This window comes from Oncorhynchus mykiss, chromosome 15 (genome assembly GCF_057628025.1).
Source record: "Oncorhynchus mykiss isolate SJ-2025 chromosome 15, ASM5762802v1, whole genome shotgun sequence".
In the NCBI taxonomy this organism is placed as follows: Eukaryota; Metazoa; Chordata; class Actinopteri; order Salmoniformes; family Salmonidae; genus Oncorhynchus; species Oncorhynchus mykiss.
Window position 1 is genome coordinate 81,324,867 of NC_143036.1, and position 70,000 is coordinate 81,394,866.

Sequence of the window (70,000 nt, forward strand, 5' to 3'; positions counted from 1 at the left end):
CAGTAGCAGCTGTAGTATTAGCAGCAGTAACAGAAGCAGCTGTAGTAGTAGTAGCAGTAGCAGCTGTAGTATTAGCAGTAGTAGCAGTAGAAGCTCACCCCAGTAGCAGCCATACTACAATACTACAATACTTCTGTGAAGAATCTGAATTCTCTTGGCTCGTCTTAAGAGGCTATTGAAATGATTTCAGAGCTGCCATTGGTTTTTGACGGTACAGTGCCAAAGGTAGCGGCCCCCCCCGCGGATAAGGAGGCATAAAAGAAACCCAACGAGAGACATCACAGCAGAAACATTACAATAGTCAGTGTGTAAGCATCCCCAACGCAGTCCTTTAAGGAATAGACGTCTTCCATTTTTCTCCTTTAAAAAATTAACGGGGGAAGGAATTGGGACCCTGGTACGCTCGTTACATCACTCAACAAAGGGCGACTGAAGAGCCAGTTTATGTCAAAACTTTGACAATGACAGAATTGGAGCAGAGTTTCTGCAGCTCTCTGGAAACCCCCCCACAGGGAACCAGACACACAACTATGGAAAGAAAGTTTACTTTTCCTTCGTCGTGTGCAATTAAACTCATTTGCATTTAACGTTAGGGAGAAGTAAGGAGAAAGGAGGTCACATCAAAAAACAAAAAAACAATAGGATTGCCAGCAAGAGGGGCGAGAAGAGACGCAGAGTTTTTCCTTTGAACAGAAATCATGGTGCACTTCAATAGTGTTCTCTGTTGTTACGGTTACCACCCCCTTTTGCCTTCCATCTTCTAAAGAGTCAAAGATACACAGGAAGATCCAGATGGATGACAGGGAAATGCAAGGTAGCCTAGCGGGTAGAGCATTGGGCTGGTTAACTGAAAGGTCTCTGATTTGAATACCCTTCGCCGACAAGGTAAACATGATGCCAATGTGCCCTTGAGCAAGGCAGTTAACGCTCATTTGCTCTAGGGGTGCTGTGGTGCTAAGTCTGACCCTGTAAAACAACACGTTTCACTGCGACCTATCTAGTGTATTTGACAATATATGTCACGCCCTGACCTTAGAGAGCCTTTTAATTATCTATTTTTGGTTAGGTTCAGGGTGTGATTAAGGTGGGCATTCTAGGTTTTCTGTTTCTATGTTTTCTATTTCTTTGTTGTTGTTTTTTTTGTGCCATGTGTGGTTCCCAATCAGAGGCAGCTGTCTATCGTTGTCTCTGATTTGGGGATCATATAGAAGTTGTGATTTTCCGTTTGGGTTTTGTGTGGGGAGTTATTTTCTGTTTAGCTGTTTTGTTTGCCTGACAGAACTGTGTTTTTTCTTTTCTGCTTTGTTATGTTGTTGCGGTGTTCAGTTTTATTAAAAATCATGAACGCCTGCCACGCTGCCCCTTGGTCCCCTTCTTCCACCCACGAGAGTCGTTACAATGTATCCAGTCAAAAGAGTCGTTACAATGTATCCAGTCAAAAGAGTCGTTACAATGTATCCAGTCAAAAGAGTCGTCACAATGTATCCAGTCAAAAGAGTCGTTACAATGTATCCAGTCAAAAGAGTCGTTACAATGTATCCAGTCAAAAGAGTCGTTACAATGTATCCAGTCAAAAGAGTCGTTACAATGTATCCAGTCAAAAGAGTCGTTACAATGTATCCAGTCAAAAGAGTCGTTACAATGTATCCAGTCAAAAGAGTCGTCACAATGTATCCAGTCAAAAGAGTTGTTACAATGTATCCAGTCAAAAGAGTCGTTACAATGTATCCAGTCAAAAGAGTCGTCACAATGTATCCAGTCAAAAGAGTCGTCACAATGTATCCAGTCAAAAGAGTCGTCACAATGTATCCAGTCAAAAGAGTCGTCACAATGTATCCAGTCAAAAGAGTCGTCACAATGTATCCAGTCAAAAGAGTTGTTACAATGTATCCAGTCAAAAGAGTCGTTACAATGTATCCAGTCAAAAGAGTCGTTACAATGTATCCAGTCAAAAGAGTCGATACAATGTATCCAGTCAAAAGAGTCGTTACAATGTATCCAGTCAAAAGAGTCGTTACAATGTATCCAGTCAAAAGAGTTGTTACAATGTATCCAGTCAAAAGAGTCGTTACAATGTATCCAGTCAAAAGAGTCGTTACAATGTATCCAGTCAAAAGAGTCGATACAATGTATCCAGTCAAAAGAGTCGTTACAATGTATCCAGTCAAAAGAGTTGTTACAATGTATCCAGTCAAAAGAGTCGTTACAATGTATCCAGTCAAAAGAGTCGTTACAATGTATCCAGTCAAAAGAGTCGTTACAATGTATCCAGTCAAAAGAGTCGTTACAATGTATCCAGTCAAAAGAGTCGTTACAATGTATCCAGTCAAAAGAGTCGTTACAATGTATCCAGTCAAAAGAGTCGTCACAATGTATCCAGTCAAAAGAGTCGTCACAATGTATCCAGTCAAAAGAGTCGTTACAATGTATCCAGTCAAAAGAGTCATTACAATGTATCCAGTCAAAAGAGTCGTTACAATGTATCCAGTCAAAAGAGTCGTTACAATGTATCCAGTCAAAAGAGTTGTTACAATGTATCCAGTCAAAAGAGTTGTTACAATGTATCCAGTCAAAAGAGTCGATACAATGTATCCAGTCAAAAGAGTCGTTACAATGTATCCAGTCAAAAGAGTCGTTACAATGTATCCAGTCAAAAGAGTCGTCACAATGTATCCAGTCAAAAGAGTCGTCACAATGTATCCAGTCAAAAGAGTCGTCACAATGTATCCAGTCAAAAGAGTCGTCACAATGTATCCAGTCAAAAGAGTTGTTACAATGTATCCAGTCAAAAGAGTCGTCACAATGTATCCAGTCAAAAGAGTCGTCACAATGTATCCAGTCAAAAGAGTCGTCACAATGTATCCAGTCAAAAGAGTCGTCACAATGTATCCAGTCAAAAGAGTCGTCACAATGTATCCAGTCAAAAGAGTTGTTACAATGTATCCAGTCAAAAGAGTCGTTACAATGTATCCAGTCAAAAGAGTCGATACAATGTATCCAGTCAAAAGAGTCGTTACAATGTATCCAGTCAAAAGAGTCGTCACAATGTATCCAGTCAAAAGAGTCGTCACAATGTATCCAGTCAAAAGAGTCGTTACAATGTATCCAGTCAAAAGAGTCGTTACAATGTATCCAGTCAAAAGAGTCGTCACAATGTATCCAGTCAAAAGAGTCGTTACAATGTATCCAGTCAAAAGAGTCGTTACAATGTATCCAGTCAAAAGAGTCGTTACAATGTATCCAGTCAAAAGAGTCGTCACAATGTATCCAGTCAAAAGAGTTGATACAATGTATCCAGTCAAAAGAGTCGATACAATGTATCCAGTCAAAAGAGTCGTTACAATGTATCCAGTCAAAAGAGTCGTTACAATGTATCCAGTCAAAAGAGTCGTTACAATGTATCCAGTCAAAAGAGTCGTTACAATGTATCCAGTCAAAAGAGTCGTTACAATGTATCCAGTCAAAAGAGTCGTCACAATGTATCCAGTCAAAAGAGTCGTTATAATGTATCCAGTCAAAAGAGTCGTTACAATGTATCCAGTCAAAAGAGTCGTTACAATGTATCCAGTCAAAAGAGTCGTTACAATGTATCCAGTCAAAAGAGTCGTTACAATGTATCCAGTCAAAAGAGTCGTCACAATGTATCCAGTCAAAAGAGTCGTTATAATGTATCCAGTCAAAAGAGTCGTTACAATGTATCCAGTCAAAAGAGTCGTTACAATGTATCCAGTCAAAAGAGTCGTCACAATGTATCCAGTCAAAAGAGTTGTTACAATGTATCCACACCACCGAGTTTTACAACACCGACTCATTCAAGGGTTTTTCTTTATTTTTACTATTTTCTACATTGTAGAATTCCATCATGTACATGTAGCTTACTATATTCCATCATGTAAATGTAGCTTACTGTATTTCATCATGTAAATGTAGTTTACTGTATTCCATCATGTACATGTAGCGTACTGTATTCCATCATGTACATGTAGTTTACTGTATTCCATCATGTACATGTAGTTTACTGTATTCCATCATGTACATGTAGCTTACTGTATTCCATCATGTAAATGTAGCTTACTGTATTTCATCATGTAAATGTAGCTTACTGTATTCCATCATGTAAATGTAGCTTACTGTATTCCATCATGTACATGTAGTTTACTGTATTTCATCATGTAAATGTAGCTTACTGTATTCCATCTGGTACATGTAGCGTACTGTATTCCATCATGTACATGTAGTTTACTGTATTCCATCATGTACATGTAGTTTACTGTATTCCATCATGTACATGTAGCTTACTGTATTCCATCATGTAAATGTAGCTTACTGTATTTCATCATGTAAATGTAGCTTACTGTATTCCATCATGTAAATGTAGCTTACTGTATTCCATCATGTAAATGTAGCTTACTGTATTCCATCATGTAAATGTAGCTTACTGTATTCCATCATGTACATGTAGTTTACTGTATTTCATCATGTAAATGTAGCTTACTGTATTCCATCTGGTACATGTAGCTTACTGTATTCCATCTGGTACATGTAGCTTACTGTATTTCATCATGTAAATGTAGCTTACTGTATTCCATCATGTAAATGTAGCTTACTGTATTCCATCATGTAAATGTAGCTTACTGTATTCCATCATGTACATGTAGCTTACTGTATTCCATCATGTACATGTAGCTTACTGTATTCCATCATGTAAATGTAGCTTACTGTATTCCATCATGTACATGTAGTTTACTGTATTTCATCATGTAAATGTAGCTTACTGTATTCCATCATGTAAATGTAGCTTACTGTATTCCATCATGTACATGTAGCGTACTGTATTCCATCTGGTACATGTAGCTTACTGTATTCCATCTGGTACATGTAGCTTACTGTATTCCATCTGGTACATGTAGCTTACTGTATTCCGTCATGTAAATGTTCTTACTGTATTCCATCATGTAAATGTAGCTTACTGTATTCCATGTTAATAAGGCTGCCTGGGGAACCGAACTAACACATTTCACTCATCAACAACACCGGTGGTGAACTGTGAAAATGTTTGAACTCTATTTGTAAATGAATAAGCTTTGAACGGAATAATGTTTTAAATAAAGAGGGGAGAAAGAAATCAATGAGAAAGAAATGAAAGAAAGAAATCAATGAGGCCGGTGTATTTGTCCTGCTTTTTATTAGCCTGAGCAGCGCAGAGCCGTGTGACAAATCAGGAAAACATTTCACATGCTGCGAAGCCTCTAGTGCTCTTCTACTGACCTCCACACAGATATCTCCCTGTATCACACAGATATCCCCCTGTATCACACAGATATCGATATCACACAGATATCCCCCTGTATCACACAGATATCCCCCTGTATCACACAGATATCTCCCTGTATCACACAGATATCTCCCTGTATCACACAGATATCTCCCTGTATCACACAGATATCCCCCTGTATCACACAGATATCTCCCTGTATCACACAGATATCCCCCTGTATCACACAGATATCTCCCTGCAAAACACAGATATCCCCCTGTATCACACAGATATCGATATCACACAGATATCCCCCTGTATCACACAGATATCCCCCTGTATCACACAGATATCCCCCTGTATCACACAGATATCTCCCTGTATCACACAGATATCCCCCTGTATCACACAGATATCTCCCTGTATCACACAGATATCTCCCTGTATCACACAGATATCCCCCTGTATCACACAGATATCTCCCTGCAAAACACAGATATCCCCCTGTATCACACAGATATCGATATCACACAGATATCCCCCTGTATCACACAGATATCCCCCTGTATCACACAGATATCCCCCTGTATCACACAGATATCCCCCTGTATCACACAGATATCCCCCTGCATCACACAGATATCCCCCTGTATCACACAGATATCCCCTGTATCACACAGATATCTCCCTGTATCACACAGATATCTCCCTGTATCACACAGATATCTCCCTGTATCACACAGATATCCCCCTGTATCACACAGATATCTCCCTGCAAAACACAGATATCCCCCTGTATCACACAGATATCGATATCACACAGATATCCCCCTGTATCACACAGATATCCCCCTGTATCACACAGATATCCCCCTGTATCACACAGATATCCCCCTGTATCACACAGATATCCCCCTGCATCACACAGATATCCCCCTGTATCACACAGATATCCCCTGTATCACACAGATATCACACTGTATCACACAGATATCCCCCTGCATCACACAGATATCCCCCTGCATCACACAGATATCCCCCTGTATCCCACAGATTTCCCCTGTATCACACAGATATCCCCCTGTATCACACAGATATCCCCTGTATCACACAGATATCACACTGTATCACACAGATATCCCCCTGTATCACACAGATATCCCCCTGTATCCCACAGATTTCCCCTGTATCACACAGATATCCCCCTGTATCACACAGATATCCCCCTGTATCCCACAGATATCCCCCTGTATCACACAGATATCCCCCCCTGTATCACACAGCCAGAGAGATCAATCTAAAGGACGAGAGGAGGCCACCAGGCCATTGATTGATTAATCAGAGATAATGTTATTTTGATCTGCGGTGCTGCCCTATTAACCAGGCCAGAAAAGGATGGAGAGAAGAAAAGAGAGAGGGAGAGAGAGAGAGAGAGAGAGGGGGGTGAGAGAGAGAGGGAGAGAGAGATAGAGAGAGAGAGAAAGAAAGGAGGGGGTTGAGAAAGAGAAAGAGAAAGAGATGTTTTATCTACTAGTTCCTGGTCGTTCTGTTACTTCCTCGTTGAATTCCGCTGAACACTTCAAAGACTCTCTGTCTGTCACAATTCTGTCACCGCCTTGATTCATAAAGAAAACTTTATTTTTTATTTTTGTTGTCATATTCCCAATAGATGTAATCACACGAGCTGGAATTGTGTTTAATCGTTCCCAGTTTGCTCTGTCCTAAAACATCTCTGTCGCGTTTCTCTCCTCTTTGTTCTCTTTTTTTTTTCTTCTTCTCTCGGCTGTCTTGAGAACACTCTTTTCATTGGGTTCCCCATTTCCTGAAGTCCACTGCTCTGAACACATGGAAACTTTTATCGTTGAACGTCCAATATATTTTCTCCCAGGCGCCTCTGAAAGCTGATTTTCTCCCAACAGGAGAGGTGTTGATTTTCCCAACAGAACATAAACGGACAGCAGAACGGCAGTGGATTCTCTTGTTGTTGCATTCAGACTTTATTGAACCCCCGGTTTCCACAATGGACCCAATTTAACTCCGAGCAACCGAGGGGGGCGTCGGGTAAGTCTAATAACCGTCACACACGCACACACACGCATACACACACACACACACACACACACACACACACACACACACACACACACACACACACACACGCATACACACACACACACACACACACACACACACACACACACACACACACACACACACACACACACGCACACGCATACACACACACACACACACACACACACACACACACACACACACACACACACACACACAGTAGGTCTAACCAGAGGCTTAAGGCCAATCCAGGTCCTAATCAGCCTCCCTGCCGTTCTACCCAGCATGCACCTGGTTCCACAACATAACAAGCCAATCAGCATCACACATAATGCAGCGCATGCTGTTGATGGGAGATGGGGGGAGTGGGGGGGGGGGGGCTGCTAGAATCAAAGCTACTTCATAATGAATTCAAGGTAGTTAATGTGCAATAGACTGAACCAACCAAGTCCTTTTATTCTTTTCAATGTTCCTCTATTGGGAAAATGCCCCCCCCCCTCTCTCCCTCTCTCCCCCCCCTCTCTCCCTCTCTCCCTCCCCCCCTCTCTCCCTCTCTCTCTCCCCCCCTCTCTCCCTCTCTCCCTCCCCCCTCTCTCCCTCTCTCCCTCCCCCCTCTCTCCCTCTCTCCCTCCCTCCCTCTCTCCCTCTCTCTCTCTCGTCTTGTCCTCTCTCTTTTTCTCTCTCTCGTCTTGTCCTCTCTCTCTTTCTCTTGTGTTGTCCTCTCTCTCTCTCATCTTGTCCTCTCTCTCTCTCTCTCTCTCCCTCCCCCCTCTCTCCCTCTCTCTCTCTCGTCTTGTCCTCTCTCTTTTTCTCTCTCTCGTCTTGTCCTCTCTCTCTTTCTCTTGTGTTGTCCTCTCTCTCTCATCTTGTCCTCTCTCTCTCTCTCTCTCTCTCTCGTCATCTCTCTCTCTCTCTCTCTCTCGTCTTGTCCTCTCTCTTTCTATCTCTTTCTCTCACGACTAGTTCTTACTCAAAGAAACAGCTAGGTTTATCTAGCTGATATTCTAGCAGTTTCCAGTGTCTCGGTTTACAACGATCTCCTGAAGTTGGCAAAATCCGGTGTTCTTGACACGTTAAAAGACTCACCGTCCGTTTATTCCCTCAAACGTTCAGTCTTGAAAGCAGCTTTTCGCTGCTTATAACGTCTGAAGAGAATGCACTGCGGCTCCATCTTTCATCATTCACCCCCCACCTTTACTCCCTTCCTCCCTCCCTTATAACGTCTGAAGAGAATGCACTGCGGCTCCATCTTTCTTAATTCACCCCCCCCCACCCCCCACCTTTACTCCCTTCCTCCCTCGGCTCCATCTTTCTTCATTCATCCCCCCCATTTACTCCCTTCCTCCCTCCCTTCCTCCCTCCCTTCCTCCCTCCCTTCCACGCCCTTGAGTTCTTCCAATGTCAGCACTCGCATTCAAAAGCCTCTGAACACTTCCAACGAGTTGTGTGAGGGGCTCCTTCGAGATTTCCCCAAACAATTATTCCACTCGGTGCTCTTTGACAGATTCGTCCAGTGTTTTATGAGCAGACCGTGAATCACACCACACCTCCATCTCTCTATTCCCCTTCCTTTCCATCTTGTTATCTTATTGACACATCCGTGAATCACACCACACCTCCATCTCTCTATTCCCCTTCCTTTCCATCTTGTTATCTTATTGACACATCCATGAATCACACCACACCTCCACACCTCCATCTCTCTATTCCCCTCCTTCCCATCTTGTGATCTTATTGACACATCCATGAATCACACCACACCTCCACACCTCCATCTCTCTATTGCCCTTCCTTTCCATCTTATTGACACATCCATGAATCACACCACACTTCCACACCTCCATCTCTCTATTCCACTCCTTCCCTCCTTGTTATCTTATTGACACATCCATGAATCACACCACACCTCCATCTCTCTATTCCACTCCTTCCCTCCTTGTTATCTTATTGACACATCCATGAATCACACCACACCTCCACACCTCCATCTCTCTATTCCCCTTCCTTTCCATCTTGTTAGCTTATTGACACATCCATGAATCACACCACACCTCCACACCTCCATCTCTCTATTCCCCTTCCTTTCCATCTTGTTATCTTATTGACACATCCAGTACATAGGAGAGGAATATACGAGGCATTCGGACAAGTATTCAGACCCCTTTGACATGTACCATATTTTGTTATGTTACAGCCTTATTCTAAAATGGATTAATTAAAACATTTTCCCTCTTCAATCTATACACAAAACCCCATAACGACATCACAATACCCCATAATGACATCACAATACCCCATAATGACATCACAATACCCCAATCTACACACAATACCCCAATCTATACACAATAGCTCATAATGACGCAGCAAATTTATTAAAAATAGAAAACAAAAATATCTTATTTACATACTACAACTTGATTGGAGTCCACCTGTGGTAAATTCAATTGATTGGACATATATTTGGAAAGGCACACACCTGTAAGGTCCCACAGTTGACAGTGCATGTCAGAGCAAAAATCAAGTCATGATGTCCGAGGAATTGTCCGTAGAGCTCCGAGGCAGGATTGTGTCGAGGTACAGATCTGGGGAAGGACACCAAAACATTTCTGCAGCATTGAAGGTTCCCAAGATCACAGTGGCCTCCATCATTCTTAAATGGAAGAAGTTTGGAACCACGAAGACTCTTCCTATAGCTGGTCGCCCGGCCAAACTGAGCAATCTGGGGAGAAGGGCCGTGGTCAGGGAGGTGACCAAGAACCCCAATGGTCACTCTGACAGAGCTCCAGAGTTCCTCTGAGGAGATGGGAGAACATTCCAGAAGGAGAACCATCTCTGCAGCACTCCACCAATTAGGCCTTTATGGTAGAGTGGCCAGACGGAAACCACTCCTCAGTAAAGGCACATGACAGCCTGCTTGGAGTTTGCCAAAAGGCTCCGAAAGACTCCCAGACCATGAGAAACAAGATTCTCTGGTCTGATGAAACCACAATTGAACTCTTTGGCCTGAATGCCAAGCGTCACATCTGGAGGAAACCTGGTACCATCCCTACGGTGCAGCTTCCCTGGAGCTGTCCTCAGGACATGGCCAGGAACAGACAGTCTAAGTTGTACAAATCCACTCCTTCCTTCCTTCCTTCCTTCCTTCCTTCCTTCCTTCCTTCCTTCCTTCCTTCCTTCCTTCCTTCCTTCCTTCCTTACTTACTTACTTACTTACTTACCTCCCTACTTACTTACTTACTTACTTACCTCCCTACCTCCCTCCCTCCATGTCAGGCCTGTGAGTTTCTACCTCAGTCAGTCACCTGAAAACACATGGTCAGGTCTCCCCACCATCAGGAGACCACAGAACTGAAAGCACACGGTCAGGTCTCCCCACCATCAGGAGACCACAGACCTGAAAGCACACGGTCAGGTCTCTAAACCATGAGGAGACTACAGACCTGAAAACACACGGTCAGGTCTCTAAACCATCAGAAGACTACTGTACCTCTGTAGCTTAGCATCGTCTCTCTGTACCTGGCTGCCGATGAGAGCAAGAGAGAGGTGGTTGTATACATAAATACATACAGTGTATATAACCCCAGGGTACCTCCACACATAGAGACAGACCGCTAATACACGTCCAGACATGTCCTGGAGGAAAACTAAAACTGAACGTTTTTCTCTCTGTGCAGTTTGGTTGAATGGCAGTAGAGCATCCTGTAATATATTGGTTAATGAGGATGCTTTAATAGAAGACACAACAAGCCCCCCCCCCCCCCCCACCCCAGAGTGACTAACAGACAGTATCATGACATACCTTTCTTGTTGTTCTGTAAACTGAGCCGGCTGGACCGATGGGGGGTAGCGAGAGGGAGGGCGAGAGAGAGAGAGAGAGAGAGAGAGAGAGAGAGAGAGAGAGAGTTTCTGCAAAAATATCCTCCGTGTACAACGTAGAACACCAAATAATGCATGCAGAGCAGAGTTAGGCCGATACCCGCTAATTATCAAAATCCAGAAAAGAGCTGTTAAATTCTACAACCACCTAAAAGGAAGCGATTCCCAAACCTTCCATAACAAAGCCATCACCTACAGAGAGATGAACCTGGAGAAGAGTCCCCTAAGCAAGCTGGTCCTCTGTTCACAAACACAAACACACCCTACAGAGCCCCAGGACAACAGCACAATTAGACCCAACCAAATCATGAGAAAACCAAAAAGATAATTACTTGACACATTGGAAAGAATTAACAAAAAAACAGAGCAAACTAGAATGCTATTTGTCCCTAAACAGAGAGTACACAGTGGCAGAATACCTGACCACTGTGACTGACCCAAAATTAAGGAAAGCTTTGACTATGTACAGACTCAGTGAGCATAGCCTTGCTATTGAGAAAGGCCGCCGTAGGCAGACATGGCTCTCAAGAGAAGACAGGCTATGTGCTCACTGCCCACAAAATTAGTTGGAAACTGAGATGCACTTCCTAACCTCCTGCCCAATGTATAACCATATTAGAGAGACATATTTCCCTCAGATTACACAGACCCACAATGAATTCGAAAACAATTTTGATAAACTCCCATATCTACTGGGTGAAATACCACAGTGTGCCCTCACAGCAGCAAGATTTGTGACCTGTTGCCACGAGAAAAGGGCAACCAGTGAAGAACAAACACCATTGTAAATACAACCCACATTTATGTTGATTTATTTTCCCTTGTGTACTTTAACTATTTCTACATCATTACAACACTGTATGACATTTGTAACGTCTTTATTCTTCTGTAACTTCTGTGACTGTTAATGTTTACTGTTCATTTTATTGTTTATTTCACTTTTGTTTATTTTCTCTTTCACCTGCTTTAGCAATGTTAACATGTGTTTTTCCCATGCCAATAAAGCCCCTTAATTAAATTAAAATAGAATTGAAATTGAGGGAGAGGGATAGAGAATAAAAGAGAGAGAGAGAGATTGGAGGACGATGACATCCCTAATCACTTAGAGCTGGACACAGACGGACGACGTGAGGAATTATAAATTCTCCCTCCCTCCCGTGTCCTGGTCGTCCGTCTTCAACCTCTTTCTAAGAGGCCTATCCGCAACGACCGACCGATTTGTTTTTGGGGAATGGTATGTTTTTAATGCATTGCTGCTGACAAATCAATATATTTGTGCACTGTGTCCAACAGGCAGCAGTACTCACAGACAACCCACCTACAGCTACAGCACAGAAATTGATTGTCAACTCTGTTTCTCTTCTGAGTTTGTACTCTAGCAAACAGCTGTCCCTAGCACTGATTGGTTGTAGACTCTAGCAAACAGCTGTCCCTAGCACTGATTGGTTGTAGACTCTAGAACAAAGCTCTATTCGTGGTCACCTCAACCCGATATCCGTCCTTTGGACTGATTAGATCTAGACGCTAGGGGACGTGGTTGAGAGGAACAGAGGACCGTGAACAGGGCTTTGACCCCCTCCCCCCCCCCCCCTCGGACCTTCAGAGCATCTCGTTTTCAAACAGACTCTGGCCTTCAACCCGGACTTTGGACTGATTAGATCTAGACGCTAGGATGACGTGGTTGAGAGGAACAGAGGACCGTGAACAGGGCTTTGACCCCCCCGCCCACTCCTCCCTCCCCCCCTCGGACCGTCAGAGCATCTCGTTTTCAAACAGACTCTGGCCTTCAACCCGGACTTTGGACTGATTAGATCTAGACGCTAGGGGACGCGGTTGAGAGGAACAGAGGACAGTGAACAGGGCTTTGACCCCCCCGCCCACTCCCCCCTCCCCCCCTCCCCCCCTCGGACCTTCAGAGCATCTCGTTTTCAAACAGACTCTGGCCTTCAACCCGGACTTTGCTTTTTAAAAATCATGTCAGATGAACTCCACGACAAGAAGTATATACTTTACACAGTGGCCGTGTCCCCACCCCAAAAATACATACTAGCGTACTACATACTTAAACTGCATACTATGTACTAATCGTCGCGTACTACTTTGTATAGTCAAAAGGTATGCTGTATGCCGCGGGCGCGGATCCTGATTGGCTGAGTAGGTGGGCGGGCCGAGTGTGGGCGGATTTTTTTCCCAAATTCAACATACTGTACATGCGTCACATTAACCAGCCTGAAAATAGCTACTTTCCAATTTGATTAATTTCTCTAAACTCCGAATAGAAAAGGAATGGAACTGTAGGCCTGTTCAGGCTGGTTATAGACCTGTTCAGGCTGGTTATAGGCCTGTTCAGGCTGGTTATAGGCCTGTTCAGGCTGGTTATAGGCCTGTTCAGGCTGGTTATAGGCCTGTTCAGGCTGGTTATAGACAGACTATCACATTCAACCTAATGTAGATATAGACCTATTCAGGCTGGTTATAGGCAGACTGTCACATTCAACCTAATGGAGTTATAGACCTCCTCAGGCTGGTTATAGACCTCCTCAGGCTGGTTATAGACCTCCTCAGGCTGGTTATAGACAGACTGTCACATTCAACCTAATGGAGTTATAGACCTATTCAGGTTGGTTATAGACCTCCTCAGGCTGGTTATAGACAGACTGTCACATTCAACCTAATGGAGTTATAGACCTACTCAGGCTGGTTATAGACCCATTCGGGCTGGTTATAGACCTACTCAGGCTGGTTATAGACAGACTATCACATTCAACCTAATGGAGTTATAGACCTCCTCAGGCTGGTTATAGACCTACTCAGGCTGGTTATGGGCCTATTCAGGCTGGTTATAGGCCTATTCAGGCAGGTTATAGACCTCCTCAGGCTGGTTATAGACCTCCTCAGGCTGGTCATAGACAGATATCACATTCAACCTAATGGAGTTATAGGCCTATTCAGGCTGGTTATAGACCTCCTCCGGCTGGTTATAGACCTACTCAGGCTGGTTATAGACAGACTACCACATTCAACCTAATGGAGTTATAGGCCTATTCAGGCTGGTTATAGACCTCCTCCGGCTGGTTATAGACAGACTACCACATTCAACATAATGGAGTTATAGGCCTATTCAGGCTGGTTATAGACCTCCTCCGGCTGGTTATAGACAGACTACCACATTCAACCTAATGGAGTTATAGGCCTATTCAGGCTGGTTATAGACCTCCTTCGGCTGGTTATAGACAGACTACCACATTCAACCTAATGGAATTACAGGCATATTCAGGCTGGTTATAGACCTCCTCAGGCTGGTTATAGACCACCGCAGGCTGGTTATAGACAGACTACCACATTCAACCTAATGGAGTTATAGGCCTATTCAGGCTGGTTATAGACCTCCTCAGGCTGGTTATAGACAGACTACCACATTCAACCTAATGAAGTTATAGACCTACTCAGGCTGGTTATAGACAGAGTATCACATTCAACCTAATGGAATTATAGACCTATTCAACCTATACCACAGCCTACAGCCCTATTCAGGCTGCTAATAGACAGAGTATCACATTCAACCTAATGGAATTATAGGCCTATTCAACCTATACCACAGCCTACAGCCCTATTCAGGCTGCTAATAGACAGAGTATCACATTCAACCTAATGGAATGATAGGCCTATTAAACCTATACCACAGCCTACAGCTCTATTCAGGCTGCTAATAGACAGAGTATCACATTCAACCTAATGGAATGATAGGCCTATTCAACCTATACCACAGCCTACAGCCCTATTCAGGCTGCTAATAGACAGAGTACCACATTCAACCTAATGGAATGATAGACCTATTCAACCTATACCACAGCCTACAGCCCTATTCAGGCTGGTTATAGACCTATTCAGTCTGGTTATAGACAGAGTATCACATTCAACCTAATGGAATTATAGACCTATTCAACCTATACCACAGCCTACAGCCCTATTCAGGCTGGTTATAGACCTATTCAACCTATACCACAGCCTACAGCCCTATTCAGGCTGCTAATAGACAGAGTACCACATTCAACCTAATGGAATGATAGGCCTATTCAACCTAATGGAATGATAGACCTATTCAACCTAATGGAATGATAGGCCTATTCAACCTAATGGAATGATAGGCCTATTCAACCTAATGGAATGATAGACCTATTCAACCTAATGGAATGATAGGCCTATTCAACCTAATGGAATGATAGACCTATTCAACCTAATGGAATGATAGGCCTATTCAACCTAATGGAATGATAGACCTATTCAACCTAATGGAATGATAGGCCTATTCAACCTAATGGAATGATAGGCCTATTCAACCTAATGGAATGATAGACCTATTCAACCTAATGGAATGATAGGCCTATTCAACCTAATGGAATGATAGGCCTATTCAACCTAATGGAATGATAGACCTATTCAACCTAATGGAATGATAGACCTATTCAACCTAATGGAATGATAGGCCTATTCAACCTAATGGAATGATAGACCTATTCAACCTAATGGAATGATAGGCCTATTCAACCTAATGGAATGATAGACCTATTCAACCTAATGGAATGATAGACCTATTCAACCTAATGGAATGATAGACCTATTCAACCTAATGGAATGATAGGCCTATTCAACCTAATGGAATGATAGGCCTATTCAACCTAATGGAATGATAGGCCTATTCAACCTAATGGAATGATAGACCTATTCAACCTAATGGAATGATAGACCTATTTAACCTAATGGAATGATAGACCTATTCAACCTAATGGAATGATAGACCTATTCAACCTAATGGAATGATAGGCCTATTCAACCTAATGGAATGATAGGCCTATTCAACCTAATGGAATGATAGACCTATTCAACCTAATGGAATGATAGACCTATTCAACCTAATGGAATGATAGGCCTATTCAACCTAATGGAATGATAGGCCTATTCAACCTAATGGAATGATAGACCTATTCAACCTAATGGAATGATAGACCTATTCAACCTAATGGAATGATAGGCCTATTCAACCTAATGGAATGATAGACCTATTCAACCTAATGGAATGATAGACCTATTCAACCTAATGGAATGATAGACCTATTCAACCTAATGGAATGATAGACCTATTCAACCTAATGGAATGATAGACCTATTCAACCTAATGGAATGATAGACCTATTCAACCTTTTAAAAAGGTCTGAAGACAGAAACTGATCATTTGGTTCCAAATCAACATATGTATTAATGAAACCAAAGTCCTGTAACGTACAGCTGGAGTCTGAAGTTTACATGCACCTTAGCCAAATACATTTAAACTCAGTTTCTCCACAATTCCTATATTTTAATCTTAGTAAAATGTCCCTGTCTTGGGTCAACCACTTTATTTTAAGAATGTGAAATGTCAGAATAATAGTAGAGAGAATGATTTATTTCAGCTTTTATTTCTTTCATCGCATTCCCAAACCGTAGTCTGGCTTTTTTTATGGCGGTTTTGGAGCAGTGGCTTCTTCCTTGCTGAGCGGCCTTTCAGGTTATGTCGATATAGGACTCGTTTTACTGTGGATATAGATACTTTTGTACCTGTTTCCTCGAGCATCTTCACAAGGTCCTTTGCTCTTGTTCTGGGATCGATTTGCACCTTTCGCACCAAAGTATGTTTATCTCTAGGAGACAGAACGTGTCTCCTTCCTGAGCGGTATGACGGCTGCGTGGTCCCATGGTGTTTATACGTGTGTAATATTGTTTGTACAGATGAATGTGGTACCTTCAGGCATTTGGAAATTGCTCCCAAGGATGAACCAGACATGTGGAGGTCTACAATTTGTTTTCTGAGGTCTTGACTGATTTCTTTTGATTTTCACATGATGTCAAGCAAAGAGGCACTGAGTTTGAAGGTAGGCCTTGATAAACATCCACAGGTACACCTCCAATTGACTGAAATTATGTAAACTAGCCTATCAGAAGCTTCTAAAGCCATGACATCATTTTCTGGAATTTTCCAAGCTGTTTAAAGGCACAGTCAACTTAGTGTATGTAAACTTCTGACCCACTGGAATTGGGATACAGTGAATTATAAGTGAAATAATCTGTCTGTAAACTATTTTTGGAAAAATGACTTGTGTCATGCACAAAGTAGATGTCCTAACCGACTTGTCAAACCTATAGTGTGTTAACAAGACATCTGTGGAGTGGTTGAAGAACGAGTTTTAATGACTCCAACCTAAGTGTATGTAAACTTATCGACTTCAACTAGATTCAAAAATTAAATCAGGTAGCCTAGTACACACACCAACACATTTCAAATGTTCAAATCAACAGGCTATTGGACAGGAAAAACATGGACAGTCGGGTGCATCGCAAATTAGGAACCGCTGGCCAGCAACGTAATAAACTAAACCACTGATCATTTGGGAACGAGATCAGACTCGCTGCGGTTTGATCCATAAATAAGGACGTTCAACAGGTGGCTTATCCTACAGAAGTTAAACAGTCCATATGTTCAAATCAATAGTCCTGATTAACATGACATTAATAACAGTCACATCCAGTCCCAGATCAATAGTCCTGATTAACATGACATTAATAACAGTCACATCCAGTCCCAGATCAATAGTCCTGATTAACATGACATTAATAACAGTCACATCCAGTCCCAGATCAATAGTCCTGATTAACATGACATTAATAACAGTCACATCCAGTCCCAGATCAATAGTCCTGATTAACATGACATTAATAACAGTCACATCCAGTCCCAGATCAATAGTCCTGATTAACATGACATTAATAACAGTCACATCCAGTCCCAGATCAATAGTCCTGATTAACATGACATTAATAACAGTCACATCCAGTCCCAGATCAATAGTCCTGATTAACATGACATTAATAACAGTCACATCCAGTCCCAGATCAATAGTCCTGATTAACATGACATTAATAACAGTCACATCCAGTCCCAGATCAATAGTCCTGATTAACATGACATTAATAACAGTCACATCCAGTCCCAGATCAATAGTCCTGATTAACATGACATTAATAACAGTCACATCCAGTCCCAGATCAATAGTCCTGATTAACATGACATTAATAACAGTCACATCCCCCCAGTCCCAGATCAATAGTCCTGATTAACATGACATTAATAACAGTCACATCCAGTCCCAGATCAATAGTCCTGATTAACATGACATTAATAACACAGTCACACCCCCCCCCCCCCCCCCAGTCCCAGGTGTCCAACACGTTCAGAAAATAAAAAAAATATGGTTTTAGTACTTAGTTTAAAAATCTCTGACGAAGGCGAAGAGAACAATAAACACTTATTTAGTGAGAATACACAACAACAAAAAATGCTTTCTGTTATCGAAGATGTAGCTTACGATGCAATACATCGGTCATTTTAAGGAGAACTGAAATGACTTAGCCTACATCTGAACACCACCGCAGAAACGCCACCCGTCATCTTCCTAATTCAGTAGACTAGTTTTATTGTTTGGCTACTTGATGAGAACTAAAGAACTAGCGCCTGACATCCGCAGCTAAACTCTCCAAATTACCAAAAAAGTATTCAATTGTCAAACTGTAGTAAAAGTAAAGATTCCTTCATAGAAAATGACACAAGTAAAAGTGAAAGTCACCCAGTAAAATACGCCTTGAGTAAAAGTCTAAAAGTATCTGGTTTTAAATGTACTTAAGTACCGTGGTAGAAAAAGTACTCGATCGTCATACTTGAGTAAAAGTACAACGTTAATGTAAATGCTATACGTCGAATACCTGATATTAAGAAAACCAGACGGCACTATTTTCATATTATGTTTTAATTACGGACAGAAAGGAGCACACTCCAACACTCAGACATCATTTACAAACTGTAATGTAGTCTTGTGTGTAGCTGGTTGTAACGCTGGAAGAGTGATGGGTGTGGAGTCAGGCGCAGAGAGCAGAGGATTCGGGAAACGGAGTCAGGTGCAGAGAGCAGAGGATTCGGGAAACGGAGTCAGGTGCAGAGAGCAGAGGATTCGGGAAACGGAGTCAGGCGCAGAGAGCAGAGGATTCGGGAAACGGAGTCAGGCGCAGAGAGCAGAGGATTCGGGAAACGGAGTCAGGTGCAGAGAGCAGAGGATTCGGGAAACGGAGTCAGGTGCAGAGAGCAGAGGATTCGGGAAACGGAGTCAGGTGCAGAGAGCAGAGGATTCGGGAAACGGAGTCAGGTGCAGAGAGCAGAGGATTCGGGAAACGGAGTCAGGCGCAGAGAGCAGAGGATTCGGGAAACGGAGTCAGGCGCAGAGAGCAGAGGATTCGGGAAACGGAGTCAGGCGCAGAGAGCAGAGGATTCGGGAAACGGAGTCAGGTGCAGAGAGCAGAGGATTCGGGAAACGGAGTCAGGTGCAGAGAGCAGAGGATTCGGGAAACGGAGTCAGGTGCAGAGAGCAGAGGATTCGGGAAACGGAGTCAGGCGCAGAGAGCAGAGGATTCGGGAAACGGAGTCAGGCGCAGAGCGCAGAGGATTCGGGAAACGGAGTCAGGCGCAGAGAGCAGAGGATTCGGGAAACGCTTTATTCTCAGTACAGTAACAGCGCACAACGGGTGATGCCAAAACACAGGCGTAAAACACTCCAACACTCAGACATCATTTACAAACTGTAACGGAGTCAGGCGCAGAGAGCAGAGGATTCGGGAAACGGAGTCAGGCGCAGAGGAACGCTTTATTCTCTGTACAGTAACAGCGCACAAATGGGTGACGCCGAAACACAGGCGTAAAACACTCCAACAATGTACTAACTGGTACATACGCTGTACAGCGGCAATCCCAACAAAAAAACAGGGACACTCCTTGACAAAACAGCAAACAAGCCCGCACGAACACAGGCGGGCTAATCGAATTTAAATAACCCCAACCCCAAAACCCCAACAAGGAACAGGTGTAACCAATTAGACTAAACAAAACGGAAAGTGGGAAAAGGGATCGGTAGCAGCTAGTAGACCTGCGACGACGATCGCCGAAGGGGAAGGGGAGGGGAGCCACCTTCGGTGATATTCGTGACACTGGTGTAGAGGAGTCAGGCGCAGGACAACAGATATGAGTAAATAAACGTGTTTTACTCAAAATAGACAAATACGATACAAAATAAGCGAGACCACATAAACGGACCGTATTACATAAAAACAATCACTCACAAACAAACGTGGGGGAACAGAGGGTTAAATAATGAACAAGTCTTTAGGGGATTGAAACCAGGTGTGTAAGACAAAGACAAATGGAAAAGTGGATCGGCGATGGCTAGAAGGCCGGTGACGTCGACCACCGAACGCCGCCCGAAACAAGGAGAGGGACCGACTTTCGGAGGAAGTCATGACACAAACACAGCAGTTGTGTTTCGTGAATCTGCCAGATCAGAGGCAGTAGGGACGACAAAGTGTTATATTGACAGGTGCCATAATTCTGCCCCGATTGAGCATTCTAAATGTAACGAGTACTTTTGTGTGTCAGGGGAAACGTAAATAGTAAAAAAGTAAATTATTTTCTTCAGGAATATTGTGGAGTAAAAGTAAAAGTTGTCAAAAATATAAATAGTTAAGTAAAGTACAGATACCACCCCCCCCCCCCCCCAAAAAAAAAATACTTAAGTAGTACTTAAAAGTATTTTTACTGAGGTACTTTACACCACTGGAAAAGGATGCATCTAATTCTACTAGGTAAAGAGCTGAAATAACTAGAGCATCCTGGCATTTAAACCATACTCTATTTTCAACAACAACAACAACAACAACAACAAGTACATACTCGATGTTTCAACAACAACAACAACAACAACAACAACTACATACTCGATGTTTCAACAACAACAACAAAAAAAGTACATACTCTATTTTTGTCAAACTGAGAAAGCGTCAAGCATTGTGTCGTTTCCTGTTATCCCATTGATTTCAGTAGCCCGTCCCCATATCTAACTGATCAGCTGTTGTCAAACTGAGAAAGCGTCAAGCATTGTGTCGTTTCCTGTTATCCCATTGATTTCAGTAGCCCGTCCCCATGTCTAACTGATCAGCTGTTGTCAAACTGAGAAAGCATTGTGTCGTTTCCTGTTATCCCATTGATTTCAGTAGCCCGTCCCCATATCTAAATGATCAGCTGTTGTCAAACTGAGAAAGCATTGTGTCGTTTCCTGTTATCCCATTGATTTCAGTAGCCCGTCCCCATGTCTAACTGATCCGCTGTTGTCAAACTGAGAAAGCATTGTGTCGTTTCCTGTTATCCCATTGATTTCAGTAGCCCGTCCCCATATCTAACTGATCAGCTGTTGTCAAACTGAGAAAGCATTGTGTCGTTTCCTGTTATCCCATTGATTTCAGTAGCCCGTCCCCATATCTAACTGATCAGCTGTTGTCAAACTGAGAAAGCATTGTGTCGTTTCCTGTTATCCCATTGATTTCAGTAGCCCGTCCCCATATCTAACTGATCAGCTGTTGTCAAACTGAGAAAGCATTGTGTCGTTTCCTGTTATCCCATTGATTTCAGTAGCCCGTCCCCATATCTAACTGATCAGCTGTTGTCAAACTGAGAAAGCATTGTGTCGTTTCCTGTTATCCCATTGATTTCAGTAGCCCGTCCCCATATCTAACTGATCAGCTGTTGTCAAACTGAGAAAGCATTGTGTCGTTTCCTGTTATCCCATTGATTTCAGTAGCCCGTCCCCATGTCTAACTGATCAGCTGTTGTCAAACTGAGAAAGCATTGTGTCGTTTCCTGTTATCCCATTGATTTCAGTAGCCCGTCCCCATGTCTAACTGATCAGCTGTTGTCAAACTGAGAAAGCATTGTGTCGTTTCCTGTTATCCCATTGATTTCAGTAGCCCGTCCCCATATCTAACTGATCAGCTGTTGTCAAACTGAGAAAGCATTGTGTCGTTTCCTGTTATCCCATTGATTTCAGTAGCCCGTCCCCATGTCTAACTGATCAGCTGTTGTCAAACTGAGAAAGCATTGTGTCGTTTCCTGTTATCCCATTGATTTCAGTAGCCCGTCCCCATATCTAACTGATCAGCTGTTGTCAAACTGAGAAAGCATTGTGTCGTTTCCTGTTATCCCATTGATTTCAGTAGCCCGTCCCCATGTCTAACTGATCAGCTGTTGTCAAACTGAGAAAGCATTGTGTCGTTTCCTGTTATCCCATTGATTTCAGTAGCCTGTCCCCATATCTAACTGATCAGCTGTTGTCAAACTGAGAAAGCATTGTGTCGTTTCCTGTTATCCCATTGATTTCAGTAGCCCGTCCCCATGTCTAACTGATCAGCTGTTGTCAAACTGAGAAAGCATTGTGTCGTTTCCTGTTATCCCATTGATTTCAGTAGCCCGTCCCCATGTCTAACTGATCAGCTGTTGTCAAACTGAGAAAGCATTGTGTCGTTTCCTGTTATCCCATTGATTTCAGTAGCCCGTCCCCATATCTAACTGATCAGCTGTTGTCAAACTGAGAAAGCATTGTGTCGTTTCCTGTTATCCCATTGATTTCAGTAGCCCGTCCCCATGTCTAACTGATCAGCTGTTGTCAAACTGAGAAAGCATTGTGTCGTTCCCTGTTATCCCATTGATTTCAGTAGCCCGTCCCCATATCTAACTGATCAGCTGTTGTCAACCTGAGAAAGCATTGTGTCGTTTCCTGTTATCCCATTGATTTCAGTAGCCCGTCCCCATATCTAACTGATCAGCTGTTGTCAAACTGAGAAAGCATTGTGTCGTTTCCTGTTATCCCATTGATTTCAGTAGCCCGTCCCCATATCTAACTGATCAGCTGTTGTCAAACTGAGAAAGCATTGTGTCGTTTCCTGTTATCCCATTGATTTCAGTAGCCCGTCCCCATGTCTAACTGATCAGCTGTTGTCAAACTGAGAAAGCATTGTGTCGTTTCCTGTTATCCCATTGATTTCAGTAGCCCGTCCCCATATCTAACTGATCAGCTGTTGTCAAACTGAGAAAGCATTGTGTCGTTTCCTGTTATCCCATTGATTTCAGTAGCCCGTCCCCATGTCTAACTGATCAGCTGTTGTCAAACTGAGAAAGCATTGTGTCGTTTCCTGTTATCCCATTGATTTCAGTAGCCCGTCCCCATATCTAACTGATCAGCTGTTGTCAAACTGAGAAAGCATTGTGTCGTTTCCTGTTATCCCATTGATTTCAGTAGCCCGTCCCCATGTCTAACTGATCAGCTGTTGTCAAACTGAGAAAGCATTGTGTCGTTTCCTGTTATCCCATTGATTTCAGTAGCCCGTCCCCATATCTAACTGATCAGCTGTTGTCAAACTGAGAAAGCATTGTGTCGTTTCCTGTTATCCCATTGATTTCAGTAGCCCGTCCCCATGTCTAACTGATCAGCTGTTGTCAAACTGAGAAAGCATTGTGTCGTTTCCTGTTATCCCATTGATTTCAGTAGCCCGTCCCCATGTCTAACTGATCAGCTGTTGTCAAACTGAGAAAGCATTGTGTCGTTTCCTGTTATCCCATTGATTTCAGTAGCCCGTCCCCATGTCTAACTGATCAGCTGTTGTCAAACTGAGAAAGCATTGTGTCGTTTCCTGTTATCCCATTGATTTCAGTAGCCCGTCCCCATGTCTAACTGATCAGCTGTTGTCAAACTGAGAAAGCATTGTGTCGTTTCCTGTTATCCCATTGATTTCAGTAGCCCGTCCCCATATCTAACTGATCAGCTGTTGTCAAACTGGGAAAGCATTGTGTCGTTTCCTGTTATCCCATTGATTTCAGTAGCCCGTCCCCATGTCTAACTGATCAGCTGTTGTCAAACTGAGAAAGCATTGTGTCGTTTCCTGTTATCCCATTGATTTCAGTAGCCCGTCCCCATGTCTAACTGATCAGCTGTTGTCAAACTGAGAAAGCATTGTGTCGTTTCCTGTTATCCCATTGATTTCAGTAGCCCGTCCCCATATCTAACTGATCAGCTGTTGTCAAACTGAGAAAGCATTGTGTCGTTTCCTGTTATCCCATTGATTTCAGTAGCCCGTCCCCATATCTAAATGATCAGCTGTTGTCAACCTGAGAAAGCATTGTGTCGTTTCCTGTTATCCCATTGATTTCAGTAGCCCGTCCCCATGTCTAACTGATCAGCTGTTGTCAAACTGAGAAAGCATTGTGTCGTTTCCTGTTATCCCATTGATTTCAGTAGCCCGTCCCCATGTCTAACTGATCAGCTGTTGTCAAACTGAGAAAGCATTGTGTCGTTTCCTGTTATCCCATTGATTTCAGTAGCCCGTCCCCATATCTAACTGATCAGCTGTTGTCAAACTGAGAAAGCATTGTGTCGTTTCCTGTTATCCCATTGATTTCAGTAGCCCGTCCCCATGTCTAACTGATCAGCTGTTGTCAAACTGAGAAAGCATTGTGTCGTTTCCTGTTATCCCATTGATTTCAGTAGCCCGTCCCCATATCTAACTGATCAGCTGTTGTCAAACTGAGAAAGCATTGTGTCGTTTCCTGTTATCCCATTGATTTCAGTAGCCCGTCCCCATGTCTAACTGATCAGCTGTTGTCAAACTGAGAAAGCATTGTGTCGTTTCCTGTTATCCCATTGATTTCAGTAGCCCGTCCCCATGTCTAACTGATCAGCTGTTGTCAAACTGAGAAAGCATTGTGTCGTTTCCTGTTATCCCATTGATTTCAGTAGCCCGTCCCCATATCTAACTGATCAGCTGTTGTCAAACTGAGAAAGCATTGTGTCGTTTCCTGTTATCCCATTGATTTCAGTAGCCCGTCCCCATGTCTAACTGATCAGCTGTTGTCAAACTGAGAAAGCATTGTGTCGTTCCCTGTTATCCCATTGATTTCAGTAGCCCGTCCCCATATCTAACTGATCAGCTGTTGTCAACCTGAGAAAGCATTGTGTCGTTTCCTGTTATCCCATTGATTTCAGTAGCCCGTCCCCATATCTAACTGATCAGCTGTTGTCAAACTGAGAAAGCATTGTGTCGTTTCCTGTTATCCCATTGATTTCAGTAGCCCGTCCCCATATCTAACTGATCAGCTGTTGTCAAACTGAGAAAGCATTGTGTCGTTTCCTGTTATCCCATTGATTTCAGTAGCCCGTCCCCATGTCTAACTGATCAGCTGTTGTCAAACTGAGAAAGCATTGTGTCGTTTCCTGTTATCCCATTGATTTCAGTAGCCCGTCCCCATATCTAACTGATCAGCTGTTGTCAAACTGAGAAAGCATTGTGTCGTTTCCTGTTATCCCATTGATTTCAGTAGCCCGTCCCCATGTCTAACTGATCAGCTGTTGTCAAACTGAGAAAGCATTGTGTCGTTTCCTGTTATCCCATTGATTTCAGTAGCCCGTCCCCATATCTAACTGATCAGCTGTTGTCAAACTGAGAAAGCATTGTGTCGTTTCCTGTTATCCCATTGATTTCAGTAGCCCGTCCCCATGTCTAACTGATCAGCTGTTGTCAAACTGAGAAAGCATTGTGTCGTTTCCTGTTATCCCATTGATTTCAGTAGCCCGTCCCCATATCTAACTGATCAGCTGTTGTCAAACTGAGAAAGCATTGTGTCGTTTCCTGTTATCCCATTGATTTCAGTAGCCCGTCCCCATGTCTAACTGATCAGCTGTTGTCAAACTGAGAAAGCATTGTGTCGTTTCCTGTTATCCCATTGATTTCAGTAGCCCGTCCCCATGTCTAACTGATCAGCTGTTGTCAAACTGAGAAAGCATTGTGTCGTTTCCTGTTATCCCATTGATTTCAGTAGCCCGTCCCCATGTCTAACTGATCAGCTGTTGTCAAACTGAGAAAGCATTGTGTCGTTTCCTGTTATCCCATTGATTTCAGTAGCCCGTCCCCATGTCTAACTGATCAGCTGTTGTCAAACTGAGAAAGCATTGTGTCGTTTCCTGTTATCCCATTGATTTCAGTAGCCCGTCCCCATATCTAACTGATCAGCTGTTGTCAAACTGGGAAAGCATTGTGTCGTTTCCTGTTATCCCATTGATTTCAGTAGCCCGTCCCCATGTCTAACTGATCAGCTGTTGTCAAACTGAGAAAGCATTGTGTCGTTTCCTGTTATCCCATTGATTTCAGTAGCCCGTCCCCATGTCTAACTGATCAGCTGTTGTCAAACTGAGAAAGCATTGTGTCGTTTCCTGTTATCCCATTGATTTCAGTAGCCCGTCCCCATATCTAACTGATCAGCTGTTGTCAAACTGAGAAAGCATTGTGTCGTTTCCTGTTATCCCATTGATTTCAGTAGCCCGTCCCCATATCTAAATGATCAGCTGTTGTCAACCTGAGAAAGCATTGTGTCGTTTCCTGTTATCCCATTGATTTCAGTAGCCCGTCCCCATATCTAAATGATCAGCTGTTGTCAACCTGAGAAAGCATTGTGTCGTTTCCTGTTATCCCATTGATTTCAGTAGCCCGTCCCCATGTCTAACTGATCAGCTGTTGTCAAACTGAGAAAGCATTGTGTCGTTTCCTGTTATCCCATTGATTTCAGTAGCCCGTCCCCATATCTAACTGATCAGCTGTTGTCAAACTGAGAAAGCATTGTGTCGTTTCCTGTTATCCCATTGATTTCAGTAGCCCGTCCCCATATCTAACTGATCAGCTGTTGTCAAACTGAGAAAGCATTGTGTCGTTTCCTGTTATCCCATTGATTTCAGTAGCCCGTCCCCATATCTAACTGATCAGCTGTTGTCAAACTGAGAAAGCATTGTGTCGTTTCCTGTTATCCCATTGATTTCAGTAGCCCGTCCCCATATCTAACTGATCAGCTGTTGTCAAACTGAGAAAGCATTGTGTCGTTTCCTGTTATCCCATTGATTTCAGTAGCCCGTCCCCATATCTAACTGATCAGCTGTTGTCAAACTGAGAAAGCATTGTGTCGTTTCCTGTTATCCCATTGATTTCAGTAGCCCGTCCCCATATCTAAATGATCAGCTGTTGTCAACCTGAGAAAGCATTGTGTCGTTTCCTGTTATCCCATTGATTTCAGTAGCCCGTCCCCATATCTAACTGATCAGCTGTTGTCAACCTGAGAAAGCATTGTGTCGTTTCCTGTTATCCCATTGATTTCAGTAGCCCGTCCCCATATCTAACTGATCAGCTGTTGTCAACCTGAGAAAGCATTGTGTCGTTTCCTGTTATCCCATTGATTTCAGTAGCCCGTCCCCATATCTAACTGATCAGCTGTTGTCAAACTGAGAAAGCATTGTGTCGTTTCCTGTTATCCCATTGATTTCAGTAGCCCGTCCCCATGTCTAACTGATCAGCTGTTGTCAAACTGAGAAAGCATTGTGTCGTTTCCTGTTATCCCATTGATTTCAGTAGCCCGTCCCCATGTCTAACTGATCAGCTGTTGTCAAACTGAGAAAGCATTGTGTCGTTTCCTGTTATCCCATTGATTTCAGTAGCCCGTCCCCATATCTAACTGATCAGCTGTTGTCAAACTGAGAAAGCATTGTGTCGTTTCCTGTTATCCCATTGATTTCAGTAGCCCGTCCCCATATCTAACTGATCAGCTGTTGTCAAACTGAGAAAGCGGTATGACATCACACTTTTTAAAGTATACTAGATTTCTGAGACTTTGCATACTATTAAAACAGCGTACTATTTAGGATGAAAACAACGGGTATTTAGGACATGGACATTTTTATTTCTATTTTTTAGCTCTGAACTCAATAAATCATCATAGAGAACACACCTGGTTTGGTTGCATCATCAACTCATCACAGAGAACACACCTGGTTTGGTTGCATCAACACACCTGGTTTGGTTGCATCAACACACCTGGTTTGGTTGCATCAACACACCTGGTTTGGTTGCTTCATCAACTCATCACAGAGAACACACCTGGTTTGGTAGCATCATCAACTCATCACAGAGAACACACCTGGTTTGGTTGCATCAACACACCTGGTTTGGTTGCATCAACACACCTGGTTTGGTTGCATCAACACACCTGGTTTGGTTGCTTCATCAACTCATCACAGAGAACACACCTGGTTTGGTAGCATCATCAACTCATCACAGAGAACACACCTGGTTTGGTTGCATCAACACACCTGGTTTGGTTGCATCAACACACCTGGTTTGGTTGCATCAACACACCTGGTTTGGTTGCTTCATCAACTCATCACAGAGAACACACCTGGTTTGGTTGCATCAACACACCTGGTTTGGTTGCATCAACACACCTGGTTTGGTTGCTTCATCAACTCATCACAGAGAACACACCTGGTTTGGTTGCATCATCAACTCATCACAGAGAACACACCTGGTTTGGTTGCATCATCAACTCATCACAGAGAACACACCTGGTTTGGTTGCATCAACACACCTGGTTTGGTTGCATCAACACACCTGGTTTGGTTGCATCAACACACCTGGTTTGGTTGCATCAACACACCTGGTTTGGTTGCATCAACACACCTGGTTTGGTTGCATCATCAACTTATCACAGAGAACACACCTGGTTTGGTTGCATCATCAACTCATCACAGAGAACACACCTGGTTTGGTTGCATCATCAACTCATCACAGAGAACACACCTGGTTTGGTTGCATCATCAACTCATCACAGAGAACACACCTGGTTTGGTTGCATCATCAACTCATCACAGAGAACACACCTGGTTTGGTTGCATCAACAACTCATCACAGAGAACACACCTGGTTTGGTTGCATCATCAACTCATCACAGAGAACACACCTGGTTTGGTTGCATCATCAACTCATCACAGAGAACACACCTGGTTTGGTTGCATCAACAACTCAACACCTGTAAACAACTCCCTATATACAACAGTTCAACATAGGGAGCACTAATAGGTCTCTTCTTCTTCTGTGTTTTTTTTAAGGGTGCAGTCGGTGCTGTAGGATCCAGTGTGATTGGTGGAGACACAGCCCTGGAGCTGTTAGCATAATGAGCAGCTGTGTGGCCCTACTTCATTACACACACACACACACACACACACACAAACACAGGCATGCAGACACACACACACACACACAGGCATGCAGACACACACACACACACACACAGGTATGCAGACACACACACAAACACAGGCATGCAGACACACACACACACACACAGGTATGCAGACACACACACAAACACAGGCATGCAGACACACACACACAGGCATGCAGACACACACACACAAACACAGGCATGCAGACACACACACACACACACACGCACACACACACAGGTATGCAGACACACACACACAAACACAGGCATGCAGGCACACACACACAAACACAGGCATGCAGACACACACACACACACACACACACACACACACACACACACACACACACACACACACACACACAGGTATGCAGACACACACACAAACACAGGCATGCAGACACACACACACAAACACAGGCATGCAGACACACACACACACACACACACACACACCCACACACACACAGGAAATGTAGTCTCTGAAACAATTAAAGTAGTTGACGACGTTCCACGTCTCAAAGTCCTGAAAACTTCAAATCGTATATCTGGTTTAAATAACGTCTTTATCATCTATTTGTCAAACGTGGTCCGTTACACGTCCAGTTTACATAATTTACGTCTTAATGAATCATCAAGCTATTAATAGCTGTTCATTAGGCTTCTGGAATCACGGCACAACCAAAACCCCGGACGCTGAACCCGAAGCTAGCCGAGCAGAACTGGAATTGAGAGGTCTTGGAGATGAGATCAGACATACCAGCGCAGCTCAGATCAGCTTTGCTCTGGCTTGTTTTCATGGAAACGGTCACGGTGAGTCAGCGTAAACTGACTGGGTGCTCTTTGGAACCTGTCTGTCTTCAATAAGGGGTCAGGGAGTGAAGATAGATAACACCTTTGGTCTACTTGCAGGTGATAGGGTACACACACACACAGACACAGAGGCATGCAGGCAGACAAACACACACACACACACAAACACGCACACACACAGACACAGACACACGCACACACAGACACACACAGACAGAGGCATGCAGGCAGACAAACACACACACACACACAGGCATGCAGACATACAGAGGCATGCAGACACACACACACACACACACACACACACACACATACAGAGAGAGAGAGAGCCATGCAGACAGACACACACAATCAAAACTGCAGTCAACTGTGGTACTTTGGACTCAGTAATTACAGAATAACTGTACTGCCCCCGAACTGCAGTTATACTGACCCCGAACTGCAGTTATACTGCCCCCAACCTGCAGTTATACTGCCCCCAACCTGCAGTTATACTGCCCCCGAACTGCCTTTATACTGCCCCCAACCTGCAGTTATACTGCCCCCGGCCTGCAGTTATACTGCCCCCAACCTGCAGTTATACTGCCCCCAACCTGCAGTTATACTAACCCCCAACCTGCAGTTACACTGCCCCCAACCTGCAGTTATACTGCCCCCGACCTGCAGTTATACTGCCCCCAACCTGCAGTTATACTGCCCCCGACCTGCAGTTATACTGCCCCCGAACTGCAGTTATACTGCCCTCAACCTGCAGTTATACTGCCCCCGAACTGCAGTTATACTGCCCCCAACCTGCAGTTATACTGCCCCCAACCTGCAGTTATACTGCCCCCAACCTGCAGTTATACTGCCCCCGACCTGCAGTTATACTGCCCCCGAACTGCAGTTATACTGCCCCCGACCTGCAGTTATACTGCCCCCAACCTGCAGTTATACTGCCCCCGAACTGCAGTTATACTGCCCCCGACCTGCAGTTATACTGCCCCCAACCTGCAGTTATACTGCCCCCGAACTGCAGTTATACTGCCCCCGAACTGCAGTTATACTGCCCCCAACCTGCAGTTATACTGCCCCCGAACTGCAGTTATACTGCCCCCAACCTGCAGTTATACTGCCCCCAACCTGCAGTTATACTGCCCCCGAACTGCAGTTATACTGCCCCCGACCTGCAGTTATACTGCCCCCGAACTGCAGTTATACTGCCCCCTAACTGCAGTTATACTGCCCCCAACCTGCAGTTATACTGCCCCCAACCTGCAGTTATACTGCCCCCGAACTGCAGTTATACTGCCCCCGAACTGCAGTTATACTGCCCCCGAACTGCAGTTATACTGCCCCCGACCTGCAGTTATACTGTCCCCAACCTGCAGTTATACTGCCCCCGACCTGCAGTTATACTGCCCCCGACCTGCAGTTATACTGCCCCCGAACTGCAGTTATACTGCCCCCGAACTGCAGTTATACTGCCCCCGAACTGCAGTTATACTGCCCCCGAACTGCAGTTATACTGCCCACGACCTGCAGTTATACTGCCCCCGAACTGCAGTTATACTGCCCCCGACCTGCAGTTATACTGCCCCCGAACTGCAGTTATACTGCCCCCAACCTGCAGTTATACTGCCCCCGACCTGCAGTTATACTGCCCCCAACCTGCAGTTATACTGCCCCCGACCTGCAGTTATACTGCCCCCGACCTGCAGTTATACTGCCCCCGACCTGCAGTTATACTGCCCCCAAACTGCAGTTATACTGCCCCCAAACTGCAGTTATACTGCCCCCGAACTGCACTCACACTGTACAATTACTGCAGTTATACTGCCCCCAACCTGCAGTTATACTGCCCCCGACCTGCAGTTATACTGCCCCCAAACTGCAGTTATACTGCCCCCGACCTGCAGTTATACTGCCCCCAACCTGCAGTTATACTGCCCCCGAACTGCAGTTATACTGCCCCCGACCTGCAGTTATACTGCCCCCAACCTGCAGTTATACTGCCCCCGAACTGCAGTTATACTGCCCCCGAACTGCAGTTATACTGCCCCCAACCTGCAGTTATACTGCCCCCGAACTGCAGTTATACTGCCCCCGAACTGCAGTTATACTGCCCCCAACCTGCAGTTATACTGCCCCCGAACTGCAGTTATACTGCCCCCTAACTGCAGTTATACTGCCCCCAACCTGCAGTTATACTGCCCCCAACCTGCAGTTATACTGCCCCCGAACTGCAGTTATACTGCCCCCGAACTGCAGTTATACTGCCCCCGAACTGCAGTTATACTGCCCCCGACCTGCAGTTATACTGTCCCCAACCTGCAGTTATACTGCCCCCGACCTGCACTTATACTGCCCCCGACCTGCAGTTATACTGCCCCCGAACTGCAGTTATACTGCCCCCGAACTGCAGTTATACTGCCCCCGAACTGCAGTTATACTGCCCCCAACCTGCAGTTATACTGCCCCCAACCTGCAGTTATACTGCCCCCGACCTGCAGTTATACTGCCCCCGACCTGCAGTTATACTGCCCCCAACCTGCAGTTATACTGCCCCCAACCTGCAGTTATACTGCCCCCAACCTGCAGTTATACTGCCCCCGACCTGCAGTTATACTGCCCCCAACCTGCAGTTATACTGCCCCCAACCTGCAGTTATACTGCCCCCAACCTGCAGTTATACTGCCCCCAAACTGCAGTTATACTGCCCCCAAACTGCAGTTATACTGCCCCCAAACTGCAGTTATACTGCCCCCAAACTGCAGTTATACTGGACAATTACTGCAGTTATACTGCCCCCGAACTGCAGTTATACTGCCCCCAAACTGCAGTTATACTGCCCCCGACCTGCAGTTATACTGCCCCCAACCTGCAGTTATACTGCCCCCGACCTGCAGTTATACTGCCCCCAACCTGCAGTTATACTGCCCCCAACCTGCAGTTATACTGCCCCCAAACTGCAGTTATACTGCCCCCAAACTGCAGTTATACTGCCCCCAACCTGCAGTTATACTGCCCCCAACCTGCAGTTATACTGCCCCCGAACTGCAGTTATACTGCCCCCAACCTGCAGTTATACTGCCTCCAAACTGCAGTTATACTGGACAATTACTGCAGTTATACTGCCCCCAACCTGCAGTTATACTGCCTCCAAACTGCAGTTATACTGCCCCCAACCTGCAGTTATACTGCCCCCAACCTGCAGTTATACTGCCTCCAAACTGCAGTTATACTGCCCCCAACCTGCAGTTATACTGCCCCCAACCTGCAGTTATACTGCCCCCAAACTGCAGTTATACTGCCCCCGAACTGCAGTTATACTGCCCCCAACCTGCAGTTATACTGCCTCCAAACTGCAGTTATACTGGACAATTACTGCAGTTATACTGCCCCCGAACTGCAGTTATACTGCCCCCAAACTGCAGTTATACTGCCCCCGACCTGCAGTTATACTGCCCCCAACCTGCAGTTATACTGCCCCCGACCTGCAGTTATACTGCCCCCAACCTGCAGTTATACTGCCCCCAACCTGCAGTTATACTGCCCCCAAACTGCAGTTATACTGCCCCCAAACTGCAGTTATACTGCCCCCAACCTGCAGTTATACTGCCCCCAAACTGCAGTTATACTGCCCCCGAACTGCAGTTATACTGCCCCCAACCTGCAGTTATACTGCCTCCAAACTGCAGTTATACTGGACAATTACTGCAGTTATACTGCCCCCAACCTGCAGTTATACTGCCTCCAAACTGCAGTTATACTGCCCCCAACCTGCAGTTATACTGCCCCCAACCTGCAGTTATACTGCCTCCAAACTGCAGTTATACTGCCCCCAACCTGCAGTTATACTGCCCCCAACCTGCAGTTATAATGCCCCCAAACTGCAGTTATACTGCCCCCGAACTGCAGTTATACTGCCCCCAACCTGCAGTTATACTGCCTCCAAACTGCAGTTATACTGGACAATTACTGCAGTTATACTGCCCCCAACCTGCAGTTATACTGCCTCCAAACTGCAGTTATACTGCCCCCAACCTGCAGTTATACTGCCCCCAACCTGCAGTTATACTGCCCCCAACCTGCAGTTATACTGCCCCCGAACTGCAGTTATACTGCCCCCAACCTGCAGTTATACTGCCTCCAAACTGCAGTTATACTGGACAATTACTGCAGTTATACTGCCCCCAACCTGCAGTTATACTGCCCCCAACCTGCAGTTATACTGCCCCCAACCTGCAGTTATACTGCCCCCAAACTGCAGTTATACTGCCCCCGACCTGCAGTTATACTGCCCCCAACCTGCAGTTATACTGCCCCCAACCTGCAGTTATACTGCCCCCGAACTGCAGTTATACTGCCCCCGACCTGCAGTTATACTGCCCCCAACCTGCAGTTATACTGCCCCCAACCTGCAGTTATACTGCCCCCAACCTGCAGTTATACTGCCCCCGAACTGCAGTTATACTGCCCCCGACCTGCAGTTATACTGCCCCCAACCTGCAGTTATACTGCCCCCGACCTGCAGTTATACTGCCCCCAACCTGCAGTTATACTGCCCCCAACCTGCAGTTATACTGCCCCCGAACTGCAGTTATACTGCCCCCGACCTGCAGTTATACTGCCCCCAACCTGCAGTTATACTGCCCCCAACCTGCAGTTATACTGCCCCCAACCTGCAGTTATACTGCCCCCGAACTGCAGTTATACTGCCCCCAACCTGCAGTTATACTGCCTCCAAACTGCAGTTATACTGGACAATTACTGCAGTTATACTGCCCCCAACCTGCAGTTATACTGCCCCCAACCTGCAGTTATACTGCCCCCAACCTGCAGTTATACTGCCCCCAAACTGCAGTTATACTGCCCCCGACCTGCAGTTATACTGCCCCCAACCTGCAGTTATACTGCCCCCAACCTGCAGTTATACTGCCCCCGAACTGCAGTTATACTGCCCCCGACCTGCAGTTATACTGCCCCCAACCTGCAGTTATACTGCCCCCAACCTGCAGTTATACTGCCCCCAACCTGCAGTTATACTGCCCCCGAACTGCAGTTATACTGCCCCCGACCTGCAGTTATACTGCCCCCAACCTGCAGTTATACTGCCCCCAAACTGCAGTTATACTGCCCCCAACCTGCAGTTATACTGCCCCCAACCTGCAGTTATACTGCCCCCGACCTGCAGTTATACTGCCCCCAACCTGCAGTTATACTGCCCCCAACCTGCAGTTATACTGCCCCCAACCTGCAGTTATACTGCCCCCGAACTGCAGTTATACTGCCCCCGACCTGCAGTTATACTGCCCCCAACCTGCAGTTATACTGCCCCCAACCTGCAGTTATACTGCCCCCAACCTGCAGTTATACTGCCCCCAACCTGCAGTTATACTGCCCCCGACCTGCAGTTATACTGCCCCCAACCTGCAGTTATACTGCCCCCGACCTGCAGTTATACTGCCCCCAACCTGCAGTTATACTGCCCCCAACCTGCAGTTATACTGCCCCCAACCTGCAGTTATACTGCCCCCGACCTGCAGTTATACTGCCCCCAACCTGCAGTTATACTGCCCCCAACCTGCAGTTATACTGCCCCCAACCTGCAGTTATACTGCCCCCGACCTGCAGTTATACTGCCCCCAACCTGCAGTTATACTGCCCCCAACCTGCAGTTATACTGCCCCCAACCTGCAGTTATACTGCCCCCAACCTGCAGTTATACTGGACAATTACTGCAGTAACAAAAACGTGTTCTTTTGGATGCAGTATTTGCAGTATATTGCAATTATACTGCACTCTAACTAACTACAGTTATACTGCACTCTAACTAACTACAGTTATACTGCACTCTAACTAACTACAGTTATACTACAGTGTAGTACAGTTATACTACCGTGTACTACAGTTACCGTGTACTACAGTTATACTACAGTGTACTACAGTTATACTACAGTGTACTACAGTTATACTACAGTTATACTGCACTATAACTACAGTTATACTACAGTGTACTACAGTTATACTACAGTGTACTACAGTTATACTACCGTGTACTACAGTTATACTACCGTGTACTACAGTTATACTACTGTGTACTACAGTTATACTACAGTGTACTACAGTTGTACTGCACTATAACTACAGTTATACTATAGTGTACTGCAGTTGTACTGCACTCTGTCTACAATATTTTTTCCGTAAGGGTATGTATATACCATACAAATTTCTGCCTAACAATAACAATGTTTACCGTTGGTAGTGGAATGTGTGTCTGTTCAACCTGTCCTTAATTTCGCAACACCACATGTGGCCTCGGTCCAAGTGTCCCATAAATTCAACAACGACTTCTTTTGCAGTGTCAAACGATCTCTGGTCTGTGAAATATACTCCTTGATTTACAGAAAGAAGGATTTACAATCCAGACTGGTAGGAATATCTTTACGCACTCATTAAAGTTCATCCACGGGGGTTTTTTTCTGCGTGTTTAATCTACAGCCGGGGCAGGACGAGTTGCGCGCCAGTAACAGACGTTAAGCGTAACGTGAGTAAAACAACGTGTTTTTGTTTAATCCCTAACTCCTCGCGACATTATTTTGTTGAACTTTGCCTTCATGTTAGGCTACTTATCTGACGCCATATGTGCCGGTTACATTTGAACGATAAAACCAACTGCTGAGGCTGCTATGATAGTGATAAGAGCCGTGAAACTGAACACAGTAACATACGGGAACTTGCAGTAGTTTATCATTCAAACAGATTGTTTTTTTTAAAACATTTTAATTACAATGTTTCTGTTGACACTGACAGGCAAAACCTGCATAGCGGTGCGGTGCATATTGATGCGGTGCGGTGCATATTGATGCGGTGCGGTGCATATAGACGCGGTGCGGTGCATATTGATGCGGTGCGGTGCATATTGATAGTGCATTGCATGGATTTTAAAGGATTTAACAATAGACTGTTTTGCTTTTTTAAAACTTAGATATATATATTTTTAGAGGGTAGATCAGCTTTAATATTGCAAATAGATAATGTAATTGTCTGCATCACTTCCAATCCCTGGTATATTTATATGGTAAATATGTATATATATATATACAAACACACATCTTTTTAAAATGTATTTTCTTTTATTATTTCCCCCAAACCCTACCACCCCTCCCCTGATTGGAGTAAACCCTACCACCCCTCCCCTGATTGGAGTAAACCCTACCACCCCTCCCCTGATTGGAGTAAACCCTACCACCCCTCCCCTGATTGGAGTAAACCCTACCACCCCTCCCCTGATTGGAGTAAACCCTACCACCCCTCCCCTGATTGGAGTAAACTAGCGAACAACAACACGTAGGCTTTAACTATATACATTTACGGGCACAATCTATTGTAGAATAGTTCTATTTTGACTGTTTTTAAGCCTGTTTTTAGGCCTTCCTCTATTTCAGATCCAGTTTGATTTCTATCTGCCATGTATATTTGTAACTGTGCTATTTCACAAAAGTTCTAAACCTAGATACATTTTACAGACACAGTATGTTTTACATTTGTTGTTATTAGTCCCAACCTTCAGCTCCATTCAACCCCTCCCATCTATCTCTAAACACCATCCAGTCCCATCCTTCAGCTCCATTCAACCCCTCCCATCTATCTCTCAACACCATCCAGTCCCATCCTTCAGCTCCATTCAACCCCTCCCATCTATCTCTCAACACCATCCAACCAGACAAATTCTTATTTTCAATGACGGCCTGGGAACAGTGGGTTAACTGCCTGTTCAGGGGCAGAACGACAGATTTGTACCTTGTCAGCTCGGGGGTTTGAACTCGCAACCTTCCGGTTACTAGTCCAACGCTCTAACCACTAGGCTACGCTGCCGCCCCATGTCTCCTATGACTGGATACTTCCGCTTCACGAGAAAGGTACACAAACCTAGAGTTTAAGTTTATGTTGTTCTGCTCTGTTTTCCAGCGAGACTCGAACCGAACAGCCATGGCAGAGCTAACTCATATGATAGACAGCGAGGTGTTCCTGGCCTTCTCTACCTACGCCACTGTCGTCGTCCTCAAGATGATGCTGATGTCTCCCATGACTGCATACTTCCGCTTCACGAGAAAGGTATGGGAATGTGGTCATCTGCCTCCACAGTGTTTTATAGCCTGTAAATGAACTCTATGGTGTAAACTTGTCTCTGCCTCCACAGTGTTATATAGCCTGTAAGTGAACTCTATGGTGTAAACTTGTCTCTGCCTCCACAGTGTTATATAGCCTGTAAATTAACTCTATGGTGTAAACTTGTCTCTGCCTCCACAGTGTTTTATAGCCTGTAAGTGAACTCTATGGTGTAAACTTGTCTCTGCCTCCACAGTGTTTTATAGCCTGTAAGTTAACTCTATGGTGTAAACTTGTCTCTGCCTCCACAGTGTTATATAGCCTGTAAGTGAACTCTATGGTGTAAACTTGTCTCTGCCTCCACAGTGTTTTGCCAACATGGAAGACACAGGGATGGCTAAGACTCCAGAGGACAAGAAGAGGATGCTGAGAGTTGACCCGGATGTGGAACGTGTGAGAAGGTAGGCCTACCCTTATAGAGGCCCACCCTTATAGAGCCCCCCCTAGACTGATAGAGACCCCACTAGACTTATAGAGGCCCCACTAGACTTATAGAGCCCCCCTAGATTTATAGAGGCCCCCCTAGACTTATAGAGGCCCCACTAGACTTATAGATCCCCCCTCCCCCTAGATTTATAGAGCCCCACTAGACTTATAGAGCCCCCCTAGACTTATAGAGACCCCACTAGACTTATAGAGCCCCCCCTAGACTTATAGAGGCCCCCCTAGACTTATATAGGCCCCACTAGACATAGAGCCCCCCCTAGACTGATAGATTCCCCCCTAGACTTATAGAGGCCCCACTAGACTTATAGATCCCCCCCCTAGATTTATAGAGCCCCCCTAGACTTATAGAGCCCCCCCCCCTAGATTTATAGAGGCCCCCCTAGACTTATAGAGGCCCCACTAGACTTATAGAGGCCCCACTAGACTTATAGAGCCCCCCCCCCCAGACTGATAGATTCCCCCCCTAGACTTATAGAGGCCCCACTAGACGTATAGACCCCCCCCTAGATTTATAGAGCCCCCCTAGACTTATAGAGCCCCCCCTAGATTTACAGAAGCCCCCCTAGACTTATAGAGCCCCCACTACATTTATAGAGGCCTCCCTAGACTTATAGAGCCCCCCTAGATTTATAGAGGCCCCCCTAGACTTATAGACCCCCCCCCCTAGATTTATAGAGCCCCCTAGACTTATAGAGCCCCCCTAGATTTATAGAGGCCCCCCTAGACTTATAGACCCCCCCCCCCTAGATTTATAGAGCCCCCCTAGACTTATAGACCCCCCACTAGATTTATAGAGGCCCCCTAGACTTATAGACCCCCCCCTAGATTTATAGAGCCCCCCTAGACTTATAGACCCCCCCCTAGATTTATAGAGCCCCCCTAGACTTATAGACCCCCCACTAGATTGATAGAGCCCCCCTAGACTTATAGACCCCCCACTAGATTTATAGAGGCCCCCTAGACTTATAGACCCCCCACTAGATTTATAGAGGCCCCCTAGACTTATAAATACGTTTTAGCACAACATGACAACAACATGGTAGCAGCACAACATGACAACCACATGGTAGCAGCACAACATGACAACAACATGGTAGCAGCACAACATGACAACAACATGGTAGCAACACAACATGACAACAACATGGTAGCAGCACAACATGACAACAACATGGTAGCAACACAACATGACAACAACATGGTAGCAGCACAACATGACAACAACATGGTAGCAACACAACATGACAACAACATGGTAGCAGCACAACATGACAACCACATGGTAGTAGCACAACATGACAACAACATGGTAGCAGCACAACATGACAACAACATGGTAGCAACACAACATGACAACAACATGGTAGCAGCACAACATGACAACAACATGGTAGCAACACAACATGACAACAACATGGTAGCAGAACAACATGACAACAACATGGTAGCAACACAACATGACAACAACATGGTAGCAACACAGCATGACAACAACATGGTAGCAGCACAACATGACAACAACATGGTAGCAATACAACATGGTAGCAGCACAAAACATGGTACAAACATTATTGGGCACAGATAACAGCACAAAGGGCAAGAAGGTAGAGACAACAATACATCACACAAAGCAGCCACAACTGTCAGTGAGAGTGTCCATGATGGAGTCTTTGAATGAAGAGATTGAGATAAAAAACTGTTCAGTATCTCAGATCGGGGGGGGGGGGGGGGGGAGTGAGGCCTAAGAGGGTTTTTATAAATAAGCATCAATATTTAAATTCATGCTCTTCTAAATGTATTTTGTAACTTTTCCCTGGAAGCGTTTAACTTCAAGGGTCCTCCCACATCATATGAAGGAACTGGTCCACCTGGTTTAAGGGGACACAGTGAACATGTGGGAGTTGGGGCCTATTTCATCATAAAACATGTGTTAACGGGTGTTAAATACAGTCTGGGATATATTTTTAAAATGTATAAATTGACGGTTCGGATTACGGGATGCCAAGGTCAATATGTCTTCCATATTCTGTTTCAGATTAAAAAAAAGGTTTGTTCAAGATTCAGTTAGATCTATGGAGTCTTTACTGGCTAGGTTTGAACATGGGGCGGCAGGGTAGCCTAGTGGTTAGAGCATTGGACTAGTAACCAGAAGGTTGCAAGTTCAAATCCCCAAACTGACAAGGTCGTTCTGTCCCTGAACAGGCAGTTTAACCCACTGTTCCTAGGACGTCATTGAAAATAAGAATTTGTTCTTAACTGAAGATAAAATGTTCTAAAAAAAGAGCTTTCCAAAAGTTGTACAAAAGAGATCAGTCCTTTATCGACGGAGCCCAGATCATGTATTTATAAATCCCATCATTGCATTCGGTAGGTACGCCGTAGGCCAGCATAGCTGAACTTAAGTTGTAAATATAGAAGAAAAAACATAGAGTTTTACCTGGGTCTGTGTGACCCTGATTCAGCCCACTGCAGTACAATTAAAGAAAAACAAGTTTACGGTTGTTTTCTGTTCCAAACTCTAGGTTTGTGTACCTTTCTCGTGAAGCGGAAGTATCCAATCTTTCAAATCCTGGAATGTTCTCCAACCGTTACTGTCCATGATATCGCCATGGGTACGGATTCCACATGTGGGCCATTTGGTGGGAAGGCATCATTGTGAAATACTGGAGCATGGGCCATTTTGATTCCCAGTTACATTGTTTTTCAATTTTGTATCAAATAGAGATTGTGAGTAGTTTACATTGTTTAAAGGATATGTCAGTGGAGACCACCTCTTCCAGGGTAATAGGAGACAACATATTATAACCTCTCTCTCTCTCATTCCCCAGATGATCTGAACGCTCTCTCTCTCATTCCCCAGATAATCTGCACTCTCTCTCTCTCATTCCCCAGATGCCACCAGAACGACCTGGAGAACATCATTCCGTTCGTAGTGATTGGTCTGCTGTATACCCTGACGGGGCCCGACCTCTCCACTGCTCTGCTCCACTTCCGGGTGTTTGTTGGTTCCAGGCTCTTCCACACGGTGGCCTACGTCCTCCCCCTGCCCCAACCCAGCAGAGGTCTAGCTTGGATGGTTGGCATGGGCGCTACCTTCTCCATGGCATACAGAGTGCTAAGCACAACGCATGTCTGAAGAGGCGATCAATCAATTAATAATTAATCAGATTGATTGATTCAAAGTTTTCAGATGGCCTAAAATAGTCCTCGGGACACTCTACCTCTGAGGAGACACTCACACATTTATTAGACCTGGGTCAAATAGGCTACATAATGTTAAATACGTTTGAGAGTGCTTGATTGTACTTGGAGTTTGCACTTCTGGGACGATTCTATTGGTTCTGTTGTATCAGGCAGACTAACTATAGATTCTCTGCACGTTTTGTTTTTAACTCACCACTGAATTTGATCTGTGCAAAAAAAAAAAAATATTAATATCAGCAAAAAATAATTAAACTAAACGTAGGGCTCGATTCAATCTATTTCACGGAAGGTCAGTGCTAGCGCGCAGTAGACATTAAACGGCAACGTTCTCGCGGAAACTCCATTCAAGGTAAACGCTGCATACATTCGGAAACTCCATTCAAGGTAAACGCTGCATACATTCGGAAACTCCATTTAACATTTCAAGTGCGCTAGAGCGCTGACTTTAGGCGATACGGATTGAATGGAGCCCTGAACTAAAATCAAGTGTAGTTCAGTATCCGATACCGCATGTATCTGGCTATTTTTACCCACATCAAATCACCAGTTTATTGGTCGCGTACACAGATTTGCAGATGTTATCGCATGTGCTGTAAAATGATAGTGTTGCTAGGTCCAATAGTGCAGTCATACCGAGCAATACATTAAAAATAAATAAAACATACACACATGACCCGGTCTGTCTGGTTGTCTGACTGACTGCAAACACCTATTTTATATCTTAGACATTTTTTTGCATCTGATGTGATAATCTAATGTTTATAAATTATTGAATTCGGGTTTTGGGAATTAAAGTTGAATTAAAAATGGGGGGGGGGGGATTTAATTGAAATAGGGCCTTTGAAGTAGGCTACAAATACCAGAGATATTTTGCTAATTGGCTAATGAATATGACCTTATACTTGATCTAATTCTGTATCTTTTTAAATTCTGTATATGGTTTTAGATCTACATATGATATGATATGTTTACTAGGCCACGTATCTGTAATGCTACTGATTGGTTTGCTTTGTTCGTTCCATTTTCTAAGCCAATCAGGGATTGTCCCTTTTTTAATGCTTTCCACCTGTAAATAAACAAACGATCTCTAGAACGACATGTCTCGTGGTGTTTGTTTGTAGAACGAATATACATAGATGTTGTAGATGAAAATGTGTTCATCGGACAATGAAATGGTAGCATAAAAAAAGCCATCGGAGGAAGTGGACGCATTTTTTTGGTAGAACCGCAGATCTGGCGGAAGTCCAAATATTCGCCCCCTTTTTTTTTCTTCTGAAACTGCCTGAACAAACCGCCCTCATCGGCGCAGTCTAACAGGCTGGTACTTTTCCCTGGCTCCGAGTCAAAACCAAAGACGAAGTTTCTTGAAAAGGTATGAAACTATTCGCTCTGCTCAAAATAAACTACGCGAACGCCGTCAGCGGATATTATTGTAGCGTGTGTGTAGATCAATTAAAATGTAACCGGTACAATTTGTATCGTTATTTTTTTTTTTTTTTAAAGGAGGCTATTTTGCGTAATGTGTGTAGACTATGTAAATGCGCAAACGCTGTGGCTGCACGTACCCAGCGCTGCACAGGTTATAACGTGTGTATGGGAGACATTGTGTCACAATACAATGCATGCATTTAATTCATCATAGTATGCACGAGGAAAGTACAACCTTTCTTTTGGGGGTAAATTGTATCTGTGTGTAAACTACCCTAGAAACAGTAAACACGTTACAACGACTAGAAACAAAGTTTGGGGTTTTGCCATTGAACACTCCTCTCCAAGATTATTCAATAGCACCCCATTAAATATCTACATGCATTAGGTTTATTAATGTGTTATTACCATTAGATCAATGATCAATTACGTATTTTTTTTAATTTGATTTAATGATTTTTTAAAAATTTATTTTTAAATTGAAATGTAAAACCCCCTTTTCAAATCCACTTGAAGTTCAATCAAACCTAAACCGTGTGATCGCTAAGTTTATGTTGTTCTGCTCTGTTTTCCAGCGAGACTCGAACCGAACAGCCATGGCAGAGCTAACTCATATGATAGACAGCGAGGTGTTCCTGGCCTTCTCTACCTACGCCACTATCGTCGTCCTCAAGATGATGCTGATGTCTCCTATGACTGGATACTTCCGCATCACGAGAAAGGTACACAAACCTAGAGTTTGAGCTTGTTTTCCCTTCATTTGACTGCAGTGGGCTAAATCAGGGTCTCGCAGAGTGATTATTGGTAGTCTTAAACAAATCTACTTTGTAATATAAGTATACTTATACACACACACACGTGTTTTTACCACACACACACGTGTTTTTTAAATGTATGTTTATTTCACCTTTATTTAACCTGGTAGGCTAGTTGAGAACACCTTTATTTAACCAGGTAGGCCAGTTGAGAACACCTTTATTCAACCAGGTAGGCTAGTTGAGAACACCTTTATTTAACCAGGTAGGCCAGTTGAGAACACCTTTATTTAACCGGGTAGGCCAGTTGAGAACACCTTTATTCAACCAGGTAGGCTAGTTGAGAACACCTTTATTTAACCAGGTAGGCCAGTTGAGAACACCTTTATTTAACCGGGTAGGCTAGTTGAGAACACCTTTATTTAACCGGGTAGGCTAGTTGAGAACACCTTTATTTAACCAGGTAGGCTAGTTGAGAACACCTTTATTTAACCGGGTAGGCTAGTTGAGAACACCTTTATTTAACCAGGTAGACTAGTTGAGAACAAGTTCTCATTTACAACTAACGACCTGGCCAAGATAAAGCAAAGCAGTTCAACACATACAACAACACAGAGTTACACATGGAGTAAACAAAACATACAGTCAATAATACAGTAGAACAAAAGAAAACAAAAAGTCCATATACAGTGAGTGCAAATGAGGTGAGATAAGGGAGTTAAGGCAATGAATAGACCATGGTATTAAAGTAATTACAATATAGCAATTCAACACCAAAATGGTAGATGTGCAGAAGATGAATGTGCAAGTAGAGATACTGGGGTGCAAAGGAGCAAGATAAATAAATAAATACAGTATGGGGATGAGGTAGATAGATGGGCTGTTTAAAGATGGGCTATGTACAGGTGCAGTGATCTGTGAACTGCTCTGACAGCTGGTGCTTAAAGCTAGTGAGGGAGATATGAGTCTCCAGCTTCAGAGATTTTTGCAGTTCGTTCCAGTCATTGGCAGCAGAGAACTGGAAGGAAAGATGACCAAAGGGCTTTGGGGGTGACCAGAGAGATATACCTGCTGGAGCGCGTGCTACGAGTGGTTGCTGCTATGGTGACCAGTGAGCTGAGATAAGTCGGGGATTTACCTAGCAGAGACTTATAGATGACCTGTAGCCAGTAGGTTTGGCGACGAGTATGAAGCGAGGGCCAACCAATGAGAGCATACAGGTCGCAGTGGTGGGTAGTATATGGGGCTTTGGTGACAAAACGGATGGCACTGTGATAGACTGCATCCAATTTATTGAGTAGGGTTTTGGAGGCCATTTTGTAAATGACATCGCTGAAGTAGAGGATCGGTAGGGGGGTCAGTTTTATGGGGGAATGTTTGGCAGCATGAGTGAAGGATGCTTTGTTGCGATATAGGAAGCTGATTCTAGATTTAATTTTGGATTGGAGATGCTTAATGTGAGTCTGGAAGGAGAGTTTACAGTCTAACCAGACACCTAGGTATTTGTAGTTGTCCACATATTCTAAGTCCGAACCGTCCAGAGTAGTGATGTTGGACGGGCGGGCAGGTGCAGGCAGCGATCGGTTGAAGAGCATGCATTTAGTTTTACTTGCATTTAAGAGCAGTTGGAGACCACGGAAGGAGAGTTGTATGGCATTGAAGCTCATCTGGAGGTTAGTTAACACAGTGTCCAAGGAGGGGCCAGAGGTATACAGAATGGTGTCGTCTGATCATTGATGTATACAGAGAAGAGAGTCGGCCCGAGAATTGAACCCTGTGGCACACCCATAGAGACTGCCAGAGGTCCGGACAACAGGCCCTCCGATTTGACACACTGAACTCTATCAGAGAAGTAGTTGGTAAACCAGGCGAGGCAATCATTTGAGAAACCAAGGCTGTCGAGTCTGCCAATAAGAATGTGGTGATTGACAGAGTCGAAAGCCTTGGCCAGGTCGATGAATACGGCTGCACAGTAATGTCTCTTATCGCTGGAGGTTATGATGATGATTTAGGACCTTGAGCGTGGCTGAGGTGCACCCATGACCAGCTCTGAAACCAGATTGCATAACGGAGAAGGTACGGTGGGATTCGAAATGGTCGGTAATCTGTTTTGTTAACTTGGCTTTCAAAGACCTTTAGAAAGACAGGGTAGAATAGAAGACACCTTGTACCATGTCAGATATATAGTGGGCATGTATTGCATTTTGAGTCTGTTTCCCAATATTACACTTAAGGTACATCACAGAAGACTGAAATATAAATAAACAGACGATTTTTGTCTGTTTAAAAAATCTTCATGAATTATGAAATTATGAAAAATATGAATAACATTCCTCCCATGAGGCTGAAGAGGGTGATTTAGGTCAATGACTGCAGGAAAGGGCTACTAACAAAACACTTTGAAAATGATAATATAATTCAAAATAAAAACACAATTCCAAGTGAATTTAAATGCGATTTCATGAATCGAATAGAACAGAGGTAAGAAGTGTGTTGAATCCTGGCCGCATCACATTAGGCTGCATCACATTAGGCTGCATCACATTAGGCTGCATCACATCAGGCCGCATCACATCCGGCTGCATCACATTAGGCTGCATCACATTAGGCTGCATCACATTAGGCTGCATCACATCAGGCTGCATCACATCAGGCTGCATCACATCAGGCTGCATCACATCAGGCTGCATCACATTAGGCTGCATCACATCAGGCTGCATCACATCAGGCTGCATCACATCAGGCTGCATCACATCAGGCTGCATCACATTAGGCTGCATCACATTAGGCTGCATCACATTAGGCTGCATCACATCAGGCTGCATCACATCAGGCTGCATCACATTAGGCTGCATCACATTAGGCTGCATCACATTAGGCTGCATCACATCAGGCTGCATCACATCAGGCTGCATCACATCAGGCTGCATCACATTAGGCTGCATCACATTAGGCTGCATCACATTAGGCTGCATCACATTAGGCTGCATCACATTAGGCTGCATCACATCAGGCTGCATCACATCAGGCTGCATCACATCAGGCAGCATCCTATCCGGCTGCATCACATCAGGCAGCATCACATCAGGCTGCATCACATCTGTCCGCATTACATCACATCAGGCTGCATCACATCCGGATGCATCACATCAGGCTGTATCACATCAGGCCGCATCACATCAGGCTGCATCACATCAGGCCGCATCACATCAGGCCGCATCACATCAGGCTGCATCACATCAGGCTGCATCACATCCTGCTGCATCACATTAGGCTGCATCACATCAGGCTGCATCACATCCTGCTGCATCACATCAGGCTGCATCACATCCTGCTGCATCACATCCTGCTGCATCACATCCTGCTGCATCACATCAGGCTGCATCACATCAGGTAGCATCCTATCCGGCTGCATCACATCAGGCAGCATCACATCAGGCTGCATCACATCTGTCCGCATTACATCACATCAGGCTGCATCACATCCGGCTGCATCACATCAGGCTGCATCACATCAGGCTGCATCTTATCCGGCTGCATCACATCCGGCTGCATCACATTAGGCTGCATCACATCAGGCTGCATCACATCAGGCTGCATCACATCAGACTGCATCACATCAGGCTGCATCACATCAGGCTGCATCACATCAGGCTGCATCACATACGGCTGCATCACCACATCCGGCTGCATCACATCCTGCTGCATCACATCCTGCTGCATCACATCGGGCTGCATCACATCAGGCCGCATCACATCAGGCCACATCACATCAGGCCACATCACATCAGGCCGCATCACATCCGGACGCATCACATCAGGCCGCATCACATCCGGCTGCATCACATCAGGCTGCATCACATCAGGCTGCATCACATCAGGCTGCATCACATCAGGCTGCATCATATCCTGCTGCATCACATCAGGCTGCATCACATCAGGCTGCATCACATCCTGCTGCATCACATCAGGCTGCATCACATCCTGCTGCATCACATCCTGCTGCATCACATCGGGCTGCATCACATCAGGCCGCATCACATCAGGCCACATCACATCAGGCCACATCACATCAGGCCGCATCACATCCGGACGCATCACATCAGGCCGCATCACATCCGGCTGCATCACATCAGGCTGCATCACACCAGGCTGCATCACACCAGGCTGCATCACACCAGGCTGCATCACATCAGGCCGCATCACATCCGGCCCCATCACATCAGGCCGCATCACATCAGGCCGCATCACATCAGGCCCCATCACATCAGGCCCCATCACATCAGGCCCCATCACATCAGGCCCCATCACATCAGGCCCCATCACATCAGGCCGCATCACATCAGGCCCCATCACATCAGGCCCCATCACATCCAGCTGCATCACATCCAGCTGCATCACATCCGGCCCCATCACATCAGGCTGCATCACATCAGGCCCCATCACATCAGGCCCCATCACATCAGGCCGCATCGCATCAGGCCCCATCACATCCAGCTGCATCACATCAGGCCCCATCACATCTGGTCCTGATCAGGAGCCCCATTTGGGGCGGCGTACATCAGGCCCCATCACATCCAGCTGCATCACATCAGGCCCCATCACATCCGGCCCTGATCAGGAGCCCCATTTGGGGCGGCGTACATCAGGCCCCATCACATCCGGCCCTGATCAGGAGCCCCATTTGGGGCGGCGTACATCAGGCCCCATCACATCCAGCTGCATCACATCAGGCCCCATCACATCTGGTCCTGATCAGGAGCCCCATTTGGGGCGGCGTACATCAGGCCCCATCACATCCAGCTGCATCACATCAGGCCCCATCACATCCGGCCCTGATCAGGAGCCCCATTTGGGGCGGCGTACATCAGGCCGCATCACATCCGGCCCTGATCAGGAGCCCCATTTGGGGCGGCGTACATCAGGCCCCATCACATCCAGCTGCATCACATCAGGCCCCATCACATCTGGTCCTGATCAGGAGCCCCATTTGGGGCGGCGTACATCAGGCCCCATCACATCCAGCTGCATCACATCAGGCCCCATCACATCCGGCCCTGATCAGGAGCCCCATTTGGGGCGGCGTACATCAGGCCGCATCACATCCGGCCCTGATCAGGAGCCCCATTTGGGGCGGCGTACATCAGGCCCCATCACATCCGGCCCTGATCAGGAGCCCCATTTGGGGCGGCGTACATCAGGCCCCATCACATCCAGCTGCATCACATCAGGCCCCATCACATCTGGTCCTGATCAGGAGCCCCATTTGGGGCGGCGTACAATCGGCCCCAGCGTCGTCCGGGTTTGACCTGTCACATCCTGACCTTACTTCCTTTTTTATGTCTCTGTTTTAGTTTGGTCAGGGCGTGAGTTGGGGTGGTCAGGGCGTGAGTTGGGGTGGTCAGGGCGTGAGTTGGGGTGGTCAGGGCGTGAGTTGGGGTGGTCAGGGCGTGAGTTGGGGTGGTCAGGGCGTGAGTTGGGGTGGTCGGGGCGTGAGTTGGGGTGGGCATTCTATGTTTTGTAGTCTAGGTTTTGTATTTCTATGTGTTTGGCCTGGTATGGTTCCCAATCTGAGGCAGCTGTCAATCGTTGTCTCTGATTGAGAACCATACTTAGGCAGCCTGTTTTCCCACTGTTAGTTGTGGGTGGTTGTTTTCTGTCTTTGAGTGTCTGCACCAGACAGAACTGTTCCGGTTGTTTCCGACTTGTTGTTTTTGTTGTTGTTCTGGTGTTCAGTTTCTTTATTCAATCTACCATGAACACGTGCCACGCTGCACCTTGGTCCTCTTCACCTTCTTCCACCTTCTTCCACCTTCTTCCAACCGTTACATGACCGTCATTGTAAATACGAATTTGTTCTTAAATGACTTGCCTAGTTAAATAAAAGGTTAAATAAAAAATAATAAATCCAGGCTGTATCACAACCGGCCGTGATTGGGAGTCCCATAAGGCGGCGCTCAATTGGCCCAGCGTCGTCCGGGTTTGGCCCGGGGTAGGCCGTCATTGTAAATACGAATTTGTTCTTTGCTGACTTGCCTAGTTAAATACAGGATACGTAATGAATGAACCTTGACCCTCCCTGGCTTAACAGAGCCGAGGTGGAAATTGAACGAGATAAAACATGTCCCTCCTTGCTTCCACCTCCCTCCAGGCATTTGCTAACCAGGAGGACACCAGTCTGGCCTCCTCTACAGAGGACAAGAAGAAGCTGGTCAGGGTGGATCCTGATGTGGAGAGAGTACGAAGGTATCCCCGTAGAAATATAATTGAAGCATATCTTTCTGGTTCACGCTGACGTACAGCTGCTGTAACCATGACTGGAAAGAGATAGGTAGAAATCCTGTTTTTAATAGAATTAATTTAGACATTTTAGTTTTCCAAATATTTTGATATACTGATCTGAACTCTGTCTCTCTCATTCGCCAGATGATCTGAACTCTCTCTCTCTCATTCCCCAGATGATCTGAACTCTCTCTCTCTCTCATTCCCCAGATGATCTGAACTCTCTCTCTCTCTCATTCCCTAGATAATCTGAACTCTCTCTCTCTCTCATTCCCTAGATAATCTGAACTCTCTCTCTCTCATTCCCCAGATAATCTGAACTCTGTCTCTCTCATTCCCTAGATAATCTGAACTCTCTCTCTCTCATTCCCCAGATAATCTGAACTCTCTCTCTATCATTCCCCAGATGATCTGAACTCTCTCTCTCTCATTCCCTAGATAATCTGAACTCTCTCTCTCTCTCTCATTCCAGAGAATCTGAACTCTCTCTCTCTCTCTCTCTCATTCCCCAGATGATCTGAACTCTCTCTCTCTCATTCCCCAGATAATCTGAACTATCTCTCTCTCTCTCATTCCAGAGAATCTGAACTCTCTCTCTCTCTCTCTCTCATTCCCCAGATGATCTGAACTCTCTCTCTCTCATTCCCCAGATAATCTGAACTCTCTCTCTATCATTCCCCAGATGATCTGAACTCTCTCTCTCTCATTCCCTAGATAATCTGAACTCTCTCTCTCTCATTCCCCAGATAATCTGAACTCTCTCTCTCTCATTCCCCAGATAATCTGAACTCTCTCTCTCTCATTCCCCAGATGATCTGAACTCTCTCTCTCATTCCCCAGATAATCTGAACTCTCTCTCTCTCTCTCATTCCCCAGATAATCTGAACTCTCTCTCTCTCTCTCTCTCATTCCCCAGATGATCTGAACTCTCTCTCTCTCATTCCCCAGATAATCTGAACTATCTCTCTCTCATTCCCCAGATGCCACCAGAACGACCTGGAGAACATCATCCCGTTCGTAGTGATTGGTCTGCTGTATACCCTGACGGGGCCCGACCTCTCCACTGCTCTGCTCCACTTCCGGGTGTTTGTTGGTTCCAGGCTCTTCCACACGGTGGCCTACGTCCTCCCCCTGCCCCAACCCAGCAGAGCTGTGGCCTTCCTCATCGGACTGGTCACCACCAGCTCTATGGCCTCTAGGGTTCTGATTACTGCGCTTTATCTGTAGAGGCCTGAGGGGACACACACACACACACACACACACACACACACACACACACACACACACACACACACACACACACCACTACAAGGGCCTTGTCTTTGAGGGTCTCCATTGAATGTGCTTGAGGAGGATACATTTACGTTTATCAAAGTTGTTCCTTCTGTGTCTCTGATAGGATTATAACATGCTGTTACTGCAGTACATATCAGAATGTTACTGCAGTACATATCAGAATGTTACTGCAGTACATATCAGAATGTTACTGCAGTACATATCAGAATGTTCCTTCTGTGTCTGATAGGATTATAACATGCTGTTACTGCAGTACATATCAGAATGTTACTGCAGTACATATCAGAATGTTACTGCAGTACATATCAGAATGTTACTGCAGTATCTGTGTCTCTGATAGGATTATAACATGCTGTTACTGCAGTACATATCAGAATGTTACAGCAGTACATATCAGAATGTTACTGCAGTACATATCAGAATGTTACTGCAGTACATATCAGAATGTTACTGACAGTACATATCAGAATGTTACTGCAGTACATATCAGAATGTTACTGCAGTACATATCAGAATGTTACTGCAGTACATATCAGAATGTTACTGCAGTACATATCAGAATGTTACTGCAGTACATATCAGAATGTTACTGCAGTATCTGTGTCTCTGATAGGATTATAACATGCTGTTACTGCAGTACATATCAGAATGTTACAGCAGTACATATCAGAATGTTACTGCAGTATCTGTGTCTCTGATAGGATTATAACATGCTGTTACTGCAGTACATATCAGAATGTTACAGCAGTACATATCAGAATGTTACTGCAGTACATATCAGAATGTTACTGCAGTACATATCAGAATGTTACTGACAGTACATATCAGAATGTTACTGCAGTACATATCAGAATGTTACTGCAGTACATATCAGAATGTTACTGCAGTACATATCAGAATATCCCTTCTGTGTCTCTGATAGGATTATAACATGCTGTTACTGCAGTACATATCAGAATGTTACTGCAGTATCTGTGTCTGATAGGATTATAACATGCTGTTACTGCAGTACATATCAGAATGTTACTGCAGTACATATCAGAATGTTACTGCAGTACATATCAGAATGTTACTGACAGTACATATCAGAATGTTACTGCAGTACATATCAGAATGTTACTGCAGTACATATCAGAATGTTACTGCGGTACATATCAGAATGTTACTGCAGTACATATCAGAATGTTACTGCAGTACATATCAGAATGTTACTGCAGTACATATCAGAATGTTACTGCGGTACATATCAGAATGTTACTGCAGTACATATCAGAATGTTACTGCGGTACATATCAGAATGTTACTGCAGTATCTGTGTCTCTGATAGGATTATAACATGCTGTTACTGCAGTACATATCAGAATGTTACAGCAGTACATATCAGAATGTTACTGCAGTACATATCAGAATGTTACTGCAGTACATATCAGAATGTTACTGACAGTACATATCAGAATGTTACTGCAGTACATATCAGAATGTTACTGCAGTACATATCAGAATGTTACTGCAGTACATATCAGAATATCCCTTCTGTGTCTCTGATAGGATTATAACATGCTGTTACTGCAGTACATATCAGAATGTTACTGCAGTATCTGTGTCTGATAGGATTATAACATGCTGTTACTGCAGTACATATCAGAATGTTACTGCAGTACATATCAGAATGTTACTGCAGTACATATCAGAATGTTACTGACAGTACATATCAGAATGTTACTGCAGTACATATCAGAATGTTACTGCAGTACATATCAGAATGTTACTGCAGTACATATCAGAATGTTACTGCAGTACATATCAGAATGTTACTGCAGTACATATCAGAATGTTACTGCAGTATCTGTGTCTCTGATAGGATTATAACATGCTGTTACTGCAGTACATATCAGAATGTTACAGCAGTACATATCAGAATGTTACTGCAGTATCTGTGTCTCTGATAGGATTATAACATGCTGTTACTGCAGTACATATCAGAATGTTACAGCAGTACATATCAGAATGTTACTGCAGTACATATCAGAATGTTACTGCAGTACATATCAGAATGTTACTGACAGTACATATCAGAATGTTACTGCAGTACATATCAGAATGTTACTGCAGTACATATCAGAATGTTACTGCAGTACATATCAGAATATCCCTTCTGTGTCTCTGATAGGATTATAACATGCTGTTACTGCAGTACATATCAGAATGTTACTGCAGTATCTGTGTCTGATAGGATTATAACATGCTGTTACTGCAGTACATATCAGAATGTTACTGCAGTACATATCAGAATGTTACTGCAGTACATATCAGAATGTTACTGACAGTACATATCAGAATGTTACTGCAGTACATATCAGAATGTTACTGCAGTACATATCAGAATGTTACTGCGGTACATATCAGAATGTTACTGCAGTACATATCAGAATGTTACTGCAGTACATATCAGAATGTTACTGCAGTACATATCAGAATGTTACTGCGGTACATATCAGAATGTTACTGCAGTACATATCAGAATGTTACTGCGGTACATATCAGAATGTTACTGCAGTATCTGTGTCTCTGATAGGATTATAACATGCTGTTACTGCAGTACATATCAGAATGTTACAGCAGTACATATCAGAATGTTACTGCAGTACATATCAGAATGTTACTGCAGTACATATCAGAATGTTACTGACAGTACATATCAGAATGTTACTGCAGTACATATCAGAATGTTACTGCAGTACATATCAGAATGTTACTGCAGTACATATCAGAATATCCCTTCTGTGTCTCTGATAGGATTATAACATGCTGTTACTGCAGTACATATCAGAATGTTACTGCAGTATCTGTGTCTGATAGGATTATAACATGCTGTTACTGCAGTACATATCAGAATGTTACTGCAGTACATATCAGAATGTTACTGCAGTACATATCAGAATGTTACTGACAGTACATATCAGAATGTTACTGCAGTACATATCAGAATGTTACTGCAGTACATATCAGAATGTTACTGCGGTACATATCAGAATGTTACTGCAGTACATATCAGAATGTTACTGCAGTACATATCAGAATGTTACTGCAGTACATATCAGAATGTTACTGCGGTACATATCAGAATGTTACTGCAGTACATATCAGAATGTTACTGACAGTACATATCAGAATGTTACTGCAGTACATATATCAGAATGTTACTGCGGTACATATCAGAATGTTACTGCGGTACATATCAGAATGTTACTGCAGTACATATCAGAATGTTACTGACAGTACAACAGTACTGAGAGTACTGACAGTACAACAGTTTCCACTAGAAATTGGAGGCCAGTCAGGGACAATCTAAACTTGATGAGTAATGCCATTCCCTCTAACAGTCGTCCCAGAATCAAGCCTCTGTTGAGTCTCATTCTCTATTGGCAGCAACAGGATGTTGAGGCCAGTCAGTTCAGAAAATAAAATTTGAATTTCAAGAGTTGATTTTGGTTCATTAATGTCTATGTGTGGATTTTTCCAATACCTTTAGTTGGATCATTCTATTCCTTTAATGAATCAACTGATCTTGTGTTCAGAATTGACCCAACAACCTGGGCTCCCATAGGGCTCTGGTCAAAAGGAGTGGATTTATAGGGCTCACATAGGGCTCTGGTCAAAAGGAGTGGATTTATAGGGATCCCATAGGGCTCTGGTCAAAAGCAGTGGATTTATAGGGCTCACATAGGGCTCTGGTCAAAAGGAGTGGATTTATAGGGCTCACATAGGGCTCTGGTAAAAAGGAGTGGATTTATAGGGCTCCCATAGGGCTCTTGTCAAAAGGAGTGGGTTTATAGGGCTCCCATAGGGCTCTGGTCAAAAGGAGTGGATTTATAGGGCTCACATAGGGCTCTGGTTAAAAGGAGTGGATTTATAGGGCTCACATAGGGCTCTGGTCAAAAGTAGTGGATTTATAGGGCTCCCATAGGGCTCTTTTCAAAAGGAGTGGGTTTATAGGGCTCCCATAGGGCTCTGGTCAAAAGGAGTGGATTTATAGGGCTCCCATAGGGCTCTGGTCAAAAGGAGTGGATTTATAGGGCTCACATAGGGCTCTGGTTAAAAGGAGTGGATTTATAGGGCTCCCATAGGGCTCTGGTTAAAAGGAGTGGATTTATAGGGCTCCCATAGGGCTCTGGTCAAAAGGAGTGGATTTATAGGGCTCCCATAGGGCTCTGGTCAAAAGTAGTGCCCTATATAAGGAATAGGGTTCCATCCGCGACTATTACCCTGATTACATGCCAATAAAAATGTAATAGTTAGATAACTGTTTGTACTGCCAATTGTTAAATCTATAAAATATAGATTTATGAGAAATATGGAATGAATTTCCAGAGGCCTCTAGTCGTTACAGGAGACTGGGTTGGTTGAGACGTAGAGAACTGAGCCAGCTAGTCTGACCAAAGACAACTTGTATGATTCTACTAGTGGGATTTAGTTAGGATTTTATTCACAGACGTACAATTGATTTCTACATTAAAAAGCCTTTTTTTGTTAAAAGTCTTTTTAACTAACGGTTCTCTGTGTTTGGTGAATAGTTCCTTCCTTCCTAGATATTCAACTTCTGAATCTCCTGTAAAATGTCTTTAGTGCCTGGTGAAGTAATATTTTAGCCTGGAATCCACACTGAAACCTGAAACCACACTCCATTGGTCTTTTGTTTAGTTTCAGTAGTGAAAGGAACGTGCGTTCAAAGTGGATTCCAGGCTGGTAACGTTCCACACATCTGCAGGACTCATTCATCCCACTAGAGGGAGCCCTTTTAAAAGTCAACCGAGGTTGTGTTCATTACTAGTCATTTATAGACCAGGTGCAGCTCATTAAAGGGTCTCTCTCAGCCCCTCCTCCTCTCAGCCTCTCCTCCTCTCAGCATCTCCTCCTCTCAGCATCTCCTCCTCTCAGCTTCTCCTCCTCTCAGCTTCTCCTCCTCTCAGCTTCTCTTCCTCTCAGCTTCTCCTCCTCTCAGCCTCTCCTCCTCTCAGCCTCTCCTCCTCTCAGCCTCTCCTCCTTTCAGCATCTCCTCCTCTCAGCATGTCCTACTCTCAGCCTCTCCTCCTCTCTCAGCCTCTCCTCCTCTCAGCATCTCCTCCTCTCAGCTTCTCCTCCTCTCAGCTTCTCCTCCTCTCAGCCTCTCCTCCTCTCAGCATCTCCTCCTCTCAGCATCTCCTCCTCTCAGCATCTCCTCCTCTCAGCCTCTCCTCATCTCAGCCTCTCCTCCTCTCAGCATCTCCTCCTCTCAGCCTCTCCTCCTCTCAGCATCTGTACAGCTCATTTAAAAACCGGGTCAGAAATACACAAATAGTATTTTGAAGATGACCTCTAATGTTATTTCCACATCAACAGTAAACCTTTGAAATGACCAGTTTAGTTTAGAACAATCAGCTACCGACCAACGATGTTAATACGAAGGTGACTGACATTACCGTAAACCACCTCCACACCCTCACACACCCACGGCTGGTACTGTAAACAGTGGGGTGAGCTTACCGTGAAGGCTGCAGACACACACACACACTGTGGTGCGTGTCGTTTTGCATTTGTTCTCTGTATAAGTAGAAGGGTTTTTATAGAAGCTCATCTGTTTAGAGCCCTTTGCTCTTCCAGGGTCCTCATCCCTCAGTCAAGACAAGCATTTCACAGCAGGACAGGGGAGGAGGAGAGGGGAGGAGGAGGAGGGGGGATGAGAGGAGAGGAGGAGGAGAAGGGATGAGAGGAGGAGGAGAGGGGAGTGGGGGGGGAGACGGGATAGGAGGAGGAGAAGGGATGAGAGGAGAGTAGGAGGAGAGGGGACAGGAGGAGAAGAAGGGATGAGAGGAGAGTAGGAGAGGGGACAGGAGGAGGAGAAGGGATGAGAGGAGAGTAGGAGAGGGGACAGGAGGAGGAGAAGGGATGAGAGTAGAGTAGGAGAGGGGACAGGAGGAGGAGAAGGGATGAGAGGAGAGTAGGAGGAGAGGGGACAGGAGGAGAAGAAGGGATGAGAGGAGAGTAGGAGAGGGGACAGGAGGAGGAGAAGGGATGAGAGGAGAGTAGGAGGAGAGTAGGAGGAGAGGGGACAGGAGGAGAAGAAGGGATGAGAGGAGAGTAGGAGGAGAGGGGACAGGAGGAGAAGAAGGGATGAGAGGAAGAGTAGTGGGGGAGGAGAGGTAGAGAAGAGAGGAGGAGGAGAAGGGATGAGAGGAGAGGAGAGGGGGAGGAGAGAGGAGGGGGAGAAGGGATGAGAGGAGAGGAGTGGGGGAGGAGAGGTGGAGAAGAGAGGAGAAGGGATGAGAGGAGAGGAGTGGGGGAGGAGAGGTGGAGAAGAGAGGAGAAGGGAGGAGAAGGGATGAGAGGAGAGGAGTGGGGGAGAGGTGGAGAAGAGAGGAGAAGGGAGGAGAGGAGAGGAGAGGAGGAGAAGGATGAGAGGAGAGGAATGGGGGAGGAGAGAGGAGAAGGGAGGAGAGGAGGAGGAGGATGAGAGGAATCCTGGGTTATAACTCTGTTATTCTGCAATAGAGGGAGAGGAGAGAGGAGAGATGAGGAGAGAGGAGGAGGAGGAGAAGGAGAGAGGAGGAGGAGAAGGAGAGAGGAGAGGAGAAGGAGAGAGGAGGAGGAGAGGAGAGAGGAGGAGAAGGAGAGAGGAGGAGAGAAGAGGATGAGGAGGAGAAGGAGAGAGGAGAAGGAGAGAGGAGGAGGATTAGAGAGGAGGAGAGGAGGAGGAGGAGAGAGAGGAGGAGGAGAGAGGATGAGGAGAAGGGATGAGAGGAGAGAGGAGGAGGAGGAGGGATGAGAGGAGAGAGGAGGAGAGGAGGTTCCAACATGATAGTTGTATTAAATCCTGGGTTATAACTCTGTTATTCTGCAATAGAGGGAGAGGAGGAGGAGAGGAGAGAGGAGGAGGAGAAGAGGAGGAGGAGGAGAGGAGAGAGGAGGAGGAGAATGAGAGAGGAGAGGAGGAGAGAGAGGAGAGAGGAGGAGGAGAGGAGGTTCCATTAAATCCTGGGTTATAACTCTGTTATTCTGCAATAGAGGGAGAGAAGGAGGAGAGGAGAGAGGAGGAGGAGGAGGAGAGGAGGAGGAGAGGATAGAGGAGGAGGAGAGGAGGAGGAGAGGAGAGAGGAGGAGGAGAGGAGGTTCCATTAAATCCTGGGTTATAACTCTGTTATTCTGTAATAGAGGGAGGCCAGTCCCTTTGTCCATCTCAGTATCTTTGTTCTTGTCAGTATGTATGTACAGTCTGGCCTCTACTGTAACAAAGCCAACTCAGTGGGCGGTAGCGCTATAGGTTCCTGTGTGCATCAGAAATGCGTCTGTTATTTTCACAAGCACAATTATCACAGTCGCTGGCATCGGCGCAAACGGCCTGAGTTTTAACAACACAACAAGTTGTGGGTGTTGTCGAGGCCTGGCCCCCGACTGGCCAATCAGAACGCGCTCCATGGCTAAATATGTGGTTCTGTGTTTCTGGTCTTTTATGGACTCCCAAGTCCAACGTTAGTCCGTTGTAGTTTGTTAAAACAGCTTACAGAAACGAAATAACTAAATGTAGACCAACCCCTTCTTTGGTACGTATGTTAGCTTGAACCTGTTGTAAATTACATTATGGCTGAACATGATGAAATATAAACATATAGACCTGTTATAAATTACACTATGACTGAACATGATGAAATATAAACATATAGACCTGTTATAAATTACATTATGGCTGAACATGATGAAATATAAACATATAGACCTGTTATAAATTACATTATGACTGAACATGATGAAATATATACATATAGACCTGTTATAAATTACATTATGACTGAACATGATGAAATATAAACATATAGACCTGTTATAAATTACATTATGGCTGAACATGATGAAATATAAACATATAGACCTGTTATAAATTACATTATGGCTGAACATGATGAAATATATACATATAGACCTGTTGTAAATTACATTATGGCTGAACATGATGAAATATAAACATATCATTCATTATAAACATATAGACCTGTTATAAATTACACTATGGCTGAACATGATGAAATATAAACATATCATTCATTATAAACATATAGACCTGTTATAAATTACACTATGGCTGAACATGATGAAATATAAACATATAGACCTGTTATAAATTACATTATGGCTGAACATGATGAAATATAAACATATAGACCTGTTATAAATTACATTATGACTGAACATGATGAAATATAAACATATAGACCTGTTATAAATTACATTATGGCTGAACATGATGAAATATATACATATAGACCTGTTATAAATTACATTACGGCTGAACATGATGAAATATAAACATATAGACCTGTTATAAATTACATTATGACTGAACATGATGAAATATAAACATTTAGACCTGTTATAAATTACATTATGGCTGAACATGATGAAATATAAACATATAGACCTGTTATAAATTACATTATGGCTGAACATGATGAAATATATACATATAGACCTGTTGTAAATTACATTATGACTGAACATGATGAAATATAAACATATAGACCTGTTATAAATTACATTATGGCTGAACATGATGAAATATAAACATATAGACCTGTTGTAAATTACATTATGACTGAACATGATGAAATATAAACATATAGACCTGTTGTAAATTACACTATGACTGAACATGGACACGCCAAATGTTGTCAATCAGCTAGATTAAATTCACAAAAAAAAAAAGAGAGTGAATAATTGTAATTAAATTCAAAACAAAACAACAACAACAACTTGTTGTAAACAGTCTGAATACACGGTAATTGCTTCCCGTTGGCGTATAATATTACAACAGACAGACAATGGAGGGTTTTACGCACATCTGAGGTTTTCACAGTCACCGGACAAAGATCCAATGTAAAGGACAAAGATCCAATGTAAAGGACAAAGATCCAATGTAAAGGACAAAGATCCAATGTAAAGGACAAAGATTCAATATAAAGGACAAAGATCCAATGTAAAGGACAAAGATCCCATAAAAAGAGAAAGAGAGAATGTCCACTTACCTTAATATAATGTTTTATAGCTGTATTGGAAGCATCTTACAGATCTCTGTCTCTGTGTTGCCCATCTGCCCCATTATCCCCGGTGTATTTATACCTGTGTTCTCTGTTTGTCTGTTTGCCAGTTCGTCTTGTCTCGTGAAGCAGACCAGCTTGTTTTGCCGTACTGTTTCTTGTTAGTTTCTGTTTTCTAGTTCTCCCTCCATTCTGCCTGCCCTGACCCTGAGCCTGCCTGCCCTGACCCTGACCTCTGCCTGCCCTGACCCTGACCTCTGCCTGTCCTTGACCCTGAGCCTGTCTGCCCTGACCCTGTCTGTCCTGACCCTGCCTGCCCTGACCCTGAGCCTGTCTGCCGTTCTGTATCTTACGGACTCTGCCCTGGGTCACTGACCTCTGCCTGTCCTGACCCTGACCTCTGCCTGTCCTGACCCTGACCTCTGTCTGCCGTTCTGTACCTTACAGACTCTGCCCTGGGTCCCTGACCTCTACCTGCCCTGCCCCTGACCTCTGCCTGTCCTGACCCTGACCTCTGCCTGTCCTTGACCTGTCGTTTTCCTGCCGTTCTGTTTATCCTAAACAAACATCAGTTATTTTCCGACTGTCTGCAGCTGGGTCTTATCCTGAGGTCTGATAGATCTCATTCACAATCCATTCAGAATCCGCATTGCATTGTGCACCATGGACATTCTCACCATAAAACCAGAACAGGGGGTCTTATCCTGAGGTCTGATAGATCTCATTCACAATCCATTCAGAATCCGCATTGCATTGTGCACCATGGACATTCTCACCATAAAACCAGGACAGTGAATCATTCTAATAACTTTAGTTTTAATTCAAATTATCAAATTCAAATTTTTCTTCTTCACTTCCACTCTGGTATTCACAGAGGTTCTCGTCTCTTGTTGCATGATGGGTATTGGACACATACAGCCTACATCATGGTGGTGGGGGGGGGGGGGGGGGGTCTTATGCACGTCTCACAAGCCAAGCACTCTGTCAACGGTCTTGACCAGCCTACGTGATTACATTGGTCTGGACAAGAAGAAAACAATCTTTATTGAGAGGCTGTGTTTGTTTTTTTTAATTAAATAAAACGAAATGAGAGGGGGAAAAAAACAAAAACATTGCTGTTTTTTATGTTTCTAAATACAAAGTGTACAGACACCAAAAGTACATGTTGTTCCATGTTCATCTGGGCAGGGTGTGTCACAGCTGGATAGGCAGCGTTTCCTCACGTAAACATCCCTAACCATCTGTGTCACAGATAAAACCAGTGTTTGGTTCGTCTTAAATATCCCCGTCAGCACCGCCTTGAAATTAGCACTCCGGGCCATGTTTTTATTAAGGACTCATCCCAAAATATCTATCTATCTGTCTCTCACTCTCACTCTCACTCCCTCTATCACTATCTCTCACTCTCTCTCTCTCTCTCTCTCTCTCTCTCTCTCTCACCTCACACTCCCTCTATCACCCTCTCTCTCTCTCTCACTCTCTCTCTCTCTCTCACTCTCTCTCTCTATCACTCTCTCTTTCTCTCTCTCTCACTCTCTCTCACTCTCTCTCACTCTCTCACTCTCTCTCTCTCACTCTCTATCACTCTCTCTTTATTGCTCTCTATCTCCCTCTCTCTGTCTCTCTCAATTCAATTCAATTCAATTCAAGGGCTTTATTGGCATGGGAAACATGTGTTAACATTGCCAAAGCAAGTGAGGTAGATAATATATAAGTGAATATATAAAGTGAAATAAACAATAAAAATTAACAGTAAACATTACACATACAGAGGTTTCAAAACAATAAAGACATTACAAATGTCATATTATATATATATACAGTGTTTTAACAATGTACAAATGGTTAAGGGACACAAGATAAAATAAGTAAGCATAAATATGGGTTGTATTTACAATGGTGTTTGCTCTTCACTGGTTGCCCTTTTCTCGTGGCAACAGGTCACAAATCTTGCTGCTGTGATGTCACACTGTGGAATTTCAACCAGTAGATATGGGAGTTTTTCAAAATTAAAATATCTCTCTGTCTCTCTCTCTCTCTCTCTCTCTCTAACACTGTATGTCTTTGTCTCTCTATTCCATTACCTGTCATCTCTTACCCCTCAGATCTAACCATCAGAATAATGATACCTTATTGTTCATTATCTGTCATGATCTGCCTCTGATCTGCCCGGTAACCCACCTTATTGTTCGCCTCGTTAACCGTACAAGAGCTTAATTAGGCAGAACTTCAAAGTCGTCTCTCCTCAAACCGGCACTGCAGCGAGGTGTCGGACAGACAGACAGACGGGGCTGGTAGGAGATTTATATCATACAACGTATCTACGGCGCCGCGGGTTCCTGAAAAATTAATGAGCGGTTAGCAAGAAGGAATGGAGGAATCCGACTCACAGTAGGACTAGATGAAGCTCTGGTGAATCAATTGGGTACTGTAGTTACTGTACCACAGGATGGACATTACGAGGCCACGACGTCACGGCAGATTGGGGGTTTTAACAGTCCTATCTCACGGTTGCAGGATCTTGACTCATTATTTCCTCAGACTGAAAGGTGTTCAGTTGTGACATCAGTAGTTTGCAAAGAGCCTTGACCCTACAACTACTTATAACCCAGGCCTGGGTAATTCCAGTCCTCGGGGTCTGATTGGTTTAACACTTTGCCTCCCATCCCTAGGGTCTGATTTAACACCCCCCCCCCCCCCCCCCCCCCTTCCATCCCTAGGGTCTGATTGGTTTAACACTCCCCCCCCCCCCCCCCTCCATCCCTAGGGCCTGATTGGTTTAACACTTTTCCCCTTGTCCCTAGGGTCTGATTGGTTTAACACTCCCCCCCCCCCCCATCCCTAGGGTCTGATTGGCTTAACACTCCCCCCCCCCCCTCCATCCCTAGGGCCTGATTGGTTTAACACTTTTCCTCCCAGCCCTAGGGTCTGATTTAACACACCCCCCCCCCCCTCCATCCCTAGGGTCTGATTGGTTTAACACTCCCCCCCCCCTCCATCCCTAGGGCCTGATTGGTTTAACACTTTTCCCCCCATCCCTAGGGTCTGATTGGTTTAACACTTTTCCCCCCCATCCCTAGGGTCTGATTGGATTAACACTTTTCCCCCCATCCCTAGGGTCTGATTGGTTTAACACTTTTCCCCCCCATCCCTAGAGTCTGATTGGTTTAACACTTTTCCCCTCGTCCCTAGGGTCTGATTGGTTTAACACTCCCCCCCCCCTCCATCCCTAGGGTCTGATTGGTTTAACACTCCCCCCCCCCCCTCCATCCCTAGGGCCTGATTGGTTTAACACCTTTCCCCCCGTCCCTAGGGTCTGATTGGTTTAACACTTTTCCCCCCCATCCCTAGGGTCTGATTGGATTAACACTTTTCCCCCCATCCCTAGGGTCTGATTGGTTTAACACTTTTCCCCCCCATCCCTAGAGTCTGATTGGTTTAACACTTTTCCCCTCGTCCCTAGGGTCTGATTGGTTTAACACTCCCCCCCCCCTCCATCCCTAGGGTCTGATTGGTTTAACACTCCCCCCCCCCCCCTCCATCCCTAGGGCCTGATTGGTTTAACACTTTCCCCCCCGTCCCTAGGGTCTGATTGGTTTAACACTTTTCCCTCCATCCCTAGGGTCTGATTGGATTAACACTTTTCCCTCCATCCCTAGGGTCTGATTGGTTTAACACTCCCCCCCCCCCCTCCATCCCTAGGGCCTGATTGGTTTAACACTTTCCCCCCCGTCCCTAGGGTCTGATTGGTTTAACACTTTTCCCTCCATCCCTAGGGTCTGATTGGTTTAACACTTTTCCCTCCATCCCTAGGGTCTGATTGGTTTAACACTTTTCCCCCCCATCCCTAGGGTCTGATTGGATTAACACTTTTCCCCCCATCCCTAGGGTCTGATTGGTTTAACACTTTTCCCTCCATCCCTAGGGTCTGATTGGTTTAACACTCCCCCCCCCCCCCTCCATCCCTAGGGCCTGATTGGTTTAACACTTTCCCCCCCGTCCCTAGGGTCTGATTGGTTTAACACTTTCCCCCCCGTCCCTAGGGTCTGATTGGTTTAACACTTTCCCCCCCGTCCCTAGGGTCTGATTGGTTTAACACTTTTCCCTCCATCCCTAGGGTCTGATTGGATTAACACTTTTCCCTCCATCCCTAGGGTCTGATTGGTTTAACACTTTTCCCTCCATCCCTTGCAAACACATCTGATTTTGAACTCATTGCATGTTTAACTGAAGATCATGATTGGTTGATTATTGGAGATGTGTTAGCTGGGGACCGGGGTAAAAGTGTGACATCAATCAGGCCTCCGTTATAACCCCTCCCTTAAACAATGGGAACCCCTGGAGTTGCCCAGGCCTGTTATAACCCCTCCCTTAAACAATGGGAACCCCTGGAGTTGCCCAGGCCTGTTATAACCCCTCCCTTAAACAATGGGAACCCCTGGAGTTGCCCAGGCCTGTTATAACCCCTCCCTTAAACAATAGAAACCCCTGGAGTTTCCCAGGCCTGTTATAACCCCTTCAACAATGGAACCCCCTGGAGTTGCCCAGACCTGTTATAACCCCCCTCCCCTTAAACAATGGAGACCCACAACACCTTAGTCCCACCTTTGGCGTCATGAGGCAGGACCTCACAGCAGCCTTGCCCTAATGCAACCCCCCCAGTCACTGACCCTACTGACTAGCTTCTGTCATGTTTCAGTGTTGAGGTTTCTTCTGTCATGTTTCAGTGTTGAGGTTTCTTCTACCATGTTTCAGTGTTGATGTTTCTTCTACCATGTTTCAGTGTTGAGGTTTCTTCTACCATGTTTCAGTGTTGAGGTTTCTTCTACCATGTTTCAGTGTTGAGGTTTCTTCTACCATGTTTCAGTGTTGAGGTTTCTTATACCATGTTTCAGTGTTGAAGTTTCTTTAGTGTTCAGGTTTCTTCAGTGTTGAGGTTTCTTCTACCATGTTTCAGTGTTGAAGTTTCTTCAGTGTTGAGGTTTCTTCAGTGTTGAGGTTACTTCTACCATGTTTCAGTGTTGAGGTTTCTTCTATCATGTTTCAGTGTTGAGGTTTCTTCTACCATGTTTCAGTGTTGAGATTTCTTCTACCATGTTTCAGTGTTGAGGTTTCTTCTACCATGTTTCAGTGTTGAGGTTACTTCTACCATGTTTCAGTGATGAGGTTTCTTCTATCATGTTTCAGTGTTGAGGATTCTTCAGTGTTGAGGTTCCTTCTACCATGTTTCAGTGTTGAGGTTTCTTCTACCATGTTTCAGTGTTGAGGTTACTTCAGTGTTGAGGTTACTTCTACCATGTTTCAGTGTTGAGGTTTCTTCTACCATGTTTCAGTGTTGAGGTTACTTCAGTGTTGAGGTTACTTCTACCATGTTTCAGTGTTGAGGTTTCTTCTACCATGTTTCAGTGTTGAGGTTACTTCTACCATGTTTCAGTGTTGAGGTTTCTTCTACCATGTTTCAGTGTTGAGGTTACTTCTACCATGTTTCAGTGTTCAGGTTTCTTCTGTCATGTTTCAGTGTTGAGGTTTCTTCTATCATGTTTCAGTGTTGAAGTTTCTTCTATCATGTTTCAGTGTTGCAGTTTCTTCAGTGTTGAGGTTTCTTCTACCATGTTTCAGTGTTGAGGTTTCTTCTACCATGTTTCAGTGTTGAGGTTTCTTCTACCATGTTTCAGTGTTGAGGTTTCTTCTACCATATTTCAGTGTTGAGGTTTCTTCTACCATGTTTCAGTGTTGAGGTTTCTTCTACCATATTTCAGTGTTGAAGTTTCTTCAGTGTTGAGGTTTCTTCAGTGTTGAGGTTTCTTCTATCATGTTTCAGTGTTGAGGTTTCTTCTACCATGTTTCAGTGTTGAGGTTTCTTCTACCATGTTTCAGTGTTGAGGTTTCGTCTACCATGTTTCAGTGTTGAGGTTACTTCTACCATGTTTCAGTGATGAGGTTTCTTCTATCATGTTTCAGTGTTGAGGTTTCTTCAGTGTTGAGGTTCCTTCTACCATGTTTCAGTGTTGAGGTTTCTTCAGTGTTGAGGTTTCTTCTACCATGTTTCAGTGTTGAGGTTTCTTCTACCATGTTTCAGTGTTGAGGTTACTTCTACCATGTTTCAGTGTTGAGGTTTCTTCTACCATGTTTCAGTGTTGAGGTTACTTCTACCATGTTTCAGTGTTGAAGTTTCTTCAGTGTTGAGGTTACTTCTACCATGTTTCAGTGTTGAGGTTTCTTCTGTCATGTTTCAGTGTTGAGGTTTCTTCTATCATGTTTCAGTGTTGAAGTTTCTTCAGTGTTGAGGTTTCTTCTATCATGTTTCAGTGTTGAGGTTTCTTATGTCATGTTTCAGTGTTGAGGTTACTTCTTCCATGTTTCAGTGTTGAGGTTTCTTCTACCATGTTTCAGTGTTGAGGTTTCTTCTACCATGTTTCAGTGTTGAGGTTTCTTCTACCATATTTCAGTGTTGAGGTTTCTTCAGTGTTGAGGTTTCTTCTACCATGTTTCAGTGTTGAGGTTTCTTCTACCATGTTTCAGTGTTGAGGTTACTTCTATCATGTTTCAGTGTTGAAGTTTCTTCAGTGTTGAGGTTTCTTCTACCATGTTTCAGTGTTGAGGTTTCTTCTACCATGTTTCAGTGTTGAGGTTTCTTCAGTGTTGAGGTTTCTTCTACCATGTTTCAGTGTTGAGGTTTCTTCTGTCATGTTTCAGTGTTGAGGTTTCTTCTGTCATGTTTCAGTGTTGAGGTTTCTTCTGTCATGTTTCAGTGTTGAGGTTTCATCTACCATGTTTCAGTGTTGAGGTTACTTCTATCATGTTTCAGTGTTGAGGTTTCTTCTGTCATGTTTCAGTGTTGAGGTTTCTTCTGCCATGTTTCAGTGTTGAGGTCACAGCAGCACAGTAGCAGATCAGTAGTGGACAGAACTAAGGTCAACAGTTGGTGTATGCTGATGTTAGTGATTGGACTGCAGGTGATTACCATAAGCAATTTAAATGTTATTGATTTCATCTCCCTTCTGCACCATGTAATTGAACACCCAGGACAAGCCCCCTCCGCCCCACCTCTCTCTCTCTCTCTCTTTTGGTTGCCTTCCTCTTTCTCTTTCTTTCTTTTCTATCTTTCTCCCTCTCTCTTGGGTTTCTCTCTCTCTCTCTCTCTCCCTCCCTCTCTCTCTCTCTCTCCCTTTGTTTTCTGTCAGAGCGGCCATGCAAAGCCAATCAATAGACAGTTTGTCATGGTAACAATGGAACTATTGGATTAACAGCCAGTACTACATCACTAAGAGACCTGCTGCGTTCATTACTTCACCGTTTGTGTGTGTGTGTGTGTGTGTGTGTGTGTGTGTGTGTGTGTGTGTGTGTGTGTGGCCTCGGCTGGAACATTTTGGTCAGTTGTAGTCGCTGGTGTCTTTTCTTTGGGGGACAAAATAACTGAGAAAATGAATTTTCGGACAAATCTCTTCTCCTATAGTCTGCTAACACTAATCAGCACCCAGCACACAAAAGCCCTAATTCTCTAACTTAATTATAATTTTCTGTTTCTAGATAACACTGACTGAGTGGTTGTTAAATTACAGAGAGAAATGTACTAAAAAATATCATATGACTGACAGTTCTTTCATTAAATCATCCCAGACTCTGTCTTTCTATCTCATTCATTACCATCTTCACTACATAGTGCACGACCTTTAACCTTAGTCCCGTGGTGTTCTGGTCAACAGTAGTGCATTATGTAGACAATAGGGAGACGTTTTGGATGCAGGGGCAGGGTAAGATTCAGGCTTCAGATCAATTAATAAATGGAGAACAGAAAACTCCACCTGGGAGCTGCACTCTCCTCTCCTCTCCTCTCCTCTCCTCTCCTCTCCTCTCCTCTCCTCTCCTCTCCTCTCCTCTCCTCTCCTCTCCTCTCCTCTCCTCTCCTCTCCTCTCCTCTCTTCTCTTCTTCCTCTCCTCTCCTCTCCTCTCCTCTCCTCTCCTCTCTTCTTCCTCTCCTCTCCTCTCCTCTCCTCTCCTCTCCTCTCCTCTCATCTCCTCTCCTCTCCTCTCTTCTTCCTCTCCTCTCCTCTCCTCTCCTCTCCTCTCCTCTCCTCTCCTCTCCTCTCCTCTCCTCTCCTCTCCTCTCTTATCCTCTCCTATCCCCTCCCCTCTCCTCTTCTCATCTCTTTTCCTCTCCTCTCCTTTCCTCTTCCTCTCCTCATCTCATTCTCTCCATTCTCGATTTTTCATCAACCCTCAAACGTTCCCTCTCTCAGGAGAGATTGCAGTTTCTGGTTTTAATATTTTAGCGTTTTAACTTAACTCTCTCCAGGTACGACACTAGATCATCTTGACATTTCAAAGTACTGAAACCTTTGGAATAAAGTGTTTTTTATTCAAATCTATTAACATAATTTATGCTTGTCAGACTATACCTGTAGCAGCAGGTTCGGGGGGGTAGGGGGGCGACAGAGGGGTAGGGGGTAGAGGGGGGCAGCCATATTTCATAGTGTCATCCCCCTAAGAGAGAGAGGGGAACCTGGTCTGACAGTCAGACATATGATGATGTGGAGGGTGGATATATATACACTACGTGACCAAAAGTATGTGGACACCTGCTCGTTGAACATCTCATTCCAAAATCATGGGCATTAATATGGAGTTGGTTCTCCCTTTGCTTTTACAGCAGCCTCCACTCTTCTGGGAAGGCTTTCCACTATATGTTGGAACATTGCTGCTATAACAGCCTCCACTCTTCTGGGAAGGCTTTCCACTAGATGTTGGAACATTGCTGCTATAACAGCCTCCACTCTTCTGGGAAGGCTTTCCACTAGATGTTGGAACATTGCTGCTTTAGCAGCCTCCACTCTTCTGGGAAGGCTTTCCACTAGATGTTGGAACATTGCTGCTATAACAGCCTCCACTCTTCTGGGAAGGCTTTCCACTAGATGTTGGAACATTGCTGCTTTAGCAGCCTCCACTCTTCTGGGAAGGCTTTCCACTAGATGTTGGAACATTGCTGCTATAACAGCCTCCACTCTTCTGGGAAGGCTTTCCACTAGATGTTGGAACATTGCTGCTTTATCAGCCTCCACTCTTCTGGGAAGGCTTTCCACTAGATGTTGGAACATTGCTGCTATAACAGCCTCCACTCTTCTGGGAAGGCTTTCCACTAGATGTTGGAACATTGCTGCTTTAGCAGCCTCCACTCTTCTGGGAAGGCTTTCCACTAGAAGATGGAACATTGCTGCTATAACAGCCTCCACTCTTCTGGGAAGGCTTTCCACTAGATGTTGTAACATTGCTGCTATAACAGCCTCCACTCTTCTGGGAAGGCTTTCCACTAGATGTTGGAACATTGCTGCTATAACAGCCTCCACTC

At 44.6% G+C, this 70,000-nt stretch overlaps 2 protein-coding genes and 1 long non-coding RNA gene across 10 annotated transcripts; 2 read left to right on the top strand and 1 right to left on the bottom strand.

The window, feature by feature from the left end:
* Window positions 1-8,900: 8,900 nt before the first annotated feature.
* On the bottom strand, window positions 8,901-11,069 carry LOC149978213 (uncharacterized). 2 transcript variants are annotated; one of them, XR_016486515.1, is made up of 3 exons: window positions 9,313-11,069; window positions 9,100-9,236; window positions 8,901-9,015 (listed from the first exon to the last, which is right to left on the bottom strand). It is a non-coding gene; the product is annotated as an uncharacterized LOC149978213 (long non-coding RNA). The 2 variants fall into 2 exon arrangements; XR_016486514.1 differs by having other exon boundaries at window positions 9,100-11,069.
* Window positions 11,070-36,265: 25,196 nt separating this feature from the next.
* Window positions 36,266-42,921, top strand: LOC118938851 (microsomal glutathione S-transferase 1-like). 4 transcript variants are annotated; one of them, XR_016486931.1, is made up of 5 exons: window positions 36,266-36,437; window positions 37,977-38,123; window positions 38,484-38,578; window positions 41,517-42,177; window positions 42,213-42,921. XR_016486931.1 is itself a non-coding variant. In XM_090201378.1 (4 exons), exons 2-4 carry the CDS (start codon window positions 37,998-38,000, stop codon window positions 41,758-41,760), a joined length of 465 nt encoding a protein of 154 aa, XP_090057504.1. In that variant the 5' UTR covers window positions 36,283-36,552; window positions 37,977-37,997; the 3' UTR covers window positions 41,761-42,921. The 4 variants fall into 4 exon arrangements, 2 of the variants coding, with proteins under 2 accessions (XP_090057504.1, XP_090057505.1); XR_016486930.1 differs by having other exon boundaries at window positions 36,283-36,552; XM_090201378.1 differs by having other exon boundaries at window positions 36,283-36,552; window positions 41,517-42,921.
* On the top strand, window positions 37,894-51,596 carry mgst1.1 (microsomal glutathione S-transferase 1.1). 4 transcript variants are annotated; one of them, XM_036945343.2, is made up of 4 exons: window positions 42,883-43,200; window positions 43,832-43,978; window positions 50,163-50,257; window positions 51,274-51,596. In XM_036945343.2, the coding sequence occupies exons 2-4, from the start codon at window positions 43,853-43,855 to the stop codon at window positions 51,518-51,520; spliced, it is 468 nt and encodes a 155-aa protein (XP_036801238.1). In that variant the 5' UTR covers window positions 42,883-43,200; window positions 43,832-43,852; the 3' UTR covers window positions 51,521-51,596. The 4 variants fall into 4 exon arrangements, with proteins under 4 accessions (XP_090057503.1, XP_036801238.1, XP_090057502.1 ...); XM_090201376.1 differs by lacking the exon at window positions 42,883-43,200 and adding an exon at window positions 43,221-43,415; XM_090201374.1 differs by lacking the exon at window positions 42,883-43,200 and adding an exon at window positions 43,224-43,407.
* Window positions 51,597-70,000: the final 18,404 nt, after the last annotated feature.

Coding starts and splice junctions, on each gene's coding strand:
- LOC118938851 (XM_090201378.1), top strand. CDS start 37,998: ATGGCAGAGCTAACTCATATGATAGACAGCGAGGTGTTCCTGGCCTTC. Junction 38,124..38,483: donor ACTTCCGCTTCACGAGAAAG/GTATGGGAATGT, acceptor CTGCCTCCACAG/TGTTTTGCCAACATGGAAGA. Junction 38,579..41,516: donor GATGTGGAACGTGTGAGAAG/GTAGGCCTACCC, acceptor CTCATTCCCCAG/ATGCCACCAGAACGACCTGG.
- mgst1.1 (XM_090201374.1), top strand. CDS start 43,348: ATGTGTGTAGACTATGTAAATGCGCAAACGCTGTGGCTGCACGTACCC. Junction 43,408..43,831: donor ACGTACCCAGCGCTGCACAG/GTTATAACGTGT, acceptor TCTGTTTTCCAG/CGAGACTCGAACCGAACAGC. Junction 43,979..50,162: donor ACTTCCGCATCACGAGAAAG/GTACACAAACCT, acceptor ACCTCCCTCCAG/GCATTTGCTAACCAGGAGGA.